At 42.2% G+C, this 65,359-nt stretch overlaps 1 protein-coding gene and 1 pseudogene across 1 annotated transcript; both read right to left on the bottom strand.

Annotated features, from left to right (window-relative positions):
• Positions 1-4,671: 4,671 nt before the first annotated feature.
• On the bottom strand, positions 4,672-4,769 carry LOC144221245 (U6 spliceosomal RNA; annotated as a pseudogene).
• Positions 4,770-15,612: 10,843 nt separating this feature from the next.
• RAB4A (RAB4A, member RAS oncogene family) lies at positions 15,613-33,822 on the bottom strand. Its single transcript, XM_077751679.1, has 6 exons — positions 33,733-33,822; positions 29,730-29,792; positions 28,049-28,165; positions 26,731-26,826; positions 21,865-22,001; positions 15,613-17,338 (listed from the first exon to the last, which is right to left on the bottom strand). Exons 2-5 carry the CDS (start codon positions 29,740-29,742, stop codon positions 21,886-21,888), a joined length of 342 nt encoding a protein of 113 aa, XP_077607805.1. The 5' UTR covers positions 29,743-29,792; positions 33,733-33,822; the 3' UTR covers positions 15,613-17,338; positions 21,865-21,885.
• Positions 33,823-65,359: the final 31,537 nt, after the last annotated feature.

Raw genomic sequence — 65,359 nt, 5'->3', positions numbered from 1 at the left:
CACGCCCCCCGGCCCCCCCCCCCCCCCCCCCCCCATGAGTATCTTTATGATCATTAAATTCTCTCAGGTATATTATCTCCATTTTGTTTAGGTCTCTTGCTGATTTTGTCCTGTTCTTTTGTTTGGGACATTTTCCTCTGTCTCCTCATTTTGTCTAACTTTCTGTGTCTGTTTCTGTGTGTGAGGAAAGACAGCTACATCTCCGGCACGTGGAAGTATGGCCTTATGAAGAAAGGGTCCTGTAGTGCCTGCTGTGCAGGGTCCCCTGTTCACCAGGACCTGTTGCTTCAGGGGTTTCTCCTATGGGTGCTGTGTGTGCCCTGCTGCCGGGGCTGAGCTGCTTTTTCCTTCAGTCCAATCATCTGCAATGGCTCTCTTTGCCTGTTGAGGGCAGTGTTTGTTCCCTGTGGTTTTAGTGGGCTGGTCTGGGGACCCCTCAGGCATTTGCCAGAGATGCAGTAGCACTGAACTTTGGGGACACTTTCCCTGTGTTGTCCCTTGGGAAGCTTCTGTCGGTGGGTGGGACCTGAAGTCAGACGGGTTGTCTACCTCCAGTCCACTGCTGGGGGCTCCGTCTGACAGTGTGTGTGGTTCTTTCTCTCTCTCTCTGGGGCAGGAGTCACTGCGGAGCCACTGCAGGGACTGCTTGCACTCCTACCAGGACTGTGATACTGCCCTGTATATACTCGGGTCAAGTGCACTGGAGAGAGTGGGTCCACCCAAGTACAGCACAGAGGGGTAGTGGTGGGGAGTACGGGAGGGGGGGGCTCCCTCTCATCCCCTGCATGAGGAGCCCTGCAGTGCCTGGATTGAGGCAGGCTGTCCTGAGTGGGTGGGGGCAGCTGCAGTGTTAGCAAGTTAGGTAGCACTTCCCACAGTGTGTTTATGCTGGGTGGGGGGAGGGGAGGGAAATGGCGCCTGCTGGTTCCTTTATTCCTGGAGGAATTCCCCTGTGATTTCTCTCCTTCTGGGACATGCTGTGAGATTAGTAAATAACTCTCCCTCCCATATGCCTCTGGTGTTTTTCAAACTGCTGCAGTATCTCCATGGGCTATTTGTTGTGCCTTTTATTTTTTAATGTTTATTTATTTATAAGAGAGAATGAGGGAGAGAGGGGCAGTGAGAGAGGGAGGGAGAGAATCCCAGGCAGGATCTGAGCTGTCAGCACAGAGTCCAGCTTGGGGCTTATGCTCACAAACCGTGAGATCATGACCTGAGCCAAAATCAAGAGTCCAAGGAGCACTTAACCGATGAGCCACCCAGGCGTCTCTGTTGTGCTGTCATTTTAAGGGTGGGGACTCAGCTTCTTCTTGCCCACCTGCTCTCCCAGAGCTGAGCCCACTGATTTTTTTTTTTTCTTAATTCCAGGTTTTAAGTCCCACTGGTTGTAAGAATTCATGAAATTTGGCCCTTCTGATTTTCAAAGCCAAATGTTATGGGGATTCACCTTCCTTGTGTGGCCTCCCCTGTGTGGGGGTCTCTCTCCCCTCTCTATGCCCATGGCATCCCTCCCTCTCATGAACAGTCCCAAGAGCCCATTTAATTCCCAAATCTTGACTCTTCCTATCCTCTTTTATGTGGCCTCTTCTCTACCGTCAGTTGTGAAGTTTGTTCTGCCCATCTTTGGATTATTTTTCTGGGTTATTTACACTGATGTGTCATTTAGTTGTATCCATGGGACAAGGTGGGTCTAGAGTTCTTACTCCGCTATCTTCCCCGAAGTCTCTTTTTTTAAAAAAATTAAAATATAGTTACAATACTAAAGAAATAAAACACGTTACATTAGTTTCAGGTGTACAACACTGATTCAATAAGTCCGTACATTATGCTGTGCTCACTACAAGTATAGCTTCCATCTGTCATCATACAGCACCGTTACATTCCCGTTTACTATATTCCCCATGTTGTCCCTTTCATTCCTGTGACTTCTTCATTCTGTAAACTGGAAGCCTGTATTTCCAGCTCCCCTTCACCCATTTTGCTCACCCTCCCACCCCCTCTTCTCTGACAACTACTAGTCTGTTCTCTGCATCTATGTTTCTGGTGTGTGTGTGTGTGTGTGTGTGTGTGTGTGTGTGTGTGTTATAGTCCATATATAAGTGAAACCATATGGTATCTGTCTTTCTCTGACTTAGTTCACTTAGCATAACACTCTAGGTCCACCCACGTTGTTGCCAATGGCAAGATTTCATCTTTAAGGCTGAGTAATATTCCATTGTGAATATATACCACATCTTCTTTATCCCTTCATCTATCAGTTAAAACTTTGGTTGCTTCCATATGTGGTTATTATAAATAATGCTGCAGTAAACATAAAGGTGTATATGCCTTTTTGAATTAGTGTTTTTGAATCCTTTGTGTAAATACCCAGAAGTGGAATTACTGCATCATATGGTATTTCTATTTCTAAACTTTTGAGGAATCTCCATGCTCTTTTCCACAGTGGTTGCGCTGATTTACACTTCCACCAGGTCTATGAGAGTTCCTTTTCCCTCACATCTTCACCAACACTTGCTATTTCTTGTCTCTTTTATTCTAGCCATTCTGACAGGTGTAAGATATTTCATTGTGCTTTTGAGTTGCAGTTCTGTGATGATTAGTGATATTGAGACTCTAGCAATTTAATAGAACCCAGGGAGGGTGTCATGGGAACCTCCAATTCTAGCTGGTCAGACAGAAGAACAGGTAACAATGTGGAGGTGTGATCGGCATCTGAAGTGGAGAGTGAGGGCAGTCTGGTGGGACTGAGTCCTGAACCCGTGGGGTCTGATGCTATCTTCAGGTAGACAGTGTCAAAACTGAGTTGAATTGTAAGATTCCTTAGCGTGTGGTGTCACAAAATTGCTTGGTGTGTGGAAAACCCCCCAGTTTGTTGTCAGAAGTGAAGTAGTTAGTGCTCTGGTTAGAGAATTGAGAGCATAGGAGACACACATTAGGATTTTTTCCTTAGATGAGAACAACAGTACTTTAAAACACATGCGCTTCTGTCCTAATAGTGCTGTCATGGACATGATGAATGTTCCTAAAACCCAGTGGACTTCTATAAGAAATGAGGCAAGCATCATCCCTATGAAATGACAGCACGTGAAGCTTCTGCACAGCCAANAAAAAAAAAAAGGATTCACCTTGGAAAGAAGTCAGACACAAAAAAAAAAAAAGAAAAGAAAAGAAATGACAGCACGTGAGAAGACGAGAATTCTCTGTATGGCCAAGGAAAGCAGCACTGTGACAGGAAACAGTGGCTGTGGTGGGCAGACTATGTTTATCTGTCAGAAAAAGGCTAAAACTGCAGAGAAGATCATGCTTGGGTAAAATATATGAAGGCAAATCCAATCATCAAGGAGAAGTGGACAGATTTCTAGTTATAGTTGGAGAATTCAACACTATCAGTAATAGAACTGATAGAACTAATAGAAAATTAGTGACGATATTAGAAGAGCTAAATGACATCATTAATCAAATAACTGCCATTTGTAGAATAGTCTACCCAACAGTAAAAAAACATTTTTCAAGTGCACATGGAACATCCATCAAGAGAGGCCATATCCTAGTTCATAAAATAAACATTCACAAATGCAAAATAACTGAAATCATACAAAGTAGATTTCTGATTACAGTGGAATTAAACTGGAAATAAGTAAGAGAAAGATAAAGGAAAATCTCAAATCAGTTGGGTATTAAACAATATACTCATAAGTAATCCATCAGTCAAAGAAGTCTCAAGAGAAATTAAAAAAATATTTTAAAAGAGGTGCGCCTTGGTGGCTCAGTCAGTTGGGCAACTGACTTTAGCTCAGGTCATAATCTTGCAAATGGGGTGTTCAAACCCCACAGCGAGGTCTGTGCTAACAGCTCAGAGCCTGGAGCCTTCTTCAGATTCTGGGTCTCCCTCTCTCTCTCTGCCCCTCCCCTGCTCATGTTTTGTCTGTCTCTGTCCCCCAAAAAATAAACATTAAAAATTATAACAAATATTTTAAATGAAAGAAAAATGAAATTACAACATATCAGAATTTGTAGGCAGAGCTAACACAGTCTTTAGAAGGAAATTTATAGCTTTGAGGACTAATAGGAAAGAAGATCTCAGATCAATAACCTAAGCTTCCATCTTAAGAAACTGGGAAAGGGTGAGCAAAATAAACCCAAATCCAGTAGAATGAAAGACAAAGAGTAGAAATCAATGACACTGCAAACAAAAAAAGAGAAAATAAATATCAGGTTCTTCAAAAGGAATGTTAAAATGGATAAACGTCTAACCAGACTGACAAAAAAGAAAAAGTCATGTATTACCAATGTCAGGAATAAAATGTCGTCAATTTGTAGCTTACTTGATAATTGTGAGGTTAGCATCTTTTTCATGTTTATTAACCATCTATTTCTTTGATGAATATTCTAATTACGTACTGCACCAATTCTTAAAAAATATTTTGGAAGAACTAGAAAAACACACTACCTTCCTTTTTTAAGTGCATTTCTGTCTGTCTAGCTCGTTAGGATCTCTACATATTAATCTTCTGTTAAATATGTTGCAAAATAATGGTTGCCCATTATGCTTTCCTTTGTCTTCCAGGAAATATGAATCTGCTGCAGAGCCAAGCCTCAAACCTTTTCTTTACAAATGGGGGATTTTGTGTCCCCTTTAGAAAGATTCACCCTTTGTTTTTTGTTTTTCTTTTTAATATGGAACACTTCACTTATCTGCATGTCATCCTTGAGCCAGGACCATGCTAATCTTCTCATACGAGCTGCTGAAGTGAGCGCCAGATTCACCCTTTGATCATTAAAATAAAATTCTCTATGTTCTCCCAGTGCCTTAAAAAAATAACAAACGTGCCTTTTGCTTTCAGAGTTTTAACCCAACTGGAATGAATTTTTTGGTGAATCAGATGTAGAAATGGAATTATTTTTTCCCTAATTAGATGAGTAGTTAATGGACCTAACACTATCCAGTGAAGAGCCCTGAGTGATGATATAAAATGTCACAACATATTTTTTCATAAATTGTCGTAAGTGCATGAGGTCTCTAGATGATTGATCTTCTAGGGATCAATTCGTCTACATCTGAACTCATACCACTGTTTAATTTTGCAGTGTACTTTAGCATCTGGTGTTGCAAGTCTCTCTACGCCCATCTTGTTCTTTGCGTTTCTTGGCAATCTTCTCTTTTTATATATATGTGAATATTAGAATGAACATACAAATTCTAAAATTCTACATGGGAGTTTAAAATTTTTTTAATGTTTATTCATTTTTGAGAGACAGAGACAGAGTGAAAGTAGGGGAGGGGCAGAGAGAGAGACACACACACAGACTATGAAGCAGGCTCCAGGATCTGAGCCATCCACAAGGCTCGAACTCATGAACCTTGAGATCATGACCTGAACCAAAGTCGGACACTCAATCACCTGAGCCACCTGGGTGCCCTCATATGGGAGTTTTGTTAAGCTGCATTAAATTTGCTAATTTTGAAGGACTCCTATCTTAAAAAACAATACTGAGTTTTTCTATCCCCAAATATAGGATGTCTCCGTTTAAGTTAATCTTCTTATATTTATTTCAGTAGTCTTCAGCAAAAATGTCATGCACATTTCTTGTCGGATTTTCCTCCTTCCATCAAATTTTCTAGATGGTTCTTGCCCATTTTTAGGAAGGGGGTTAAACTGGAAGGAATGCTATTACTTTTTCTGATAAACAAGGGAAGGAGAATGTAGGTGAGGACTGAGAAATGAACAATGCTGTCATTAATTAAATATTTAGGAATCACCTCAGAAGAACCAGAGAATTGGAAATGACCCAATTGTTCATCAGTTAAGGAACTGGTTAAAGAAAACATGGTCTATGCACACAATGGAACCTTATGTAGCCTTTAGTGAGAAGAAAGCTCTCAATGTTTAGGCAAAGAGCTCCAGGATACAGTATAGATGGATAGTAGGGCATTTGTTACCTTCCGTTTAAGAAAGAAGAGTAGTAAGAAAATATCTGTATCTACATCAGGAAACTGGAAGGCTGCACAAACTAACAAGTGGTTACCTATAGAGGTGACGGAGGGAACAGAGTGGTGGCTGGGGAGAAACTCCAGGTTTAGGTTTCATACCATTTTGATTTCTGAACCATAAGAATGTATTAGTTGTATAAAGAAATCCTAGAGAAAACACAAATACCCCTCTCCAAAGACATGCCCTCCCACTGAAGATTCTCTTGTCTTTGTTACATTTTAGCTTTTCCATAAATACTGTAGCAGTTGGGAAGAAAGTATACTTTTACTCTGCAAATAGCAGTGTCAGCTATCTGAGCGGCACTGCTATGAAGTATATGCTGAGATTAAAAAAAATTTTTTTTACATTTATTCATTTTTGAGAGACAGAGAGAGACAGAGTGTGAGCAGGGGAGGGGCAGAGAGAGAGGGAGACACAGAATCTGAAGCAGGCTCCAGGCTCTGAGCTGCCAGCAGAGCGCCCAAGTCGGGGCTTGACCTCACAAACCATGAGATCATGACCTGAGCCGACGTTGGATGCTTAATCGACTGAGCCGCCCAGGTGCCTCTACACTGAGATTTTTTTTTTTTAATGTTTTTATTTCTAGGAGAGAGAGAGAGAGACAGCGTGAGCAGGGGAGGGTCAGAGAGAGAGGGAGTCACAGACTGAAACAGGCTCCAGGCTCTGAGCTGGCAGTCAGCACAGAGCCCGACGTGGGGCTCGAACCCACGAACTGTGAGATCATGACCCAAGCGAAAGTCGGACGCTTAACCGACTAAGCCACCCAGGCGCCCCTACACTGAGATTTTTGAATAGTGAGATAGAAATCCTGACTTTTCACTGAAAAGGCTAACCTTTTTGAGGTTAATAATGACAAACTATAAACCTTGTGTTTTTCTCCTAAAGTGTGGATTTAATAAGATTGGGCCACTTGCTCTATGAGTGGGAGTGTAAATTGGCCTAAGTTCCTTGGAGGACAATTTGGCCTTATCAGTTTTAACAAGGAACACATCTTTCACGTGGCCGTTCTACACTTAAGCATTTCCCCGTATACCCACGAGCTCAGGTGTGCTGGCCAAGGGAGGTCACAAGGGTAGCACAGCGGGCAGACTAACTGCCTCTAACCATGAGCTAGACCCACAGGGGAGGAATGATGAAACCCAAGTGCACAGGTCTGGAAGCACACAGGCTCCCTGTACCCTTGCTAACTGCTCATCTATGCACGTGGCTGCCTGGGGCAGGAATCTTGCTATGTGTGTATGGTTCCAGTGTAAACTTGAGACACTGGTTCTACTGAACTATGACAGTCTGATCGGGCAAGAGGAACTACCTCTAAACATCGACCTTTAAACATCGCCATGAATTTACCTTTTATTGTTTTTATGGTGTGGGTGTTGACTAATATCTGTGATGACAACATCAGTTTCGCTCTCACGTTTTTATGGCTTTAGGATTTCAGAACTGGGGAGCTTCCTGGGCTCTGCTTTGCCTTGTTATTGAGAAGAACCCTGGGAAGTTGGAGTCAGAAGTTGGAGTCAAATGCTTGCTTCCTGCCAAGAGCCTCCCCTTGCTGCGTGGGCTGGCACCACACACTGGCTCAGCTCCGGGGCCTTTGCCTCATGCTCTCTGGTGCCTGATTCCTGCCACGCTTCCTGCTTTCTACAACACCCACTGACCTGTTCTTTTACTTTACCTGCAGCAGGGTGCTCTTGCCGTGCGGCGTCACTCGATGACAGAACAGACCCGACATGTGGGTAAAATCTCAGTCAACAGAAGAACCCTATGAACAAACACCAGACTGGGGCTACCGTTGGGGCCACTAGATGGGTCCCCAAATGTAGTTACTACATATGGTAAAAGTCTGAAGCAATAGGCGAGTGCCTAATGCCAAAATTACTTCTGGAAATAAAAAGGGCAGAAGTAGAATAATCTGATCGTTACAGATTAAGTGGGGGGGGGGGGAAAAAGCCCAAGTAATGCAATTTTTCTTAAAAGGCATTGCTCAAAGACTAAGTGAAATAGATAGAGATGAGAAGCAACACAGAGGCAAAGACTAGCCCGGGTCACCAGTTTATTGCTCACACACTGCACAGGACTGTGGCCTCAGGAAACACTTCATGCGTTTTCGTATGTTGCACTGAGGGATGCAAGCCCCAGGTATAAGGTGGCGGTCACTCTCATGAGAGGGCTGACAGCCATTAGCACGGGCCCCACCGGCACATTCTTACCTTTACCAAAGAAATATTTCACTCACAAACACCTTCAGTACTGGACAGCTCTTTTAAAAAGCCAATTATAAGATGATTGTGACAAGCACTCCGAAAACCAGTTAGCATGCACTTTTAACTGGTTAATACTTGCAATGTACTGAAGGCAGAGCCAAAAAAAAGCAAGTTATCAAACTTGTAAGGTTGTTTTTTTTTTTAAATCAAAACATGGTTTCATGGTGATGACATCTTTTCCCCACCTCTAACAATTTAGCACTATATATTTTTTTAATGTTTACTTTTGAGGGGGGGCACACGCGGGGGAGGGGTAGAGAGGGAGATAGAATTTGAAATAGGTTCTAGGCTCTGAGCTGTCAGCACAGAGCCCGACACGGGGCTTGAACCCATGAACCTGTGACCTGAGCTGAAGCTGGTTGCTTAACTGACTGAGCCACCCGGGCGCCTCAAGTACTAAAGGTTATTATTATTTCTTTTAATGTTTATTTATTTATGAGAGACAGAGTGCGAGTGGGGTAGGGGCGGGGTGGGGGAGGTGGAGACAAAATCTGAAGCAGCTCCAGGGTCCAAGCTGTCAGCACAGAGCCCGACATGAAGCTTGAACTCACGGACCACAAAATCACAACCTGAGCCAGAGTCAGGTGCTTAACTGACTGAGCCACCCAGGCGCCCCACTAAAGATTATTTTTAAAATAAAAACGACTTTTACTGTTTAAAATAAAAACTCTTTGTAGTTCCTAAAATTCCAGTAAGCGAGTGCTTGAAATTTTGAGGGAAGAAAGGATTCCAATCAATAGAAATCCCAGTGCCTTTTCCGACTGCTATGCAGTGGGGTCCACAGCCTGCACCCAAGGGCCTCCTGTTCACTTCCTTGGGGGTGGCCGGCTCTACCCTCTGCCCTTTGGGCCCTAACTGCAAAGGGCTGTTTTGAAGGTTAAATCAGATGTTAAACGTGAACATACTTTTACATTGTAGAAAAGGCAAAACTTTCAAGGTTTTATTATTACGGACATTTTAATTGACAGTATTAAAAATGAGCTTGCTAAACTAAAAGTTTTCTACTAATTTCACAAATAAACTTTTATTTTACAATTAAAAAATATTTTTTAATGTTTATTTTGAGAGAGAGAGAGACAAAGTGCGAGCGGGGGAGGGGCAGAGAAAGGACACACAGAATCAATCTGAAGCAGGCTTGGGGCTCTGAGCTGTCAGCACAGAGCCTGAAGCGGGACTCGAACTCACAAACTGTGAGATCATGACCTGAGCTGAGGTCACTTAACTGACTGAGCCACCCAGGTGCCCCAATTTTACAATTTTTTTTTTTTTTTTTTTTACAAATTTTATTTCTAAGTACTCTCTACACCAAATGTGGGGCTTGAACTCACAACCCTGAGATCAAGAGTCACAAGCCAGCCAGGTGCCCCAATAAACTCTTTTTAAATTGGTGGTCACCGCCACCACCCGTCCTGCCAGCCATCTGTGGTTTCAGTTACCTGTGGTCACTCTGGTCCAAAAACATCAAATGTAAAATTTCATATATAAATAATTCACTAGGTTTAAATTAAGTTGCATGATGAATCTTGTGCCCATCTGCTCTGTCCTACCCAAGAGGCGAATCATCCTTTTTTACAGCATATCTGTGCTGTACATGCTACCAGCCATTAGTCACTTAGCTGACTTGGTTATCAGACTGGCTGTTACCATGGTGCTTATGATCAGGTAATTACTATTTTACTTAATAATGACACAAACACAAGGATGGTAATGTTGGCAATTTGGACATTCTCTTACTGTGCCTAATTTAGAAGTTAAACCTTATCATAGCTATGTACGTATAGGAGAAAACAGAGTATATAGGGCTCAGCCCTAGCTGCAGGTTCAGGCATCCACTGGTGGTACAATGGATGTACACCTGTGGATAACGGGGAGACTGCTGTAATTTGATCAGAGAGACAGTGAGCAACCAAACGAGCACTCAGCAACTGGATTTCTCCAAGTGTGAAAGTACAGTTCTCCTAGCTCAGACAGGGTGAAAGTGTTTAGAACCAGGCAAAAACCTATAGAAACAATTTAAGCAGAATACAAAGTCTGAAAGCTACCATCCCTCTACTCCTTTGAAAAGGCTGCAGGTACTGAGTTTTCGAGATCTGATTATAGCTCTGGCTCCTCCAACTCAGGGACTTGTGACAGGGTATGTGATTAACAAAATGGAGAGATTTTGTTAATCTAAGCACACGATACTTAGATAGCCGAGCGTGCATTGGCCCGAAAGCAGAGGCTTATTGATCATCATATGCTCAATGGCTTCTCAAAGCCCTCAAGCGTAAAACTCAGTGACTGCAGCAGCAGGCCGGTGAAGATGGTGAGCATACCTTGGCTACCTGCTTGCCCACAGACTGTATCACAAGGTACCAAGAGGCCAACCAAGAGTACAGAGAATTCTAGTACAAACAACAAAACCTGCTGCTCTAAAGTCAAAGCTCTTACCCCTAGAATGTAAAATACCTGGCTGACTATGTTCATTACCCAACTTTTGGGAAGGGAGCAGTCTGCACTAGGAGATACGATTTTAGACACTTTGATGTGTCTTTAGAGAAGAAGTTTTTGGTGTGACTTATCAGCTTCATAAACTTGGAGGTGCAAATCTCCACCCCCGCCCCCCAGGCTTGGAAGTTCTCAGCCACTACTTTAAATAAACGTTCTCCCTCTTCTCCCTCCCTCCGTCTGGGACTCTGGTGATGCGTAGATTGCTTCTTAATGGTGTCCTGTGAGTCCTGTAGACTTTCTTCATCCCTTTTCATTCTTTCTTTGCTCCTCTGACTGGGTAATTTCACATCCTCTGCCTTCAAGCTCGTGGATTCTTTCTTCGGTTCAACCCAGTCTGCTATTGAAGCTCTCTACTGAATTCTTTGGTTTAGTAATCGAATTCTCCAGCTCCAAATTTTTTTTTTTTTTGGTTTTTAGGTTTTCTCTTTGTTGAACTCATTTTGTTCTTATATTTTTCTGATTTTGATACCCTTTGCGTTCTCTTGAGTATCTTTAGAACAACGGTTTTGAATTCTTTATCAGGCAATTCATACACCTCCATTCCTTTGGGGTCAGTTACTAGAAGTCTATGGTATTCCTTTGGTGGTGTTATGTTCCCCCTGTTCTGTGTGACCCGTTACCTTGTGTAGGCATTTGAAGATGTGGTCACCTCTTCCAGACTTTATGGACTGACTTCAAAAAGGAAAGACTTTCACCTGCGAGTGGGACCTGCTGGGGCATGCTTCAAGGCCCGGTTGTACCACGTACAACGGTGTGGGGCAGCTCGAGGTCTGGTGCTGCACTGGTTCAGGCTGCATTGCTATGAGGCCTGTAGCATCAACTGTATAGGTGTTGGCAAAAACTGTGGGGGTTCTGTAGTGGCTTCGAGGGCTGTTGGGATCCTCAGTGATGCCTCCAGGCTGAGAAGATAGGGATTAGGGCAGGCAGCAGTGCTGGCCAGGCTTGTGGTGTGCGCACACTTGGCTATGGCGGCCAGATGCAGGTGCTTGTGCAGTGGCAGGGGCTGGGGCCAGCTGTGGGTCCAAAAGCAAGCAACCGAGAGTCACTGGCTGTTGGTGTAGACTTCCATGGCTGCGGGATGGGCCAGTGAGAGGCTGGCGGTCTGCAGNGGGCTGGCGGGGGTCGGGGGAGGGAATCCAGGCTGACATCTTATACTCGTGTAGCTGCAGAGGCCTGGGCAGATCCTGGGCTCTGGTGGGGGCACCGGAAGGGAGCAGAGAGGCATCTGTCCCTGGGGCAAAAATGGACGAAATTTGTAGGGGGTCCATGCAGGGGTGCGAAAGCTGCTGGGGTCCTCTGCAGAGCAGGTCACTGGCCCCCATGGTTACTCTTGCACACCTGCTGCTACTAGAGCCCTTGCCCCCCTTCCTCATTGTTAACCAAGCCTGTAGCTCTCAGTGTTGCCAGTGTCTGGGTTGGGGGGAAACCAAAGCCAATCCTTTGTGTGGTGCTCAAAAAGGCTGGGGAGTCGTCTCAGTGCTGAGCAGTGCTGGCTTGGAGGATGAGGTAACAGAGGCAAAATGAAGCTGTTCTTCCTTCCCCTTTCTTTGTGGTCATCCGCAGGTTGTCCCATTGTGAAGTTCTTCAGTGGACTCCTGAGCTCGCTTGGAACGGATTCTGTGGACAGCTGTCTAATGGTGTCTAAGTTGATCCCTGTTGGGGGACAGAGGCTGGGGACTTCTACTTCACCATCTTGGTGATGCCATCTGGAAAGGTGCTCTAGGAGTTATGAAACTCCCTCCCAGACAGAAAGGAATTCAAGCAGGATCATATGACCACCTTTTGGAAGGTCTGAAAAAAGGGATCTTGCAGTGGATAGACTGGACATCCAAGTACTTTAGAAAGCCTTGGGGATGGACCTGACTCGTCATGTGGCCTTTCCACAATCACTCCTATGTGCCAGGCACTGGGCACAGAGAAGGCAGCTCTGTCCCAGGGGAGGTCTTAGCCCAGGAGAAAAGACAAATCAGGATCACTTATAGATAAATGTAATCAATATCAAAAGAAAGGTTAGGACAGAGAAATGTTTAGCAGGTGTTTGCAGGTGTCTTAAGGGTGGGAGGGGCTTAGAGAAAGCTCCCAGCGGAGAAGGTCTACACTGCCCACCACAGGGCCACAGGGCCACAGCCTGACTTGGGAGAGCCAGTGGGCTCGTTACAGGTGAGGGAAATGGCCCACGCAAAGGCAGAGGCAGTGAGAAAGCGGGGGGCATTCAGAAAAACACGAGTATCATATAAAAGCACCATTCTCCCCAGGAAATGGGCATAGTATGTACTATTGGGTATGTGATGTACATTTATGGCCATGGAAACTATTAACAGTGACTATTCCACTCTTTGTGGAAAAGAGAAGAATGTGGGAGGAATTACTTACATAAAAAATTCAACGTACAATGATTCGAGGGCCCTCCACCCAACATAAAGAAATCAGCATTTTACTTTCATATGTCGTTAGCTGGTACTTAAATACTTAGTGAACACAATTGTTTCCATATTTGGGGCTGCAAAATATGCAGAAATTTAGCAAATTCGTTTACTTGATGCTAGTTTTTGTTTACTTAACACTTGTTTTCTTTAAAATGAAACTTACACATCACCCAGAAGTTCCAGAAACGAGTTGTCAGAGCAGAGGCTTATCCACACAGAAGTTCAAGGACAATGTCCTCTAACACAAAGAAACTGACATTATTGCAAGTCTATGATGTGGCTCGACTCACCTCCTACTTGGTTAGCGTAAGTCAAAGTTAAATACATTCTTTATATTGGGATATGAACACATTAAGATGATTTAAATCATTTAAATTTCTCATGTTACTGCACTGGCAGAGGTGATACTGAAAATACTGAACAACCCACACGGCAAGGTCACCAACCATGCACTTGGACGCTAAGCTGGCCGTGGGGAGCAGGCCAGCGACCCTGCTCTTTCTGCTGAGGGACAGCACTTCCGGTACAATCAGCCACGTGCTCTGATAACACCGTATGAAAGATGCACGTTCTGCCTTTTCAATACGTGGCAGAAAACTTTATGTAAGTGCAAGATAAGAAACAGCATAACTACTCTTGGTTTTATCAATATCTTTCAAGAAGTTCCCAATGCTGTGGTATTATATAAAATCACAAACAAATTCTTTTCAGAGAGGTACACTGAACTACTTTTTGGGTAAAATGACAGATGCCTTGGATGTTTCCAAATGCTACAGCATTGTAATATGGGGCAAAGGTCGATAAAACAAAGACACCCACAGATCCCCTGATCACACTGTTATTTTCTAACAAGAAGTAGTATTTTCTAACCTGAGAGGGTGATGGCCATCACTTCCTCAGCCACGGGTCTTCCTGAATCTGTTGAGTGTTCTCGGCTAAATCTCTCTAAAAGTCTAAAAACAACTCCCTGAAGAATTTCATACAACTGGGAATTAACCAAGCACCAGCTAGCTGGGAAAAATTCTGACTGTACGTGGACAGGCAGAATGATTAGTCTTTAAAGAGATTCACTTTACAAGTGGCACAGAAAAAAAAAGTATTAAAAAATTCACAGGTGTTGTAAAGTCCTTCTAATCCTTCCCTCCAAAAGAGAAGAAAAAGAAAAAGAAAAAGAAGGAAGGAAGGAAGGGAGGGAGGGATAAATTTGACAGAAAGTGAAAAACCACCTCCTGGGTTGCAGTATGAACTACTCATCATTTAAGTTTCTAATTTTGACATCAGATTCCTCACTCTGAGTAATATTATTGATCTGCTAGGAATCACCGTTCCTCAAGACTTCAAAGACTCTTACATAAGCCACAAAAAGTTTTTAATAAAACCATTACAGATTCCCACACTAGGCTGCTCTCATGTTCACTAAATGCTGGGCTTATAAAATAAACAATTTTATGTCTAAATGGAGTTTAGAATATTTTTCTAGGAAGACTGAAAAAATACTTCTCTAGAAATGTGAACTGAGAGCATACTGAAAACGTAGATAAGTTGTGGAAACTGTACTCATAACATTTACCAGACTATGATATAACAACATGTATTTGGTTTTTGTCCTTGATTCCCAGGACAGAGCTCCTAAAACCCTTGGAATTTCCCATGATATTCCAGGGGTGCCTGCTGTTAGTCATAAAGTGTCACTTTTGGAGTTTATGCTAATGAGGTGACTTAGGGTGGGGTCCCATGAGCTTCAGGATGAGACTGGTCACCAAAAAGACCAAACGATTAGAGGGGCTGGAACTTTCAGCCCCACCATCTCAACTCAGGAAGGGCGGGGTAAAGTCTGGAGACTGAACTCTTAAGGAGATGCGATGAGCTTCCAGGTTGGTGAACAAGAACACATCCTTGTGCTAGGATGGTGCAGCCCAGACACCAGGGGGACAGGAGCTCATGAGCTCGGGACCTTTCTGGACCTGTTCTATGTTTCTTTTCACCTGGCTGTTCATCTGTACCCTTCTGTATCCTTTGCAACAAATCAGTATCCTAGCAAGTAAGTGGTTTCTCTCTTATTTCTTGTGTGCCATTCCAGAAAAGTCATCAAACCCAAGCAAGGGGTCCTTGGGAACCTAAGATTTCTAGCTGTTTGGTCAGAAGCACAGGTAATAGGCAGGACTTGCGACTGACATCTGAAGTGTGTGTGTGTGTGTGTGTGTGTGTGTGTGTGTGTGCTGGGGGGTGGGGCAGACTAAGCTCGTAACCTGTGGGATCTGATGCTATCTCCAGGTATACAATATTGGGACTGATTTGTAGGCCACCCCCCCACCCCTACCCCCAGTATCTCTGGAGAATCAGAGAATTGGTTAAGGGTGTTGGAAAACACTCCGCTGACCAGTACTAAATTAGCTCCCTTCGTCATTTTTCCTGAAAGGCCTTTATTAAGAACCACCATGGTTTGGTTCTCCAGAAACTTTTATTGGTCAAAGGACGTGGAATTATATGCAGTACCTGGGGTTTAATTAATAGGCTCATTTATAAACCAAGTTAACATCTTATTTTAAAAATTCTTGCGTTTGAATAAACTGATGTGGTAGAACAGACATGCTCCTATCCCATGCAAAGAGCTGTTCAGAAATGAGCAGCTTGCAAAACTATCATAAATGAGATGCTGAATCGAACATTCTTCCAGTGAGGTCCAAGGAGTAGTTCAGTCTGAGAATTTGCTTCATATTATGACTTTTTGAAATAAAATATTCTAGGCATTTAAAAAAAAGCAAAATTAAAATACCTAAGACAGATACATACTGATATTTTTTACCCAAGTCACTTTCCAGAGTTTCTAGTACCACTGTGCTCTGTTGATTAAATAAAACAACAAAAGCAGTAGGCAGCTTCTAACTGAAAGGCAGTGAAATCCACCCATCAGGCTGCAGCTAAAGGTCACAGTGAAAGAACATATATATAAGGTGAAGAATGTTTTTTACCCCTTTAGCCTTAAATAATACAGTATTTCAACTTTAACGAAAAGTTCTATTATATGTTTTTTTTGCATTGACATTTTAAAACATCAGAACAAGTCTTTGTAATACAATATATATTATCCTTCAGTCTACCTTATGTGAATTAAAAACATGTCAACTTGATAACTGTAGTAAGGCATTTAAGTATTCAGCAAAAGCTATACAGAAATTTCTTGATGAGTGGTATTCCTTTAATATCAACTTGATTCAGTGGGTTTCCTTAAAATGAACACAAAACAACAAAAGACTTAAAAAAGAGGCAGTGACATCATACACTGAATCCTAGGAAAAGCACAGTTAGCGAACAGTGTCTTCCAGCAGGGAGACCAGATAGAGCAGCGAACAGGGAACAGGTGAGCAGCCCCAGTTACACCGTCCGCTGCGTTTACCAACAGCTGAAAGCAGAATCAATTTCCTAGTAAGTTTGGGTAAAGGTAACAGAATCCTTAGTGCTGATCACAGTGCCTAAAACACAGCAGGTACTCTGGCTACACTTCCTGAATCGATCTGGATGAAGGTGGTTTGAAATCAACAGAGTGCTGGAAAGGGTCAAGTTCATGGAACAACTCCATTTTCCATTTGATTTCCGTGTCTGAGTAACTACTGGTCTAGTAGTTCAAGTGTGGGTTACGTAAACACTTTGTGGACCGTGGCAAATGGAATTAAATAAGCATCGCACTGGCCATCAATGCCAGAGTCGCTGAATATCAGGTCATTAATACAACCGACTGTGCAACGTAGCTGACATGATGATCAAAGTATACTCGCCATCAACAGGTTTTAGTTCATATGATTAAGAAAAATAAAATTTTAGACTGCACCGAGAGCAACATTCTATTACATCCTACATCAGATACCATGCCGGGGAGACGTATTGAGCAAGAAGACTCTTTATACACGCACACAGTGAGGATTTAAACCAAAGATGAAAGGGAAAATACGGAACAGAAAATTTTTACATACATGTATACCTCTAATGGTACTGTCCGTTTACTGAGATTTATTATAGGATTTGCTGTGCCACATCTACTAGCTTGCATATCACCTGAAATTATTTTTCTTTGCAGAAATATCTACTTCTGTATAAAGTAGAAAAAGATGGTGGTAAAAAACTTCTTCTTCAAGCTCCGACAACTGTGTCCCAAATAACACCTGAACACCTAAAAAATATTAAGAACAATTTAGAAATATGCATAACTATAAATGTACAGACAGATACAGCTTAAAGTCCCATAGGGACTTGGTGAATATATCTTCCAACTTCACTTAAACGTAATGTACACCTGTTAGATGATGTTGCAGGTGCATAAAAAGTTCACTGGGGTAAATGGGAAAAGGGAAGCCTTAAAAAGGTAAGATCTCTACTTGCAAATTTTATAAATATGCCTTCTATTTTAGCAACAGACACATCCATTAGGCCTCAATTAACCCAAAAAAGCCTCCGTATTGATAGAAAGCCAGAAGAATCTCTATCTCAATTATTCCCATCAACGACTACCCTTCCTTTCTAAGAGCCTAAGAATTTTCTATAAAGCTTACGTTCTTTTAAGCAGAACATCTTTTAATTTGTAGAGTTTAATCAACCATTTCCTATTTGTTTTCTATTTGTGTGACCTGGTCTTTGCTCCCCCTTTCCTCTTTCTGCCTTCCTTTTGATTATTTAGATTAATTTTATGTTTATTTCCTTCTCATTCCTGGGTTGGCTTATTAGCCAAAACTCTTCGTCATGTTATTTTAGTGGTTGTTTTAGGACTTTTTCCTTATTAAGATTTTACTTTTTGTGAGCAGTTTGAGGTTCACAACAAAAGTGAGGGAAAAGTTCATAGATGTCCCAATTTCCCAAATATTGCTGCCCCACATCCATGCAGAGCCTCCCTTATGATCAGCATCCCTGACCAGAGTGGAACATTTGTTACAACAGATAAATCTACACTTGACACATCATTATTACTGAGTCCATCATTTACACTACAGTTCACTCTTGATGCTGTATGTTGTATGGGTTTGGACAAATATATAATGACATGTATCCATCATTACAGTATCATGTATTTTCACTGTCCCAAATATCCTCTATGCTCTGCCTATTCATCCCTCCCATCCCCAACCCCTGATCTTTTAATTATCTCCATAGTTTTGCCTTTTCCAGAATGTCATATTGTTGGAATCAGACAGTATGTAGCCTTTTCATGGCAGGATAGCTCTTTTTTTTATGTGCTGAACAATAGTCCATTGCCCGGATGTACCATAGTTTAGTTATCCATTTGCTGAAGGACATCTTAGTTGTTTCCAAGTTTTGGTAATTACGAATAAAGCTGCTAAAAACATTCATGTGCAGATTTCTGTGTTTTCAACTCCTCTGGGTAAATACCAAGCAGTGAGACTGCCGGATCATATTGTAGGGGTAGGTTCAGTCTTGTAAGAAGCTGCCACTCTGTGTTCTGAAGTGGCTGGACCACTTCACACTCCCGGCTGCAGTGAATGACAGTTCTTGCTGTTCCACATCCTTGCTAGCATTGGGTGTTGCCAGTGTCTTTTATTTGGCCATTCTAATAAGTATGTCATAGTGGTATCTCATCGTTGTTTTAATTTGCATTTCCCTGATGACATATGATGTGCAGTATCTTTTCATATACTTCCTGCCGTCTTCTTCGGTGAGGTGTCTGTTAAGGTCTTTGACCCATTTTTAAATTGGGTTGTTTTCTTACTGTTACGTTTTAACGGTTCTTTGTATTGTTTGGATAAGTCCTTCACTAGATGTCTTTTTAAAAAATTTTAATGTTGATTTATTTCTGAGAGAGAGAGAGAGAGAGAGAGACAGCGTGAGCAGGGGAGGGTCAGAAAGAGTGGGAGACACGGAAACTGAAACAGGGTCCAGGCTTTCAGCTGACTGTCAGCACAGAGCCCGACGTGGGGCTCGAACTCACGAACCGTGAGATCATGACCTGAGCTGAAGCCGGACGTTTAACCGACTGAGCCACCCAGGCACCCCTAGATGTCTTTTTTTTTTTTTTAAATTTTTTTTTTTAACGTTTTTATTTATTTCTAGGAGAGAGAGAGAGAGACAGCGTGAGCAGGGGAGGGTCAGAGAGAGAGGGAGACACAGACTCTGAAACAGGCTCCAGGCTCTGGGCTGGCAGTCAGCACAGAGCCCGACGCGGGGCTCGAACCCACGAACCGCGAGATCATGACCTAAGCGAAAGTCGGACGCTTAACCGACTAAGCCACCCAGGCGCCCCACCTAGATGTCTTTTAGAAATATTTTTTCCTAGTCTGTGGCTTATCTTCTCACTCTCTTGGTATATTTCCTAGAGCACAAGTTTTATAATTGAATCTGGCTTGTAAATGAGTTCTTTCATGGATCGTGCCTTTAATGCTGTATCTAAAAAGTCATCATTATATTGAAGGTCATCTAGGTTTTTTCCTGTTATCCTGTAGGAGTTTTATAGTTTTGTTTTACATTTGGGCTTGTGATCCATTCTGACTTAATTTTTGTGAAAGAGGGTGCAAGGTATGTGTGTATGTGNTGGCCAGTTCTTCCAGCACCGTCTGTTGCAAGGATGATCTTTGCTCCTTCATCAAAGATCAGTTGACTGTATTTAGGTAGGTGTTATTTCTGAGCTCTCTGTTCTGTTCCAAGGATCTATTTGTTCATTCTTTCATCAATACTAAAATGTTTGGACTACCACAGCCGTATAGTGTCTTGAAGTCCTGGACCCATGGTTGTCCAACTTTGTTCTTCTCTTTCAATACTGTGCTGCTTACGTTAGGTCTTCTGTCACTCTGTGTCAACTTTAGAATCACTTTGGTTTTTCCTAATAGAGATCTTATATATATTTTGTTAGAATTAGACCTAAGTGGTTTTTTATTTTTGAATGCTAATATACACAGTATTGTGTTTTTCATTTCAAACTGCACTTGTTCATTGCTGGTATATAGAAAAGTGATTTGAGTTTTGTATATTAACCTTGTATCCTGCTATATAACCTTGCCATACGACTGCTTATGTAGGAGTTTGTGGATTCGTTTGGATGTTCCACAAGAGAACCATGTTATCTGTGAACAAAGACATTGAGTTCTTCCTTCCCTATCTGTGTACTTTTTATTTCCTTTTTTGGTCTTATTGCATTAGCTAGAACTTCCAGTATGAAGCTGAAAAGGAGTGGGGAGAGGAGACATCCTTGCCTTGTTTCTTGTATGAATTGTAAAGCTTCAAGTTTAATGATGTTGGCAGTAGTTTTCTATAGATATTCTTCACCAAGTTGAGGAAATTCCCCTCTAGTCCTAGTTTACTGAAAATTTTCATCATGAATGGGTGTTGGATTTTGTCAAATGATTTTTCCCTTGATGTGGTCCTGTGATTTTTCTTCTTTAGCTCACTGATGTGATGGATTACATTAACTGATTTTGGAATGTCAAACCAGACTTGCATACCCGGGATAAATCCCATTCGCAAGGGGCATAGAATTCTTTTTGTACAGTGTTGGATTTGATTTACTAAAATTTTACTGAGGGTTTTTGCATCTATATTCATGAGAGACACTGGTCTGTAGTTTTCTTGTAATGTCTTTGTCTGGTTTTAGAATTAGGGTAATGCTGGTCTCATAAAACGAAGTAGGAAGTATTCCATTTGCTTCTGTCCTGTGAAAGAGATTGTAAAGAAATGGTGTAATTTTTTCCTTAAATGGTAGAACTCACCAGTGAACCCATCTGGGCATGTTGCTTTCTGTTTTTGAAGATTATTAATTATTGGTTCAATTTCTTTAATAGATGTAGACTTATTCAAATTATCTATTTTTTCTTGAATTTTGGCAAATAGGTCTTTCAAGAAATTGGTCTGTTTCATCTACATTATCAAATCTGTGGGCAAAGTGTTCTTTTATCATCCTTTTAATGTTCATAGGATCTGCAATGATGTCCTCTTTCATTTCTGATATTAGTAATTTAAGTCTCTCCTTTTTCTTAATTAGCCTGGTTACAGGGTTATTGATTTTATTGATCTTTTTTCAATAAATCAGCTTTGATTTTGTGATTTTTCTCTATTGATTTCTTGGTTTTAATTTCACTGATTTCTGCTCTAGTTCTTATTTCTTCTGCCTACTTTGAATTTAATTTGTTCCTCTTTTTCTAGTTTCTGGTGGTGGGCACTTAGATGACTGATTTTAGATCTTTCTTCTTTTCTAAGTATGCATTCAATGCTATAAATTTCCCTCTAACACTGCTTACACTACATCCCACATTTTAAGAAATAGTGTTTTGATTTTCATTTAATTCAAAATGTTTTTAAGTTCCTCTTGAGATTTCTTCTTTGACCCATGAGTTATTTAAAAGTGTACTGTTTAACCTCCACATATTCTGGATTTTCCAGTCATCTTTCTGTTACTGATTTCTAGTTCAATTCCACTGTGGTCTAAGAGAAGACACTGTATGATTTCTATTCTTTTAAATTTGTTAAGGTGTGTTTTATAGCTCAGATGTGGTCTATCTTGATGAACATTCCATGTGAGTTTCAGAAGAAAGTTTCAGCACTGTTGTTGAAAATACCTAACTTTAATCATACAGTCACCTCTCCCTTTCAATGTGGCACAAAAAACAACAGCAACCTTTACAGCTAAGCGTGTACAGAACAAGTAATGAACAGAGTACAAGGTCATGCCAGCAAAAACGCTGTGATGTGAGCACCTACCTGTACACTCCTGTGCTGCTTCTAACAACCACATTCCTGAGCGCTTGGGGCCTGTGCGCGACGTGGTGACCGCAGCTGTCTCAAGGCAGCGTCTCCATACTGAATACCAGAGCCCATTCTTTCTGGGTCCAGCTCACCTAAGGATCAAGCAAGTCTTCTTGAAGAAAGTTTTTATGCTTCTGTGATCCCCAAAATACATCAAGTGAAAAAAGCCAAAGTGCAGAGCACTGTGTATAAACAGTGTTTTGAGGAGCACCTGGGTGGTGCAGTCAGTTAAACATCTGACTCTTGATTTTGGCTCAGGTCATGATCTCACAGTTTATGAGTCTGAGCCCTGCATCGGGCTCTGCGCTGACAGTGTGGAGCCTGCTTGGGATATTCTTTCTCTCTCTCTCTCTCTCTGTCCCTCCTCCACTCACTCTCTCAAAATAAATAAATAAACATTAAAAAAAAACCCCAGTGTTTTGAATAAAAACATACACGTTTTCTTGCAGTGGCATGCATAGAAGTATCTTCAGAAAGATACATAAAGAAGTGATAATAACGGCTGACCTTAAGAAGGAGTTTTGGATGGCTAAGGGACACGAGAGGGCTCTGGAGGGAGGTTTTCACTGTGTCCTTTCCGTATTTTTTTGAATTTGGAATTATGTGAATGTATTAGGTACACAAAGATAAATTAACTGCAAATTAAACTACAAGGAGACCATTTTCTACTTACCGGACTGGTAAGAACCCAAGCATGACCATATACCCTGTGGGCATGGCTTTAATGCGATAAGCACTTCCATTCATTTTAGTGGGACTTTAAAGTGCTGCAACCAGGCCAGCAAGAATGTGACAGCTTCGACCCAATATCCAAACACTTATGTTCCTTGACCTGGCAATTCCACTCCTGAAATCTTATCCTATATACACACTCCACACGTGCGACATGGGAATATAAAATGTTATTTACTGCAGTGGCTCCAGGTTCTGAGCTAGCTGTCAGCATAGAGCCTGACGCGGGGCTCGAACCCAAGAACCATGAGATCATGACCTCAGCCGAAGTCGGACGCTTAACCGACTGAGCCACCCAGGCACCTCAAAAGATTCTAACTTTTGTGTAAAAAAAAAAAGGGGGGAGGAAATAATGGGTTTTTTAACCATATGAATGTACTATGTATTTGTAAAGTTTAAAAAGCACTGCTGAAAAATTTTAGCTAATATCTTTATAGTCTTTCACCTAGACATAATTATGATTTTGATGATCTCAGAAGAAATATAACTTGAAAGTTTTAAATGAGTCAATTCATATATACTATATTCATGGACGCAATATTAAGGCAGCAAGATAATTAAATAAAACCTCAGGCTGAGCTTAATAATATTCAACACCAAGCCAATTTTAATAACAACGTATATTATAGATCTTTAAAAGTAACAGTTTTTGTGCCAAATTTAGTAAAGAAAAAAAAATTGTGTTTTCAGATCAAGAAAATCCAGAAGGATGAAGTGTCTTTCTCTTGTATCGGGGCCCTTGACCTTCTCTCCCTCCACCTCATCCAGCATCTTACCTTCTCTGTCGTATCTTCTCCCTACCTCCTCTCCTTTATCTTCTACCTCATTTTCCCTCTTAGCACTCACAAAAGCTAAAATGTCTTCCATCACCGAAACCTCTTTAACCCTTTGTACTCTACCACACCAGTACCTTCCTCCTCACTCTTTCTCACTTCCTCTTTGTTCCTCTGTTGCTGTCTTCTATCTTCCTAATTCTACTGGAGCTGTTCTTGATGAAGATGATCAATGACTTCCTATTACCCACCCCGTGGGGATTTTTTTAGCTTAGTTCTTAGCTTATGAGACTGTTCTCCATCTCACTCGATAGCGGACAAGTCTTCGACTCTCTTATCATTTTGGCTGAAACGATCCCCGCTTCCCCCTGGTTCTTTCCAGGCATCTCTGACCATTTCCTTCTCTTCTGTAGGTTCCTCCTCTTCTCTCTCGGTCCCCAAGGTTCTGCTTTTGAAACTCCTTTTCTCACTCTCAACTGCTCTCGGATGATCGCATTCCTTGCATAGTTCTGACTACTCCTGTGTACTGATGACTCCCAAGTGGATACAGCCCAGACCTCTCCCCTGAGCTTGTAACTGTATACGCTTGTTGTGCCCGTGGCACTGCAGAGGGAACACATCTGAGACAGAATCCCCTTCATTCCCTTGAACCTGCTTATCCTCCGGCTTAATGACATCTCTTTACTGAGTTACCCAAGTATGACATCTAGTTATTGTTAGCTCCTCATGCCTTCCTGACCCCACCTCCTCCCCATCCCCTACCACAATCACCTACCCTGCCCTACTATTTAGCATAGGAATCATATATGATGCTACTACCAAAATATCTCTTAGATTCATCTATATCTCTCTCTCTACTTCCAATTCCTCCTCAAGGCTTTAATCAGCCCTATTTTCTTGGATTACTCAAAAATGCCTCAATTGCTATTCTGGTCTTTCACTCTGTCCTCAACATGGCCACCTACATACATGATTTATCTCAGGTCCCGACTTGACCTTATTACTCACTGCTTCCCATCCCTGAATAGCTTCCCATCCTCTATAGTAGCGGTTCTCAATCCTGGATGAACACTGGAGTCAATCACATATGAGGGCTTTTAGAAATGCTGATGCCTGAGGGAAATACAAATCAAAACCACACTGAGATAGCACCTCACGCCAGTCAGAGTGGCTAAAATGAGCAAATCAGAGAACTCTAGATGCTGGCGAGGATGTGGAGAAATGGGCCCCCTCCTACACTGTTGGTAGGAATGTAAACTGGTGCAGCCCCTCTTGAAAACAGTGTGGAGGTTCCTCAAAAAAATTAACAATAGAACTCCCCTATGACCCAGCAATAGCACTGCTAGGAATTGACCCAAGGGATACAGGAGTGCTGATGCATAGGGGCACATGTACCCCACTGTTCATAGCAGCACTCTCAACGATAGCAAAAACATGGAAAGAGCCTACGTGTCCATCAAAGGACGAAAGGATCAAAAAGATGTGGTTTAATCTATACAATGGAATACTACATGGCAATGAGAAAGAATGAAATCTGGCCATGTGTAGCAACATGGACGGACCTGGAGGGTGTTATGCTGAACGAAATTAAGTCAGGCAGAGAAGGACAGATACCATATGTTTGCATGTCTAGGAGGATTAGGAGGAACTTAACAGAGGACCATGGGGGAGAAGAAGGGGGAAAATAGTGGGGGAGAGGGAGGGAGGCAAACCATGAGAGACTCTTGAACACTGAGAACAAACTGAGGACTGATGGGTGTGGGGGGAGAAGGGGGAGATGGGCATGGAGGAGGGCACTTGTGGGGATGAGCACTGGGTGTTATATGGAAACCAACCTGACAATAAACTATCTGTAAAAAAAAAAAAAATGCTGATGCCTGGACCGTGCTTCAGCCCAATTAATCAGCATCTCAAGAGGTGGGGCCTGGGATCTGAATTTTTGTGCATCCCAGGTGACTCTAGTGTACAGCCAGAGTTGAGACTCAGTAACCTACAAGATAAAGTTCCAGATCCTTGATGAGAATCACTAGCTTGGCTGGTGCCTCTGTCCAACCTTCTCCCTACCACCCCCAACCACAGTCTCTCTGTTCTAGTGATTTCAAATTTGTGGTCATTTTCTGCCAGTCTCAACTCAGGCTGTGCCCTCTGCTGGACTACCCTCCTCTCCACTCCCTAGGCTGGCTCATTCTTACATTTTCAAAGACTGAGCTCAGTTATCACCTCCTCTTAGAACCTTCCTGATACCACCTCCACGACCTGGCTGGGCAGGTTCCCCTTCTCTGTGCGACCCCAGGATTCTACGTGCCTCTCAATTATTGTATCCACCACACTGTACTGTAATTATCTTTTGATGTGTCTCATGAAAGACAGTTTCTTGAGGGCAAGCGTTGTGATTAATTCATTTTTGTATCCCAGCACCTGACAAAAAACTGACATTCAGATATTTGAGTGAATCAATTAAAAAGTGAATGTCTACATAAAATTTTTTGTAATAATTAACTAAAATTCAACTTTAATAATGACAACTACATAGTATTTTGTCAGCTGCCTAAATTAGGGCTATTTTACTTTATTTTTTATGTTTTTTTAAAAAATATTTATTTTTGAGGAAGAGAGAAAGCGAGTGTGTGTGTGTAAGTACGGGAGGAGAGGGGGAGGATCTGAAGCAGGCTCTGCACTGAGAGCAGAGAGCCCAATGCAGGGCTCAAATTCACGAACTCTGAGACCATGATTTGAGCCAAAGTCAGACACTTACCGGCAGAGCCACTCAGGTACCCTCGGTTATTTTAAATTCATTTTTACTGAAGCAACAAATACAACAATAATGAGACAGGTTAGTACTGAGGACGCTCAGTTAGTGTCAGAAATAAGTCATCCACGATGTACAAGCTGCGAGTACCAATGTCATGCATGTACTCATAACTTCCTTAACCTCACGTAGGTGGTCCCCCAGTATGACACGCGACCGTGGCCCAGCAGGGCCAGCAAGCTGAGACAGAGAGCGAACACAGATCCAATCTTCCTCTCCTAAGCGATGGATCCCAAAAAGGCCGCGGATCTGAAAGCAAACACCCACTGAAGGCCTGACTGCCCATCCTCGCTCACCAGTGGGGCCTGGGAGCCACTATGAACAAAGGGTGGGTTTTCACCTCTGCCACGTGGACAAGACCTTCAAAACCATAAGTGGCAATCTGAGGTTGGCAGGGGTAGAGAGAATACTCTTTGACTAAATCACTCCTGGAAAATTAAAAGGTGATACTATTGGGCTCGAGAGTAAAATATGCTGAAGAAATTTTATCAATGGAAAACCTTTTACCTGATTCAATTTTGTTAAGTATTTTTCTTGCACATTGTACAAAGGCCTCTTCCACATTCTCCCCCGTTAGGGCGCTTGTTTCCAAAAACATCAGCTCTAAAAGTGACATCAAACAAAATATGAAGCTATGTTTAGAAGATGATCACAATTCAATTACTGACAGCCTGTTCGGTATTCTCTTCGAATGGCGGGCAAAATGGAATTTATTACTTACACACCACATGTTTCTGCAAAGAAAACCAATAAATGTAAATATAGTTTTTGAAATGTGAGAAGACTTCTGAGCTTTTCTGCAAAGCAGGAGATACCTTGTGCCAGCACTTAAGTCTACTGGACAGACTGCCTGAGCTCCAGTGTCTGGTAGGCAGCAGGCTGCCCGAAGTAGCCCAGCTGTCAACACGAGATGGATATCCTCCAAATATTCTTCACATCACCATGGATACAACCGAAAAGTTTTTCATTTTGAAGGGGACTACATTGCAGCTTGTCATTCTGATGGAGAAGAGGTTTTCTATCAGTTAATACTCTTCTTATCCACCAGGGCGCTTACTAACCCAGTGGAAAGGCCGGCTCTCCTTGCTTCTGTATTTCTAAATGGTTTCTTTACAAACTCATGATGGCTTAGGTTTTTCTCACATGCTTATTTTCTTAGCACCAAACCAGTCAATCTGTAAGAGTGCAATCTGGTAGTCCTAGGCTCCAAGTGAAAATCAACACTAGGATATTCTAGTTCCTGCCTGGTTCTAAAATTATTTAAAATGTCTAAATTCTGATCATTCTATTATCTATAAACAACCATTAATTTTATGTGCCATTCTCTGGTGTTCTATATGGAAATTCAGAGAGGTCTCAAAGGCATCTATAACCAAATGACAAATTTAATGTAAGTAAAATAAAGCCAATAAACCTAATATCTCTTCCACTGCTTCCTCTTCTGTTTAGATCTAACATTTCACCAACTTAGCTCCAAATTACATTAGAGAAAAAAAAGGACAGGACATCATCTGATTAGGGCCTTTAAAAATTATTATTATAAACTTCACTTTAGACCAAAGCCTGGGCTGTTCAAAGACCTTGGACTGAAAGGTCATTATTAGTAGATCTGCTTTTATCATCATCATAACCCTGGCAGGCAGAATGCAATACAGCGAAAATAGGTTAAGTAAGTCAAAATTTACTGAAAACAACAGGAAATCTCACATTTCTTAAGTACCGCTGAATTCTAAAATCCCAGTAGATGTTGTAAATTCAAAGCAATGCTATTATCCCCAAATCTGCCCGTTTGAAGAGCAGTAATATTAAGTAAAAGGTCACTTGCCATTTTCTTGAGCAAATCTGGAGGCTTCCAAGAAAGTAACTTCACGATCTGCATCCAGGTCCTTCTTGTTCCCACAGAGGATGATCACAATGTTCTGACTCGCTAGCATTCTGGCATCTGTTAACCAATTAGTAAGCGCATTGTAGGTTTCTCGGCTGCGTAATATAAGATTGTGAAAATAATACATGTATTTTACAAAACTAGCAACTCTTTCCAGTCATTCACACTACTCACACTGCTTTTAAACATGTCAGGGTAATGTCAACAACCTTTAAGGTTACTCAGGAAACTTGAGTGCTCAGTTACACACCATACCACAGGGTTTGTTTGCTTGTTTTGTTTTTCCAGAAAAAATGGACACAGGGAGTGTCAGTGGGTCAGATATTTTGCTGTTTGTTTTTGCCCTGTCAGTGCAAAAGGAAACAGAAATTCCTTTATTTGTTTTACTAACATTTACTGAGCTCAGTTATGTGCAATGTGGGGAAGCATTTAGCAGATCTGTGCAGCATGCTTGTACTTTGTAGGAATTTATCACTTTTTTATAAAGACTCTGTGACATAAACTCTACCTCCCTTTTCTGAGAGAAACCTGAGGCCCAGAGAGATTAACCAAGGTGCCCGAAGTCACACAAGCAGCCAGTCTGACTCCAGGACCAACTCTGACATCTGCTGTTTCTGCTCTGACACATTCGGGTGCATGTCTGCCCTGCTGGCACACTAAGCCTGATGACCCTGCAGTTAGCAAGCTGAGCCTTTCACTACCTGAGCTGGTGTGGTAGGGCCGGGCCAGGAGCCGCCCGCCTCACCGCGGTGCGCCTCCTTCTGAACACACACTGGGTGTCACAGCAGCAAGGTGACACTCTTTGGGCATGTTCCTACCCGGGAAGAGCTGCCAGATGATGGGGTACCCATGACATTTTTAAGGTGGTGCTGGCACATGCTGAGATCAGTGCTGTCTGATGGGACTTCTACTAGGACAAGAATGTTCTATAATCTGCACTGTCCAATACAGCAGCCACCAGCCATGTGTGGCTGGCTGGTGAGACCAGATGGGGCAAGTGAGACCAAGGAAATAAATTTCTAATTTAATTTGTGATATGTGGGCGATTGCTACACACAGGACAGTGCACTCAGATTCTTATGAGGTGCCAAGAGCTTTACATTAACCAATTCAACCAGCTGCATACCTCACAAATCTTATGCAATTATCAGTTCTCCCTGTAACGGACCAGGAAACCGAAGTCCAGGTGCTATGGCACCTTTCCCAAGGACCATGCATCTAGCAGCCCAGAGCTGCATGTGAACCTGGGGGTCAGAGCCCAGAGCCTGGGCCCCCAACTGCCGCTGACACTGATGACTTCTAATAATTTACCACGCATAAACTTTCACTTTGGGAACCTTGGGGCACGTGTCAAAGCACCAGGCTAAGAAACATAATGAAATGTTGGGGATGCTTTATCTGAAACCTCACTGATGCATCTCCTTCCGTGGCAGAGGGGTGGCGGCAGCTGGCTCAGACCCCTCTAAGAACCCGGATGAAAGGGTTGGGGGGATTCCAGATTCCCAGGCACGAAGCACACACAGCGTGCAGGTACGCCTTAGCAAGGCCGGCCTCCGGGGAGCAGAGCGCCAAGCTGCCTCTTCCACCAGGGGTGGGGGTGGGGAGTGGGGGTTCACGTTACCTGGTGATGTCATAGACGAGGAGTGCTCCCGCGGCACCTCTGTAGTAACTTCTCGTCACAGACCTGGAAGAGTTACACGGCTCTTACTTCCGGCCAACCAAGATCCTTTCCCCCGGCACTGTCACCACACAGGGGGTGTGTTGCTCAAAACCGAGACAATGCAGACGGCTGCACGTGCGCATGAGGGGCCCGTCTGTCTGAAACCGTGTCACAGAGACACTGGGAGGTGGGGGACGCTTGGCTGAGGCAACTACGACATTTTCTAGCAGGTGGAGGAAGCTCTCCCCAGAACCTAAGATGACCTCTGGCCTTACAAGGAGGGTCAAAGTGTCAGGGGGCCATCAGCACCCCTAGGCAGGCACTCAGCACTCCTATCCTGCTTCTTTTGGGGGGCTCCAGGCTTCTCCAAGGCCCTGCATAGCTGCCCCCTCTTTCCCCGGGAAAAGGCAAGTCCTCGGGTGGGAATCTGCCCATCTCCCCACCAGGAACCCACTGCTCCCACCGCCCCCACCCTCAACTTCTTTTCCCCTCCAAGGAAGCGCGGCTTTACCTACGAGGGCCTCTGACAGCTTATCCTTTCTCCCAGTCCTGACGATTGTTTTCTCTCAGTAATATGCTTTCTTCCCAGTAGTATCAGTCTCCCGCCCCCCCGTTAGATGTTCCCCGCCATCACCAACACACAACGTGCCTGCCACCTCCCATCTTGAACAGGAGAAGCGGCACAATCATCTCAGCTACCACCCCACCATTTGCTCTTCTTTGCATCCAAATTCCTCCAAAGCATGGTCTCCGCCAGCTGTTTCCTTCTCTTCACCACTGCTCTGATGTCCGTCCCTGCTCTTCCGGCTCTGAGTCCAGCAGCGTTTCTCGGTCTCCATCCCTCCACCTTGCCTTGCCCCTCCCCAAACCAACCCCCCTTGCTCCACTTCTGCAGCCACCCCCTTTCCTCCCTCACTGGCCATTTCTCCTCCTCCGCTCTCCTGAGCCTGCGCCGCTTGTGCCGTGGTTCCTCAGAGCTGGGGCTCAGTCTCGGCTTCTCTCTCCTGTCCACACCCTGACGCAAGGGTAGCCTTCAGCTCAGACTTCTGTAAGTCTGAGTATCAAAGGAATCTTGAGTCATTTTGTTTGTTTTTGATAAGTTCCCCAGTTTTCTTTTTGCCTTAAAGATAGGCACTGTTCTGTGATGTCTGTTTTCTGACACCAGTTGGGAGGTTTTCCCAAACCTCCAGCTGTGAGGTTGTTCTAACAAATTATTGAACCTGGGGGATGTGTTCCCCCAGAAAACAGACATCACAGAACAGTGCCTATCTTTAAGGCAAAAAGAAAACTAGGGAACTTATCAAAAACAAACAAAATGACTCAAGATTACTTTGATACTCTGAAAAGGGCAGCTATTTTTAAATGTATTTTTTAGCTTTCTACCTTTAGACCGTGCTCTGCAGAAGGGCACATGCTTGAAGAACTGGTAGACAGGTGCAGTTGAGAAGGGCCGGATTGTGAGTTCTTCCTGGGGTTGCCTCTTGGACCGGAGAGAGGCCTCTTTTCCTCATATATTGAGGCAACTCTTTTCTATTTTAGTTTCTAGAAACTAGCAGACATCTAGTTTCTAGAGAAAGAGGTATGTTAAGAGTTTTCCTCAAGGTAAACTAAATTATATCTGCTGAGTCATTCATTTTAAAATGCTGTATTTTCACATATGGTGTCTAACAAATTATTCAAGTATACAAATTTAAGCATTTAAGCATATTTTTTGAGGTAGTTAATGTTTCTCAAAAGTAACTGAAACCAGAGTAATACAGGTACACAATTTGAAAAGGAAATACTGCTAACAGTCTCAACATCAAACTCCACGGTCTCCTGCCTCACTCTTCCTGGGGGCCCCACTCCCAAGGCGAGTACTTTCCTTCGGATTTGACTTTTTTCCTAAATGAGGTCACTAACAGAATACGTGTTGAACATCTGTGTGCTAGATTCTACCCAGGGCTTTGGTGGAGCAACAAAGAAATGCACAAACATCCCTACTTTCATGGATCTTAGTTTCCGTTTTCTGGCATTTGCTTTCATATTCCTATAAAATGCTTTTGAAACTATGTGACTTATGAATTTCAGGGCTTACTGTTTTCCTGCTTGGATAAGACTCTAAGTCACTCATACCCTCCCAGCCTCTTCCCTTTGTCTCCTCTTCCTCCCGGGCAGCACTCTCGCCTGCCTCTCCCTGTGGCGCCTCTTTGTTCTTCTCCCGAGCTGGGTGCACGGACTGCATCTCTTTCAGGTTTTACTTCTTTGTTATTGATGAAGCATATCCTCCTGAAGTTTCTAAGTAAGAATATGTGAAAGATAACCTTTGTTTCCCCTATTCGAACATCTGAAGGTCTTCTGACTTTATTCTTACACTTGATTAATAGTTTGGCTAAGTCCAGAATTGGAGGTTGGAAAGGAAGTTTTCATGCTGAGTTAGGAAAGCAAGGCTTCAATATCTTCTGGCTTCTGCATGCTGCTGTTGAATGTGAAATGTAATTTCCATTTCTAGTCCTGATTTTTCTTCTTGGGATCTTTTTGTACCTTCACTTCCTCCTTGTCCTCTGAAATTTCACATGATACACACCAGTTGGGATTTTCCCCCGTTCATTTGTACTTGGTGTAAGATGGGCCCAAGACATCTGGAATCTCATTTCTTCAGTAGAAAATCACAGAGATTGGGCTATTTCATTGGGGAGGCCAAAATATTAATATATTTAGGCCTTTCCTTTGGATTTTCTGCAGAGAAAAACTGTTTCTCCTGAATATGCACTTTGCGGCCAGCGGCCAGGGAAGAGGTGGGAGATGAGGGTTAGTGGTCGCAGACTTTCAGGAATGTCCTTCTTTTCGGTCCTTCCCTCCTCCCTGTTCTCTGCTGCACCTTATGACTTTGCATACAGACCCTGTTTTAACTCAGAGACTGAACTTCTCATAGTGTGTATGTGCACACACATATATAAACACTTTAACCTCTGTCCTGTAGAACCCAATGCTTCCAAATCCTGACCTTTCCTGGGACTCAGCAGGAAGACATGGCCCCCAGCTCCCTGGCCTCCCCCATTATGGGCACTCAGATGTAGCTTTCAGTCAGTCACCATCTACCTCCTGTCTTTAACACTGTTTTGAAATCAATTAATCATAATTATGCACCCTCCCTTTCTGCGTATTCGTGAGTTAATGCCATTTCCATTATTTTATAGTCATTCGGTGAGCGTCTGGGGGTGAGAAAACATAAGTCTGCATGTTTAATCAGTGGTTTCAGAAGAAAGATCATGATTAAATATGGTTTCGATATTTTTGAAGCAAACAGTTATTGAACATTTAAAATATAATATACTCCTGACTTTAATGAAATGAAATGTTTACAATGAGTTTTACTTAACAATTTTAAAACCGTGAGTATCTATTCTGACTGTGTATCTCTTCAAAAAACACAACTAAAATATCAATCCACTTTCTAGCTGTGGTAGTTACAGAATATTCAACATGAACCTCATAAGCAGTGATCTGGGGTCATCATTCCAAATGTCAGGTATGACTACAGTGTAATAAAAATGTGCAGGAGAGAATATTTGGTGGAACATATCTCAGCCATCAGAACATGCCCCAGTTAATATAAAACAAAAGAAAACTCCAAAAGAGGTTTTAAAAACCTCTTTTAAAATTCTCCTTTAAAAGTGGAAAGATCTAGAGAAGAAATTGTGTCATTACTTTGCCTTAATTTTAATCTAAAAGTCTACATCCTACTCACTAGTCCCAAAGAATAACCTGGCCTCTACATTAGGGTATGTTCACTCAAAAGAGATTCTAATGTGTTAGTAAATCAGAAAACAGTCCTTTAAGACAAGAAACTTCTCTTAAAGCTTCCAGAGGTAAAGTTTCTGAAATCCGTACAGGGGAGAAGACGAGTACATATATTAAGACTATAATTGATTATTTCAAATCCAATTTTTAAATATTTTTATTAAGTTAGAGAGAAAGCTACCTGAATCGTTCTTGGCCTGCTGTGTCCCATATCTGTAACTTTACATATTTACCACCAACATTTATTATCTTTGAACCAAACTCCACTCCTATTGTATGATTTGAGTCATCTTTGACTGAAAAAGAAAAAGAACAAGATATTTAATTTTAGAACATTAAGGAAACAAGCTTACAGGTTTAAACAAGTAAAATCAAGGGTTAAAGTCAATGGAAATGTAATTTACTGTAGCCTTTCATTTTTCCAATAGTCAGTTGATATGAAGCACTCACTGTTTTAAACAGAATACACACACACTTCCTATTCTGAAGGAGACGATAAGGCTCTTTTGCAAGACCTCTAAAACAAACCATACATTTTATTTTATTTTTTTTAATGTTTTATTTATTTCTGATAGAGAGAGAGAGAGTGTGTGTGAGCAGGGGAGGGTCAGAGAGAGAGGGAGATACAGAATCTGAAACAGGCTCCAGGCTCTGAGCTGGCTGTCAGCACAGAGCCTGACGCGGGGCTCAAATCCACCTACCGTGAGATTGTGACCTGAGCCAAAGTCGGATGCTTAACCGACTGAGCCACTCAGGTGCCCCCAAACCATACATTTTAAAGCCTAGGCTTGGAAGTGGCCACACCACATGAGAACCACATCTACCCATCCACTGGCAGGGTACTCACAAACCATCACTGCATAAAGTACCCAGGAGGCCCCCAAAGGGCTTCCAGTCCAGTGACAGACCTGCAACTCAGTCAGTAATGAAGAGGTGAGAATTCCCACTATTTGAATGGATCAATATTCCAAAGAAATCAAAGGGAAGGAAAAGCACTATAGCCCCCAAAAGAAACTTGATGGACACCAAAGATGAAGGGGAAAAGAGGAAAAGATAAAAAAATAAATAAGTAAACCCAAACAGACCCCAAACCCAAAGCCTCTATGCATATTACTGTGGATTTTAGTATCATGTGGCAATAACCTGGAGTGAATTTGCTGGAGAAGTCAATACTGGCTGTGCCAGGAGGGGGTGCAAAATCAGCAGCTTGCTAAGGTCACCCGGAGGAAGTGGTCTGTGAAAGAACACTCTTGTGGTGATGAGGGGCCGAGCTAATACTGAGTATGGCTCCACAGCCCATGATTGGCTTCTACTTTATAACTGCAGGACAGAAGTCAGGGATGCCACATAATGGGGTGCTGAGTGCTTTCTGGGGCAGGTGTGTGTGTGTGCACAGAACAGGTTCATACTGACCACACAAGCCTGTCTCAGACGGCATGGAACTAGTGTGGACATTCTAGAATTCAAGCTACCAAGAAACCTTGGAGTAAAAGCCTCACAGGGCGATGGCTAAAGTCGGAGGGCACCCTGATTGCAACAAGGCCATAAGAGGAATAAAGTGGAAGCTTTCCCATCATGCTGTAGGCCTTGCAGACTAACACAACACATGTACCGGTGCCCTTGGTGAGGAGTTAGGGGAGGACTATCAAGGGAGAGCAAGACACAGAGAGGACACAGAGTAATAAGCAGGCAGGTACTGGGCCCAATGTCCTCTGGGGGTGGGGGGCTTCTTTTCCAAGATGCTACAATGTAGTCTTGGTGACTTGTGAGGAGACCTGGACCCTCCAGGGAGGGAATATTTGTTACATTCAGTAAGGACTGCCTCTGTGACTAGCCCATGCCGGGTCCCTGTCACTGGACAGAGGTTCCAACAAGTTCTTGGATAAGGAACATGGAAGTAGCAGAATACACTTCTACAGTTTTATCCCTCAAAGCTCATTGCCTAGACACCCTCTGCCATCTCTTCGCCCATGTTACCCACCCCTACTTACACGTACACACTTAAGATGCACTTCAGTAAGTGAAATCAATTCTATTTCCGTGCCTATACCCGACTGCCATGAAATAGGTCAACCTCCACCATTCTTTCCATTACTATAAAAGCACTGTTTATTTTAAGGGTCTTTCAATCTTACAAGTCTTTTACAATACCTTGGAATAAAAAATTCAACCTCCTGTACCACAAGAGCGCCAAGTCAATGGCAAAAGGGGTCAAAAGGCCTGGGCTTGAATCTAATCAACCACCATCCCAAAACGGTGGGATGATCATCCCAAGAGCACACACCCACTTCTCTAAACCCGCTCCTCTACCTGCGAAACCGAACTGATGAACCGAACTGCCTTCACTACAGTATAAGGCCACTGAGGACCCCACATGATTGGTTTATCTACAAGGCACTAGTACGGCTTCTTGGGCGCCTGGCTCCCTGTCAGGAAATGAAATTCCTCCTTTGCCTTCCACCTCATCATATTCTGTTTCAGTATCTGGAATGTATTTTAGTATCTGGAAAAATGTAGAGTATGACAATATACTGAACAATGAGCCACCATAAACCTGAAATAACTTAATAAAAACATAATCATATTGCTAAAAATTCAACATAAACTTTTAATGTTATGTTTACATATTTGTAAACTATAAGTTATGCCCAGAACAATACTTACAAGTTTTACTATAAACAAATCTGAGCAAGAGAGCACTCTCAGAAGAAGACATGCAGGAGACACTGACCATTTGATGTCACTTACATTTTTTTTCTATAAACTGATGAAGCAAGCAAGACTTGCCAGTTCCCGCATTTCCAATAACCAAGAACTTAAACAAAAAATCTGGAAAAAAAAAAGAGATATTGAAAAATAACTTTTAAAACATGCTATAAATTTATTCTTAGACTGTGATAAAAATAAAGCTAGTAAGATCTTACTTGTTAACAGAAAAAAAGAGATAACTACTCTGAGAAAACAATGACAAACACATCAACTCACCTTTTCACCTCTTTGATATTTGGCTTACGTGCTATTTCAGTGGTTTTCCAAACTGTGCTCCCAGGACAATTTCCTTTCATGTTGGAAGTCTGAAGACTATTCTTGTAATGAATAAAATCTGTCCCTTTGCTAGTCACTATTCAAAGAAATACGCGTAAGCAGTGACAAGCAAAGACAGCCTAGAAATTTCAAGTGTATTCTGTACAAAAGACATACCCTGGGAAACTTCTAGGCTTTGAGAAGTTCACTCCCTGCCTTTTAAAAATAGGTAAGCTTACCCTCCCAGCTCTTGCGGATTTTTGTGGTCTTGCTTCTAGTCCCTTATCTGTGACTTGTGGGAAGGACAGCTTGAGCCAAGTTTGAGTCAGCATTCCAAGTGGGAAATTTGTCTCATTCAGTGTAGAAAGAATTCTTCATTTCTTCTTTACACGGAGTAATAGATTTAATTTGGGATATTATTTTCCATAAAATGGAAATGAAGACTCTCCAGCGCAATTGGTTATTTAATCAGCAATGATGTGGCATCAGGAGCCCCACGCTGCCTTAATAATCCATTTTGCTTTTTCTGTTAGCAAAGAACTTGACTTATGCGGAGCCCAGGTGCTGCAGAGACCCCTCCCACCCCTCCCCGTCACAGTTTGATCAGAACCCCCCAACCGCCAACTCCCATGCCGCTGGACTCACTGTGTGGCCCTGGTGAGTCTAAACTGCTAGTTGCCTGGTTTGCACCTCTGAAAGCGTTACCTCCATACATCTTTTCCGAACCCCAACCAAGTGCTCCTAGCCCTGGCTCCTTCTCTCCCCAAGTAAGCTCAAATAGCCTATTTCTTTGTGGATACTTAGCCTAGCCTTTTTTCTTAAGAACTATATTCGTCATCACTCACAGATGAAGCGGATTCAACCTTTCATGATTTCCACAAGGTTACAGGCAATGAGCTGAGTGGATAGTACTATCAGAATTGTCAGCGCTTAAAAATAACAAGTTTTATGCTTCTCATTGACTGTTTTAAAAGCATGCACATTCATGTTCACAGTAGCATTAGTCACAGTAGCCAAAAAGAGGCAACCCAAGTATCCATTTACAAATAAATGGATAAACAAAATATTGTATATACACACAGTGGAATATTACTCAGCTTTGAAAATGAGAAAATTCTGACACATGTCACAACATGGATGGACCTCTAAGACATTATGCTAAGGGAAACAATCCAGTCACAACAGTAAAATGCTATATGATTCCACTTATATAATGTACCTAGAGTAGTCAGATTCAGAGACAGAATGTAGAACTGTGGCTGCCAGTGGCTGGGGGAAGAGGGGAAATGAGGAGGTATTGTTTAACGGATACAAGTATCAGCTTGGAAAGATGGAAAAGTTCTAGAGAGAGAATAATGGCTGTACACCAATGTGAACGTACTTAATGCAAATGAGCTGCAGATTTAAAAATGGGGGAAATGGCAAATCTTATGTAATTTTACCCCCCCCCACACACACAGAATAAACATGCCAAATCTAATCATTTTCATCAAACGGCTTCTATAACCTAAGAAGTCGAAGGGAAGATGGTTAAGATTGTCAGGTTAAAATGAAAATACTGGAATTTTTTAATCTTGTTCAGTATCTTCTTCAATTTAAGTTACAAAGCCCAATCACTGTATAGCTGACCTTTGAACAAGTAAGTGCATCCACTTACATGTGGGTTTTTTAACAGTATAGTACTGTAAATGTATTTTCTCTTCCTTGTAATGTTCTTAGTACCATTTTCTTTTCTCAAGTTTGCCTTATTATAAGAACATGATATACGGACACCTGGGTGACTCAGTTGGTTGAGCATCCAACTTCGGCTCAGGTCAGGATCTCACAGTTCGTGAGTTCAAGCCCCGCACTGGGCTTTGTGCTGACAGCTCAGAGCTTGGAGCCTGCTTCGGATTCTGTGTCTCTCCCTCTCTCTGCCCCTCCCCCACTCATGCTCTGTCTCTCTCTGTCTCAAAAAATATATATATATCAAAAAAGAACATGATATATAACAATATAGAAATTATATGTTAATTGATTGTTTATGTTATTAGTGAGACTCTAGTCAATAGTAGGATATTAGTAGTTAAGTTTTGGGGCAGTCAAATTTATATGCAGGTTTTCAACTGTCCAGAGGCTTGGCACCCTTAGCCCCTGTGCTGTTCAAGAGTCAACCATATAAGTTATAAACAGAAAAAGGCAGGGCGCCTAGGTGGCTCAATCGGTTAAGCGTCTGACCAGCTCAGGTCGTGATCTCGTGGTTCGTGGGTTCAAGCCTCGCGTCGGGCTCTGTGCTGACAGCTCAGAGCCTGGAGCCTGTTTCAGATTCTGTGTCTCCCTCTCTCTCTTACCCTCCTCTGCTCACGCTGTCTGTCTGTCTCTCTCTCAGAAATAAAGCATTAAAAAAAAAATAAAAAAAAATAAACAGAAAAAGATGAGAGCCAAATAAAGTTGCTGCCAAGATGCAGGCAACAGTAAGTACTGAAAAAGAAAAGAATTGTATACACAAACTGAAATGTTTCTTTACATTTTATATGTACACAGAAAAATGAGGATGATAAATCTACGTGATCCTGGAACAAAAACTCATATCTAAACATAGACTTTGGCTTGATTTTTGTTCCACTGTTTTCTTCTGCTTTGGAAGTTTTGCTGAATGTACTTTACTATGGTAACTGCTACCTGGATTGTACCACAGGCAAAATGGTAACATACCCACTAAATTGTGCCTTGCCGGACAGAAGATATGTAACTCCTGTATGTGAAAGTTCCTCCAACAAACTCTTTATACTCTGTGTCTTGTAGCACAAACAGGTTAAGTATTCATACTTTGGTAGAAAACCCTTTTGTCTGGGAGCGCCTGGGTGGCTCAGTGGGTTGACAATCTGACTTCAGCTCAGGTCATGATCTCACAGTTCATGAGTTCAAGCCCCACGTGGGGCTCTGTGCTGACAAGCCCACAGCCTGTTCAGACTCTGTGTCTCCCTCTCTGTCTCCTCCTCCCCGGCTTGTCCTCTGTCTCTCTCTCAAAAATAAACATTAAAAAAATCTTTAAAAACCCTTTTGTCTGAAAATCCTTTTGTGTCAACCATCTAGAAACGCCGGACAAAATATATCCCATTCCAAAAAAAGCACAGCTGAGCTTTCAGGAAAGACGAAAATTCTAGATGCTCGGAAAAGAGAAGAAAGAGAAAAAAGTAGTAGGGTCAAGATATGGGACTGTCAGTGAGACTAAATTCACACTTAAACATATCATCACCATAGTGAAAGTATAGACAAAGATTATAAAGGCAAACAGAAAGAATGGAAAAACTCCCTATAAACTCCTTACCCCAAAGATCAGAAGACAATGAGATAATATCTACAGTGCTGAAGGAAGGAATACAAAAACAAAAACTGTCTAATGTGGAATTCAATGTACACAATATTATACTCAATGCCAAGGTAGACTTTTGCTTCCAAGAATATGGAATAGACTCCTGCTCAGTATAACTTAAAACCCTAGATATTATATATGAAAGAAACATAAGAAGAATTTGAAAAGTATAGAGAAGAAGGCAGATTGGCCAGTGACCTTGGGGCCTGAGTGAGTTCTCTGGGCTTTCCTTTCCCCTCACATATCCCAGACCTGCAGCTGAATAAGCAGCAATCTGGAAATGGCAAAGGGTGCAGCGTTTAAAAAGCACCAACAAAAGTCAGGTCTCTCTGGCCACAGGACTTTTACACATGAACTGCTCTTTAAACAAATGAAAAACAGAAATCTTCAGCAAAGAGAAAGTCTTCTCAAAGAAATAAAACATATACAGAAGAAAGAAACAGAAATTTTAGAATTGAAAAATACAGTAACTGAAATATACAGTTCAGCAAATGGGCTCAAAAGCCAGATGGAAAGGAGCAGGGAAACAATCAGTGAACTGGATGACAAAATGATAGAAAATATCCAATTCTGAACAACAAAGAGAAAACAGACTAAAAGTATATAAATAAGTAGAGCCTCATAGACCTTTGAGACTATAAAAAAAAAGCTCTAATATTTGCGTCACTGGAGTCAGAAAAGGAGAGGGAAAAGAGAACAAGGTTGCAGAAATACTCAAAGAAATAATGGTTGAAAACTTTCTAAATCTGGCAAGAGACATAAATCCAGAATTGAAAAGCCATGTGAACCACAGAGAAGATGAATCCAAATACATCCATGCCAAGGTACATCATAACGAAACTTCTGAAAGCTAAAGACAAAGAAAAAAAATCTTGAAAGCAGCCGGAGAAAACGACAGGCCAGAGAAAATTACAGCTTACTTAACAGAGAAAAATGTCATCCAAGTGACAGCAGATTTTTCATCAAAAACCTCAGAGGCCAGAAGGAAGTGGCACAATATTTTTCAAAGGCTGAAAGAAAGGAACCCTCCACCCAGAGTCTTATATATGGTGAAAGTGACCTCTGGAATGAGGAGGAATGGAGACATTCTTGGGGGGAGGGGTAAGAACACTACTGAATTTGTCAGCAACAGATTTATCCTTATAGCATGGTTAAAAAAAGCTCTCCAAACAGAAAGTGACAAAAGGAACCTTGGAATATCAGGAAGGAAGAAAGACCATGGCAAACAAAACCACGGATAATTACAATAGGCTTTTTCTTCTTGTCCTGTTGAGTTTTCTAAATTATGTCTGGCTGTTTAAGCAAAAATGATCAACACTGTCCAATGTGATTCTAAATATGAGTATGGGAAACATTTAAGACAATTGTATTAAGGGTGAGTTACAGTAAAGGGGTGTCAAAGAAGGTAAGGTTTTTACATTTCCCTCAAATGCATATACAATGATGACACCAGTAGACTGTGAGACTCTGAGCAACCGCTAAAAAAGCTATACAAGCTCAGAGCCTAGAGCCTGCTTCAGATTCTGTATCTCCCTCTCTCTCTGACCCTCCGCTGCTCATGCTGTGTCTTTCTCTCTCTCTCTCTCTCTCAGAAATAAATAAAACATTAAAAAAGCTTTTTTAAAAAAGCTATACAAAGAGATATACTCAAAAATAGCATACATAAATAAAAGAGAATTCTTTTTTTTTTAAAATTTTTTAATGTTTTATTTATTTCTAGGAGAGAGAAAGAGAGAGACAGCGTGAGCAGAGCAGGGTCAGAGAGAGAGGGAGGCAGACTCTGAAACAGGCTCCAGGCTCCGAGCTGGCAGTCAGCACAGAGCCCGACGCGGGGCTTCAACCCACGAACCGCGAGATCATGACCTAAGCGAAAGTCGGACGCTCAACCGACTAAGCCACTCAGGCGCCCCTAAAAGAGAATTCTTAAAAATGCTCACATAAACCACAGGAACTCTGGAAAAAGAAATGAAAAACAGAACAGAATAAAAAATGGCAAAAACAAGTCCTAATATACCAATAATTACAATAAATGGCTAATGTATAAATGCACCGGTTAAGAGACAAAAATTGGCAGATTAGACTTAAAGTATGCTACAACTATAGGCTGTCTATGAGAAACTCACTTCGATTATAATGACCCAGGCAGGCAGACGGTGAAAGGATAGAAAAAGCTGTGTCAGGCAAACATTAATCAAAGGGAACCAATATTATTATCCAATAAAACAGACTTCATAGCAAAGAAAACTGCCTAATACCAATAAAAGAATAAACTGACCAGGAAGACATAGGAATCCACACCTTCAGCTAATACAATGCTATGTCATTTACATCTCAAAAAAAAAAAAAAAAAAAAAGACATAGGAATCCTAAATGTGTCTATAATAGAGCTAAAAAACTTATCAAGCAAAAACTGAGAGAACTAAAATGAAAAACAGAGACGCCCACAATTATGGCTGGAGACTTCAACACCACTGAAAGTTTTTCACAACCGAGAGAACAAGAAGACAGAAAGTCAGCAAGCAAACAGAAGAATGAAAACACAGGAAACCAAGCAGACCCAGCTGACATTTATAGAATATGTTGCCCAACAGGAGCACCCACGGTCCTTCCAAGGACCCATCAAGTCAGACTAGACCCTGGGCCGTAAAACAAACCTCAACACATTTAAACGAACTGAAATCATACAGAATGTGTTCTCCAACCACAATGTAATCAAACTAGAAATCAACAACAGGAGGAGTATTTCCAAATACTTGGATACTTCTAAATAATCCACTGCTCTTCAAAAAACTTTTTAACATTTATTTATTTTTATTTGAGAGAAAGAGAGAATTCAAGTGGGGAAGAGGGTAGAGAGAGAAAGAGAGAGAGAGCAAGACAGAGAGAGAATCTTAAGCAGGCTCCATGCTGAGCACAGAGCTTGACGTGGAGCTCAATCCCCACAACTCTGGGATCATGACCTGGGCCAAAATCAAGAGTTGGACACTCAACCCACTGAGCTACCTGGGTGCTCCTAAGTAATCCCCTTCTAAATAATCTATGATTTAAAGCAGTCTCATGGAAAATCAAAAAAGTATATTGGGCTGAATGGAAGAAAAAACACAACCTATCAAACTTTGTAGGATACAACTAAAGCCAATACCGCGAGAGGTGAACTTAGAGCACTAAATGCATGCATTAGGAAAACAGAAAGTCTCAAGCAATTATCTACGTTCCTAACTCAAGACCCTAGAAAAAGAAGAGCAAAATACAAGCAAGCAGAAGAAAGGAAAAAAAGAGCAGAAATCAAAGAAACTGAAAATAGAAGAAAAGAGAAAAATCCATGAACAAAAGCTGGCTGCTTGAAAAGATCAATAAAATCGGTAAGCTTCTAGCAAAACTGTATGAAGTTCAAAGAATTAGGGTCTGGCCAAGGAAAAAGAGAAGACTGTGCGATGGCACAATAAACTTAATTTGGGCACACTTGGACAGGCTGCATGAGAGGGCACATCCCTCACAGCAGAACTTCCAGACAAGGCATCCAGAAGGGGAATAGGGCAAGGAGACTTCTGGGGAAGAAGGGATTTGGAGAGGGGATTTATGTGTCTAGATGATGTCCCCAGCAGTCTGGTGGGGCAGCTAGCAGCTCGAGATCCATTATAGCCCTTGAGTTTATTTATCAAAGATTAGCAGATGGTGCTTGTAATTTCACAGGGTATGCAAAGCAGGAAGTCTCTAAGTGGCTAAAAATATGCTTATTTGGGCTGTGTTTTAAGCAACTGAGTGTGTAAGAATTTGAGTTTAGACTCAAATTTAGACTTTGAACTGATGTCCCAGCTTGCCATGAAAAAGAAAACAGAGAGGCCAATATACAGGGCCATCTTTATCCACTTGTATAACAAAGCAGTGACAAAGACAAAAAGGCGACACAAATAGTCAATTTCAGGGGTGATACAGGGCTAAGCAGCAGAGACCCTGCAGGCATCAAAAAGATAACAAAGGAATAACATGAACAACTCTATACACATTAATTCAACAGCTGAGATGAGATGGACCAATTCTTTGAAAACACAAAGTACAACTCACCCAACATAAAATAGACAATTTGAAAAGCCCTTTAGTGATTAAAGAAATTGAATTCGTAATTTTCAAACTCACAAAAAAGAAATATTCAGGCTGGGACGGTGTCACCAGAGAATTCTACCCAATATTTACAAAAGAACACAATTCTATATAACCTCTTTGAGAAAATAGAAGAGGGAACCCTTCCCAAGTCATTTTAGGAAGCTGGTATTTATTATTACCTGATTTGTTATACATTTTTATTTAAATATTTTTATGTTATATTTAACACTAAATATGTTAAGTTTTATATACCTACACATAATAAACTTAAACATACATTAAGTATGTATTATTAAATGTATAATTGCATATTACAAAAATATTTAAAGATTTTATTTACATGTGTTACAGTGACACCAAAACCAGAAGAAGACAGTATTAAAGCAAAACATATTACAAAACAATATCTCTCATGAATCCTTAATAAAATACTAGGAAGATGAATTCAGTTATGTTTATATTTATAAATTTAAATAAAATTATATACTATAACCAAGCAGGCTTTATTTCAGGGATAAAAGTACGGTTCAATATTTGAAAATCAATGTCACTACTCTATTTAGGCTAAAAAGAAAAGTCAGTTGATGGTATCAATTTCTGCAGAAAAAGCATTTCATAAGACTCAACATTTCCTTGTGATAAAACCCTCAAAAAAATAAAAATGGAACTTTCTAAAGTTGATAAAGAGCATTTTTTTTATACTCAATAATGAAAGATGAAAGATTACTTCCCCCCTAAGACAAGGAATGCAGTAAAGATGTCTGCTCTCACAACTGTTATTCAGTATCATACAGGAAGTCCCAGCCAGGGCAGTAAGACATGACAGGGAAATGAAGGCACACAGATGAAAAGAAATAAAATATTCCTACTGACAAATGAATGGTATGATGGCATACATAGAAAATCCAAGGAATCTCAAACAAACAAAAAAACCTCCTACAATCAATAAGTGAATTCATCAAGGTGAAAATTACAGAATGTAAAAATCAACTGTATTTCTAATACTAACAACAAACACGTGGGCATCAAAATTAAAAATATAATGCCACTCACAATCACTCAAAAATATACTCAGGTCTCAATATAAGGAGACATGTAAAGGACTTTTATACTAACAAGTATACAATGACGATGGGGAAAAAAAAACAAAAATAAATCTAAATAAAGGGAGAGATATACTGTGTTCATGGATTAGAAGACTGGGCATAGTAAAGATGTAGATTCTCCATAAATTGATACATATGTTTAACAAAGTTTCTACTAGAAATCTAGCAAGACTTTTTGGTACATATAGACAAGCTTATTCTAGAATTTACATGGAAAGACAAAGGAATTAGAATAGATAAAACAGCTTTGAAAAAGAAGAATGAAGTAGAAGGAATCACTGTACCTGATTTGAAAACTTATTATGTGGCTACAGTAATCACGACTGTGTGGTATTGACATGAGACACACGGATCAATGGAACAGAATCAAGAACCCAGAAATAGATGTACACTAACTCATCCAACTGATGTTAAAACAGCAAAAGTAATTCAATGCCAGAAAGTTAGCCTTTTCAACACATAGTGCTGAGGCTACTGGACATCTCTAAGGGGGGAAAATGATACTTCACTTTAGTCTCATGACTTATGCAAAATTAACTCAAAACAGATCACAGACTTAAAGGGAAAACATCATACTATAAAACTTTTAGGAAAAATTAGGAGAAAAATCTTCATGATCTATGGAAAAGCAGAGTTTTTAGATTTGACTTTAAAAAAAAAGCCAGAAGGAAAAATTGATAAAATGGACTTCATCAAGATTGAAAACTTTTGCTTTGTAGAAGATTCTGTTGGGAGAATGAGAATATAAGCTACAGAATGGAAGAAAAGGTGGCTAAACATATATCCGACAAAGGACTAGCATCTAGGTTGTATGCATTTAAAAAAGAAAACTCTCAAAACTCCACAGTAAAAACTCAAACAATCCAATTAGAAAACGCATATAATATGAAGAGATATTTCACTGAAAAGATAGAGAAATGGCAAATAAGCCTGTGAAAATATGTCTACCATCATTAACCAATAATCAGGAAAATGCAAATTAAAGCCATAATGAGGTATCACTATACACCTACCAGAATGGCTAATAAAAATCAGTGACAGCACCCAATGCTGGCAAGAATGCTCAGAAACCAGATCACTCACACACTGCTGGTGGAAATATAAAATGGTATAGTTACTTTGGAAAACAGCAGGTTTTTCTTTAATGTTTATTATTTTGAGACAGAGAGAGACAGAGCACGAGCAGGGGAGGTGCAGAGAGAGAGACACAGAATCCGAAGCAGGCTCCAGGCTCTGAGCTGTCAGCACAGAGCCTGATGTGGGAATCGAACTCATGAACTATGAGATCATGACCTGAACCGAAGTCGGATGCTTAACCGATTGAGCCACCCAGACACCCTAGAAGACAGCAGTTTTTTAAAAAAAAATACGCGGGCAACTATCGTATCACTCAGCAATTATTCCAGAAAAATTAAGATTTATGTTCACACAAAACCCTGTACATGAATGTGTATAAGTAGTTTTATTTGTAACAGCCCCAAGCTGGAAACAACTCAGATGCTCCTTAACAGGTGAACCAACTGTAGTCCATTTGTGCCAAATAATCCTACTGAGCAGTAAAAAGGAACGAAGTGTTGGCATATGGGGTACCCTGGAGGAATGTCCAGAGAAATACACTGAGTGAAAAAGGCAATCCCAAAAGATTATGCCATACATGATTCAATTTCCACAGCATCGTTGAAGTGACAAGATTATAGAAATAAAGATCAGTCGTTGCCAGGGCTTCCGGAGGGCGTGGGGGCGGGAAGGAAAGGGCACTAGGAGAGATCTTTGTGGTGATAGGAATGTTTTTGTATCTGCAGCGGTGGCAACATCAATATCCTGGTTGTGGTGTCTGAGGAGGGAGTTTTTCAAGATGTCACCATTGGGGAAACCACATAAAGGGGACATGAGATCTCTGTAATTTTTCTTAAAACCGTATGTGAATCTATAATTATTTCAGGATAAAAAGCTTTCTGGAGTCATTATTATAAAAAATACAAGAATAGGGATGCCTGGGTGGCTCAGCTGGTTAAGCATCTCACTCTTGATTTCGGCTTGGGTCTTGATCTTGGGGAGTTGGGGGAGATTGAGCCCCATGTCGGGCTCTGTGCTGACTGCACGGAGCCTGCTTGGGATTCTCTCTCTCCCTCTCTCTCTGCCCCTCCCCTGTGTTTGCATGTGTGCTCTCTCTCTCAAAATAAATAAAAATTAAAAATTAAAACAAAAAGAATAGGTAATAGTATCAAATAAGGACTCCAGAAATTTACTAGGCACAGTCCTAAACAGGAAGAATTACCAAGGGATGTGTTTCAAGAAGGAAACAGTACCCAGAAGGAAGGAAGGCAGCTACGGAGCCAAGCTGTCCAGTATGTTATTTTCTGATAGGTGTTTGGCTAACAGATAAAACCAAGCACCACAATGGCTAATGAGTTATTCTTTGTAGGTGAGAAGAATCCGACTCTGTGAGGAGTTTCAGTTAATGCCCCTCCTGTTTATAAGGGGATCTGGATGTCACACACCTCCTTGTAACTGAGCACCAGGAGATGGGAGCCCCGTGCACTCATGTTCAACCCAGGGGTCAGAAGCACAGCCTGATATTCTCTCTTCAGAGACGGGGTATTTGAGGTTTGATGGCCTCATGCCCCCATCTCCATGGGGAGGGTAGAATTTGCATTTGCTTTTACTGATTTATTTTGTTTTTATAATTGTAGGGTTTTACTTTCTTTTTCTCTTTTCTTTGAAATTGAAGGACATATACATCAAATATAAAGTACACATATGCTTTATGTGTTAAGTGAATGTGCTTAGCAGCTACAAAATGGTTTAATTAGGAGCAGTTAACTAACCATATTACAGAGTAATTAAGAAAGAAAAAATGCCCAGGTGGGTTGTACAAGATAACCTAAAGTGAACTTATTAAATAATTAGGTCTACTTCAATCAGATCTGTTGTGGTTTTATTAAAATGGTTGCTAATTTAGGGGCTCAAAATCACAGAGTTTCCTGCATCGAATCTATGATAATTACATTCACCTGATGAGGTTTCCCCCGGCATGAATTAAGCCTAGAGGTGGGGGAAAGACCATATCCCCAAATAGAAAATCTAAAATGAATATATAATGGACTTCTGATTTTTCACAAGAAATTGAAATATGATAATGGGAAAGATATCAAATAAATAGAAGTCAGTTTCTATTTAAAAGTCAGCGATTGAGGAACACAGACAGAGTACAGCTCAGGAACAAACAGCGTCCATGCCAAGTGAAACAGCTCACGGGGAGCCAAAGGATTAGCTCTATGGGAGAAAGCTCATTCATTTGGGACTCGCTGACTTGTCTTTACATTCATTTCAATGAACCTCTAACTTCTCAGCCCAGAGCAGGTTAGAACACATACACTAAGTAGGACTGTGAGGTACAGGCACCACGACAATCCAGTGCTCAAGCAAAGGCAACCACGGACCAGGAAACGAGCCAGGAAGTGACTGTAGCAGCACAGCATGCTTGTTCAGCAATCGATTGCCAATGATGACCTTGGATCTTCCAGAAAATTAAGTCATAATGAGGAGACAAGATGGCCTTTGCCTTCCTAGTTTCTCCCATGAGCAATAGTTTGGCTTTTAGGATTTTCCAAAGGTCAGGAAGGAGGCAAGGGCAAGTGGTCCTGACCACAGGATTCGTTCCACGTTTCACTTCCTGGCAGGAAAAACATGGCGTGCTGGGGCAGCGGGGCCATCTGAGAGGATTCCTTGGTTTCTGGCTGAGGGAACCAGCTGGCGTGCGACACCAACAACTGTGATAACAGATACTGAAGGTTTGGAAGAGGAATCCATTTTGTGGCAAAATAGTGAGTGCGAATGCAGAGAGGTGAAACCTACAATACTGGTGCGCTGACCCGGTGGAGATGTGCGGAAGGGGTGCTCCAGTCGGAAAAGGCTGCAGAGGGTCCAGCCCCCGCACCCCAAGTGAATTCAACCTCGCTTGGGATGGGACAAAAGCAGTCACTGAAGATTCAGAGGCAGGAGGCTGTGTATAAGAAGTACGGACGCCCTCCCAGGAGCTTGGGCAGAAGAGGCAGCCTGTCCAGGGGGATGGCGGAGTGTAGGGCAAACAACGTGGAAGTTTCCAGGAGAAAGGGTGACTGGTGGCGTGAGTCTGTAGACTCGAGGGGTGAGTCCAGTGCGGAAGGCGGGGGGCTTGGTCTCACACAGGAAGACGGGTCTCCCTTCTTCCAAGACTAGAAGAGAAGGGTCAAGGGTGAGCGGGGAGGTCAGTCACTTCATAGGGTGAGGAAGGAGAGGGGAGGTGGTTTCCTGGGCATGTTCTTCTTCCCTGTCGTCTACCAGGCGGGTTTGAAAAGATTAGTGAAGGTGGGGAGAGGGGGCAAGATGGCAAGGAGGAGAGGGGATCACTAAGTACTACTGAGGGCCCCTTCGGAGCAGACGGTAATCGGCGGGGTAAATCGGCGGGGATCTTAATCTAAAGAGAGCTTCCCTGCACAGCGGTGGGCCACGCAGGCTGGGAAGCCAGGGCCCGGGATCTGCAAAGCATGAAGGACGAAGAAGGAAGAGGTGGAAGGAAAGGCGACAGTGTCACAGGTGGAGAGGGAGCAGCTCATCACGGGACAGAAGGGGAGAGGGTGCCCGGGAGGGTCGAGCTCCAGGCTGGAGGATGTGTGGCCGTGTGCAACGAGCTGCCAGGGGAGTGAGGACCTCGAGCAGGGGGAAGAAGAGCAGCGGCCTAGAGATGAAGTTAGGAAATGGACAGTAAGCTGCAGACTGCCCCTCTGCATGGATGCTGCAATCACCCAGGAGCGGTGAGGAGCGGGGGTGGGGCGTGAGACCCTACACCAGGTGACCTTGTAGAATAAGCGATAACTCCAAGGTCATCACATAACAGCAATGGGCAGGAGCTAGTAGAGCAGAGAGCATAAGATGGCACCCACTTCAAGGAAAAAACGTTCTGGAATGCTGGTCAGGCAGGAATCAAGCTGCAAAAGCTTAGTGAAGGGTTGGCCTAAGCCAGCCCAGAGAGGGCCAGTTTGGCCAGTGGAAGAACATGTGACCCGTGAAGGGCAGGTAAAATAAGGAAAGGGAGGTGGGAAAGAAGGCAGAGCCTAACTCTGGTACTCTGCTGGTCCACCTGGGCCTGAGATAAATGCCAGCGGAGAGGAATCGTGATGTCTGTGGATTTAACATTTGCAGCACAGACTTCGATGATAGCTCGAGGTCTGTGGATAGGCTTTGTGATTTTGCTGAAGAATTTGGATCAAACCCACGGTGGGCCTGGTGTGTGGATGCAAGGTAGTTAGCAGGTGAATGAGCCCGGTCAACCACCAGCACTGAAACTGTTAAGTTCCTAGTTGCTTTCTACATGATAGAATAACATAAAGAAAGAAAGCATTCTCCTAAAGTGGAAAACCATCCAGAAAAGGAAATAAGTGTCAGTGGCCAGTGCAGGACACAGAAACAAAGAGACCTAATGAAAACAATGATCTTTAAGCAGGCAACAGGTTTTGGATACTTCTTCCAGCATTTTTTTTCCCCATTTTATTTATTTGAGAGAGAGAGAGAGAGAGAGGGGGAGAGAGAATCTTAAGTAGGCTCCATGCTCAGCATGGAGCCCGACAAGGGGCTCAATCCCATGACCCTGGGATCATGAGCTGAGTCGAAATCAAGAGTTGGATGCTCAACCAATGGAGCCACCCAGACGCCCAGTTTTGGATACTTTAATGACTAGAATGTTCCATTTGATTTTGATACACGAGAGGATAAAATTATGTTAAGAAGTAAGGGCAAGTGGTTTGTCAAGTATTTCAGAGAACACTCCAACTAGTGCAATTAAAAGAGAGGAGTTGAACAGTTCATTTTTTATTTGAGGATAACACACAAAACATTATCTTCCTGAATTGTGACTTTGGAGAAATGTTGAATACCATAACAATACCTGCAAATTTACAAAGATCTGTGGAAGCATCCCTTGTGAATGTTAAAGACCTTCTGCATTTGTTTAGAAGGTATAAGCTTTGGTCTCTGCTACCCCCACCCCCCTGTTTTACCCTGAGTGCAAAGTTCATTTTAAATGTCCAATGTTTGTCTAGAACATGCATGGGAGCAATGACATCCAGTGGGAATGTTTAATCTGGGTCATCACTGAGCAGAGATTTTATAGAGGGGATTTCTGTACAAGAAATATACAAGGTAAAAACCTAACTACCCTTGAGAATGTGACACAAGGCAAATTTGAGTCCAAATTCTGGCTCTGCAACTCCCAGCTCTGGGACTTAGGCAGAGCTCTGAACCTCTCCGTTTCCTCACCCATAAGTGAGCCCTAGTGTGAAGATCAGAGACACTGGACACAAAGCACCCTGTGGCGATTATTCTAACTTCATCGTTTTTTGTTTTTAAGCAATGTCTACACCCAACGTGAGGCCTGAACTCACAACCTCGAGATCAGGAGTTGCATCTGCTATTGCTGAGCCAACCATGTGCCCTAACTTCATCTTTATCCAGAGGTAAGAGTTGTAATTCAGCCTTGGCACACCAACTGTTTTTCAATAAGGAAAAATTTCCTGTACAACCATGGAAACATCAGTAGGTTATACCAGAAGAATCTTCAATGAGTACATATTCAAAGATACTGACCTAAAAACTTCTTTGGTCATGCAATAGCTAAAAATAACACTGTTCTTGTGAAAATGTAATAGGGAAAATTACTATTATATAATTATATATAATTATTCTATAATACATACCAGAGGAAATACAGAGAATACACTTTAAATTCCCAATGCTCTTGTAAACATTTAAAGAAACTTGTTTACATAGTAACAAAAGACACTTTAATATCATTTTTTACCAATAAAGTTTTACTAGTCAATGTCTAGGCTTATGGAGGTCTCCATGAAATTGAAAAAAAGATAAACCAAAATTATGGACTCCAGTTTTTAAAATATTTATTTCCTTTTGAGAGAGACAGAGTTGCAAGTGAGTTGGGGGGCAGAGAGAGAGGGAGACACAGAATACGAAGCAGGCTCCAGGCTCAGAGCAGCTCCAGCCCAGAGCCTGGCACAGGACTTGAACTCATGAACTGTGAGATCGTGACCTGAGCCAAAGTCAGAGGCTCAACCGACTGAACTACCCGGGTGCCCCTGGACTTCATTCTTATAAAGATATAGTATCCTAAGTTATGTACATATTTATGACAAAATTACTTAAGGTGCTAATATATGAGAAGTGGAAAAACCACGATGGCCACCAAATAGCCAAATTTCCTTTCCCCCCAAAATATTATCATGATCAAAGTGACTCTGAAGAGGAATGTTAGTCTTCAAAACACCAAATATTTTTAGCACATTCACAAAGACTGTAAGAACTAAGAACAAGTGCAAATATATCCTGTTTGCAAAATGACAAGAGAAATTTCATTTTTTCTAAGACAAGGGATTCAAATGTGTGTGCATATGGCCAATGAGGAAGCCCACGTTCTACTATCTGCTGCTTTCTCAGACTGCTTCCTCACTGGAGGAGGGGAGGCGGAGGAAACATTTAAGTTCCTCATCTTCAGGAAGACCATTACTTGGAACCGATGAAAGTGACCTGTTGCTTACATGTTTCGGAGACTGTAGTAGACAATGTTGTAGCAGAAGTTGTCGCATAGCAGCTACTCCCCCAAACCGGGAGACAGGCATTGGTTATTTTAAGCCAATTACGGTCATTCCCAGCCCCTCCTCCCTGCCAGAGACTGGATTAGAAAAATATACAGACTTGGGGCACCTGGGTGGTTCAGTTGGTTAAGTGTCTGACTCTTGGTTTTGGCTTAGGTCATGATCTTCAGGTTCGTGAGTTGGAGCCCCACATCAGGCTCTGCGCTGACATCTCAGGAGCCTGAATGGGATTCTCTCTCTCCCTCTCTCTCAAAATAACCTTACAATTTTCTTAAAGAAAAATATATAGCTTTAAGCTAATCAGTGCAAAGTATTATTACCCTGGCCACATAATGGGTCCAGGGACAGGCACTTGACCCAACATGGCCCAACCAGGTGGAGAGGAAGGACTTTTACTCCATCAATGCAGGGAAGATCTCCTCTTTCCTATGGATGTAACAAGAATGTGACCAAAGGGCACCAGGGTGGTTCAGTAAGTTAAGCGTCTGACTCTTGGTTTCAGCTCAAGTAATGATAATCACAGTTTTGCGAGTCTGAACTCTGAGAGTGGAGCTCTGCGCTCACAGTGCAGAGCCTGCTTGAGATTCTCCCTCCCACTGCCCCTCCCCTGCCTGCACTCTTCCCAGCTCTCTCAAAATAAACAAATAAACTTAAAAAAAGAAAGCCAGAAAGCAACCCAGATTACAAAGAGTAGCCATTTTATGACTCTGCGGGGGTGGGGGGCGTGACAATGGGGAGCACGTAGGTCCTTGCCCACACAGCTGAGCTTTTCAATCAACCAGCCCTGAATACCCTCCTCAATGACAGTTATATGAAAAAAAAAAGTTTCTATATTACTACAGCGTTTTGAGTTGGGTTTTCTGCCACACGCAGTTGGAAGCATTCCACCTGATCCAATGACCAAATAATTCCCTATTATCGACTACACAGAAATGTTAAGCATAATTTTATTTATTTAAAAAAAATTTTTTAACTGTTTTTTACTTACTTTTGAGAGTCAGAGAGATAGAGACAGCATGAGCAGGGGAGGATCAGAGAGAGAGACACAGAATCCGAAGACAGGCTCCAGGCTCTGTCAGCACAGAGCCCCACGCGGGGCTCAAGCCCACAGACCACGAGATCATGACCTGAGCCGAAGTCGGACACTTAACTGACTGAGCCACCCAGGTGCCCCTGGTTAAGCATAATTAAAAAACATTCTTTTGTTTTTGGTCATATAGAATCAACTTAAAATCAAAAGGCTGTTAAGTAAGCAGGGATTTAGGACTAGGGGAGTTCACTCAACCACTAGTCACTCGATAACTACCCAAATGCCCGGCATCTGAATGCTTGGGAACCACAGATTCAGGTCATCTGAGACATCTGCCATCACCACAGGGTTATGATGTCTGCCCCCAGAGCCTCTCCACCCCCCCACCGCCCCCCACCTGCCGGGCAGGGTGCCAGTCTCCCCCTGCAGTGCTTGACAGATACACCAAAGCCCTCCCTCAAGGCTTGATCGCCTCCACTGCTGACCAGCTTTCACTGGATCAACCTTTTCTTTCCCTATGTATGTTCACCTGGCAGCAGTCAGGCCCTGCAGCTCCAGAAAGCAGTGAAAGCACCGCCGCAAGTCCACCCCGTGTGCTGGGAACTCACTTCAGGTCCGAATTCTCAGAAGGGAAATCGATTTCTTAAAGGATGCCTTGTGTGACCTCTTTAATTCAAGCAAATGTGGTCTGTGAAAGATGTTTTCATTAGTGCTGCATTATATCACACACAATGTAAAAACTGCTTGATTTCTACCATACAGAAAAGAAAACTGTGCCTTAAAGTTAGTTTTTCTATTAACCTGGCCTTTTGTTTCATATGCTGTAACTTGGAAGAAAAACGCCACCTCTCAGAATCAAATCAAAGGTGCTTTTAGCAGTCCCTGAAGGCTGGTTCCAGAAACCATTCTTAGTACCGGGGACAGAGAAACATCTCAGCAGTCCCCTGCTTTCAAACAGCTTATGATCTCATCTTGAAAGAAAAATTCTCTTTGTCACAATTGAGATTTGAGCAAATTATAAAAGAGATATGCAAAGTCCTGGGGCACCTGGCTGGCTTAGTTAGTAGAGCATGCAACTCTTGATCTTGGGGCTGTGGATTTGAGCCCCACATTGGGTGTAGAGATTTATTTATTTAAAAATAAAATCTTAAAAAAAAAGATATGCAGGGCACCTGGGAGGCTCAGTCAGATAAGCCTCCAACTTCCTCTCAGGTCATGATCTTGCAGTCCATGGGTTCGAGCCCCACATTGGGCTCTGTGTTGATGGCTCAGAGCCTGGAGCCTGATTAGGATTCTGTGTCTCCCTCTCTCTCTCTGCCCCTCCCCTGCTCACATGCGTGCACTCCCTCCCTCTCTCTCTCCCTCTCTCTCTCTCCTCCTCCCTCTCTCTCTCTCAAAAATAAATAAAAATTTAAAAAATAGATATGCAAAGTCCAGTGCAAAGATGGTATTTATTTTATGAGGACTCCTGTAATAACAGGCATAAGCAAATGAACAAGAGAAACAGTATTATAACTAAGGGAGCTCACTACATATAATAACATTTTAAATTGTAACAAGAGAGAGATGCTTTGTTGTTAAGTTCCAATTCTTTTCTGCATGATTAAAATTTCATATTTGAAAAATTACAAACCTCCCTCTCATATACATCCACTTGTTCATAATTTATTAGCACTTTGTGAACAGTGTACACTACCCCCATATCTAAATATTGTTAGCTGCTTTTTTAGGACTTAAATGCCAAAGACACAGCACATAAGAGAAACAGAAAGAAACAAAAGACTAAGATAACTAAGTATTGACATATATGAGTCTGCCATTCTGAGTAGTGCCGGGATGCATTTGGCTGGGGCAGAGCACAAAGCATTCTTTCTCCAGGTATCACAGCCTTCATATTCAGGGATTTATTTGTACTGGCCAAATCTCTCAACGTTAATTTACTCCGGATTGGAAAGCTTAGAGGGGAATTACAATGGAAGAAAATGTGTAGTTATACAGCGTTTATTTGATTTCTGTGTTATAGTGCTTATCTATCGTATGCTATTCTTTACATTTACCTAACCTTATTCACCCTTTAAACAACAGTACCTTACATGTCATTTTAGCTTTTAAATTATATTCACAGCTGCAGAGAAGCACAAAAGTATTCTTCAACCATAAAGAACATAGTCCATGACCAAGATCAGACTGGTAAAGAAAGCAGTGATATTCAGAGACAAGGGTTACAGAACACAGAGGATTCGAAGGTTTTCTCTCAAACTATTGTCACTGGCATGTATCCTAATGAAGTTTTCAGGAATGGGGAAAAAAAAAACCTGTTACATCAGTCTAACCAATCTCTAGAGGATGGTTTAGGAGAAGAAATTCAAGAAACAACATCAGCTTCCTTCTCATTCCAAAGACACATTCAGGGCAAAGATCATCAACACATTTGCCTGATTTTATATGATAAAAGTGACTACTATAGTACTGAACCTTGGAAAAGAATCCTGTTATTTGCTAGTTCCATGCCAAGGGGCCCAAAAGTGCAAGACACTTTTCAAAAAATGTTGGTGACATGGCCCCTAACAGAAGAGATATTACTATTACTACTGTTAGAAGTGAAGTTCACATTTATGCTTACATGGAATGATTTTTCAGGGAGCACAAAAAGCTTTAGAAACACCATTAACTTAAATCAGTATGATGTTCCCATGAAGCTGTGGCCTAAGTTACCAGTAGTCTGGGTCCCCAAATAAATTTTACCAGGACCCCCTCTAGCTTACCCCTACCAGAACCCACCTCACCCTTGCCCAGGCAGTCGGTCTACCTCCCTGCACGAAGGAGCTACAGAGGCTGCTTTACGGGCAATTAACACGGACACTATGCCCCGAGCAGCAAACAACTGGCCCAACTGCTTAAGTCCCTGTGATGAAGAACCTTGGGATGATGGATTTTCTTGACTTATAATCCACTAAACTGGCCTCCACCTAACCTTCCCTTGCCTCTTCTAGGCTAAACGGTAACATGAACTATGTTAAGGGGTCAGTTTAAAAGACAGAAACCAACTGAACTCAGGAGACAGGATGATGAAGAATTAAAGATGGGTTCTAACTTTCTCTCAGGCAAATGAGTACAAGAAACAAATAGAAGCTTGGGGAGTAGCAATGGGGCATTAGTTGGGTTTGGGACACCGTGTGTCAGGATACCCCAGGCCATCCAAATGGAATAGTTAGGTACGAAATTGAAAGTAAGATATGAAGCATGAGGGACTGAGATGACTGGAAATAAGAGATTCAGGAGTGAGATAAGTCACAGGCAAGGAATGGAATGCTTTATACTTCAAAGGACTGTGAAAAATTATCATACACTTTTGCTTTTCTAAAGAACAATGTTTTCTCCTGAAATCACTGTTGCACTAGATGCTAACCAACTTGGATGTAAATTTTAAAATGAATTAATTAATAAATAATAATGAAAAAGGGTGGCCTTGAGCTCCCCCACCGAAAAAAAAAAGAAAAAAAAAGGTTTTCAAGGGTCTATGGCATTGGAGCCATTATACAGTATAGGGTCTTGATATTCTATCAGGTCCTCAGACCAACGGCACCTGCATGGGCTGGGAGCTGATCAGGTGTGGAACCGCCATCCACCCACATCTACTCAATCAGAACTGCATCTTCATATACCAGGGGACTCAGAGGCCCAACAGTTTGAGGACCAGTGGTGTAGTGTTCCCCAAACTCTAGTTTTTGAAATGTTCGGCAGTTTTCAGTAAGTGAGGAAAAGAAAATATGAACATTAAAAATAACACATATATTCGATCTGGAGAAACGTCCTTTATGCCAATGTTATAGGTTTCCTTTGTTGACTTTTACATGCTCTGTCTTTTCTGAAATTAAGCTAATAGTTATTTTGGTGATTTCTCTAACAGTAAGTTATTTTATATTTTACTGGTACCACATAGCTTTGAAGATGTTATTTCCTTTACTTCAAATATCCTTTCTCTACCTCACCTATCAAGCCCAAATTTCTCCGTGAGTCATATACTGACTACCAAGGCCTATGTATTAGTTTTGTAGGGCTACCGTGACAAAATACCACAAAATGGATGGCTTGAAATCAGAGAAACTTATAAAGTCTGAAATCAGATGTCAGGAGGGCCGTGCTCTCACCGAAGGCTCTAGGGAAGGATCCTTCCTAGCTTCTGGTGGGTGTCGAGCATCTTTGTGGTCTTCCACTTATCATCATCACTGCCATCACAGCCTGCTCTTCATATAACATTCTCCCTGCAGGTGTCTCTGCCCAATCTCTCTCCTCCTATACGGACAGCAGTCATTGGATTAGGGCCTACCATAACCCAACAGGACTTCATCCTAATGTGATTACATTATACCTATTTCCAAACAAAGTCACGATTCACAGGTACCTGGGGTTAGCACCTGAACATATCTTTTGGGGGACACAATTCAACCCATAACAGCAAATAATGATAATATTTTTTAAAAGAAAACATCTTGATAATTCTCCAAATGATGTGGTAAATACTATAATGCTGTGCTTTCAAAATAAAGCACAAAATAAAAAATAGTAAGACTGTACTATAATAAAACCAGCACAAGACGAACACTTTGTGTTCTTGTATCATAAGCCGAGTTCACTGTAGAAAGCATAAAGTCCAAAGTGTAGAGACTTAGATTTTTCCTCAGTCTTAGACTACTTTAGTCCTTCCTTTTTTTGCCTGTAGCATTTTCTGCACCACTTATACTTTTTAGCCCCTTTCTGACCATCAGTGCTTGGTAGTACCTGTTCCATTTGTTAATTTTGTCTCACTAGTCTTGGTGTCAGGAATTACTTTGGCCAATTTGTGCCACCTCCCAAGTCTCAGAGGGCTGGAGTTCCTTAGGAAGTTCTAAGCCATACTAACTGGCCAAGGCTTTAAGAATGCTGTGGCTCTAGGGGCGCCTGGGTGGCTTAGTCGGTTAAGCGTCCGACTTTCGCTTAGGTCATGATCTCGCGGTTCATGGGTTCGAGCCCCGCGTTGGGCTCTGTGCTGACTGCCAGCTCAGAGCCTGGAGCCTGTTTCAGTCTGTGACTCCCTCTCTCTCTGACCCTCCCCTGCTCACGCTGTCTCTCTCTCTCTCCTAGAAATAAATAAAACATTTAAAAAAATATAAAAAAAATAAAAAAAGAATGCTGTGGCTCTAACAATATCGGGGAGATACTGTTTCAGTTTAGATATACTTAGATAAGGGTTTCAAACTGAAACCTATCTATTTTAGATTTTAATTTTGTATTATAGTAATACATACAGTATTTATGTGGTTGTTAGTTTCAGGGCAGCAAAATGTTGACTACTACTCAGTCTATGGAAGGCAAAATGTTGCTTTAATATGCTAAAAAGCAGGTAGCTACAGCTCATTAATAGTACTTTATAAGCAGTGGCTTTTTATTTTTCATCCTCTCACTGTCAAGCTACACAGAACCTCCTCTTCTGGAAGAGAAAATAAGCAAAGAACACAAAGCAGTTTAAAGGTTAGGCAAACATTCCTTTCTTTACCAGCCATCCAAGAGGCAAATGTCTGGAAGGTGGAACCTGATTGTTTTACTCTTGGGGAACAGTGCTGTGCAAATATGGTCAATGATAAATGAAGGTGACGGCTTAGGACTTTTGGTTGGCCGTTTCAACCGCCACATTTGCTGTTTCTAAAACTAATTTTCTATTCCATTAGTTTCATCTAATTTCCTCTATTAGAGGAAAAGATTAAATTGCAAGTAGAAACATATTTGGATAGTACCATGACATAAGAATACTATTGGTTAAAGCCTTATGATCATAATTTAATCAGTTAATCTGTGATGCTTGACAGTTCAATTAACTGCATCTAAAGTGCAGTAGAGGGGCACCTGGGTGGTTTAGTCAGTTAAGCGTCCGACTTTCGCTTAGGTCATGATCTCGCGGTTCATGGGTTCGAGCCCTGCGTCGGGCTCTGTGCTGACTGCCAGCTCAGAGCCTGGAGCCTGTTTCAGTCTGTGACTCCCTCTCTCTCTGACCCTCCCCTGCTCACGCTGTCTCTCTCTCCTGGAAATAAATAAAACATTAAAAAAAATAATAAAGTGCAGTAGAGATACGTGATATTTTATTAAGGTTATTTCATAGAACACAAATGAAGTGTAAAAAAATCCATGTCCCAAACTCTTCCAGTCCTTTCTTCCTAATTCATAGTCCCCACTTTCTTATTTAGACTTTCCACCCCTCCCTAATGCTCCTTATCCAGATCAGAGAAAAAAAAGTATGGGGTAAGGAGCACTCAAAAAAAAAAAAAAAGAAAGAAAAGAAAAGAAAAAGAAAGAAAGAAAGAAAAGAAAAGCACAAGTACAAGTACAACCAAAAATTGCCAAGCAAGAAGCATATTTTCTTTACAAAATCTCTGACTGTGGTTCTCTATAGGGAGGATCAGACCACATGAATGAATGGGACCATTTGCAGCTCTGGCAACACTTAAAAAACCATCAAGTTCCTGGAGGATTTCCTAAGCCTTCTAGGAATAGGTGTAATGCCCCAAGAGGCACCAAGAACAGAGCAATCACAAGTTCCAGGAGTGGCTGAAGGTGAAGCAAATGCACTGTGACCTCGCCCCTCTTAGGAGAAAGATAGAAACCTTCCATAGGCTCACTCCACCTCGCCTTCACCTCTATTCCACTGTTTAGACTTCCTTTACTGGAACTCCATTTCTCTCCAGTCCTGGATATCTGCGCTTCTGCCGTGCTGACCAGTTACTACCTCCTAGGATCCCCAGTCTGGGCCAGCGTTCTTTCTAACATACTTTCCTAGGGCACATTCCTCCAGAACTCCTGCCCGGAGTTTTAACTACTCATTCAGTAGTGTCGTGATGGCACTAACCGTGGATCCACCACTAGACTGCACGCTCCTTGGGCCCAGAACCACGCCTGTCCTGTGGCCTGCGGTATTTGCAGCGCCTCCTAGCACCCGGCCGTCCACATCCAGCCATTGCACGCGTTATCTGCTGAAGGAGCATCAGGCCGCCACTAGTGATCTGAGTTCAGGAACACGCTTTTGAATTTTAACGTCTCCCAAACTCCCAAAGTCTGAATCTGAGAATGCACATATCCGAATAAGCAGAGACTGGTAAACATCTCAAACCTGAGGCAAAGGAGACGTGTACGATATTAATTCATTTTTACCACGCAGGACTAAAACAAAGCAAAAAACACAGTGTATGAATTGGGAAGGCTTTCGATTACTCAAAAAAATTATTCCCGTATAGCATCCAGGTGTGGGTGCTACAGGGGAAGGAAAGATGAAGCAGATAAGGGCTCTGCTTCCAGACTGTTTATGATTTTAAAAGGCACATTTATAAATAGCAATAATGCAACCCAGAAAGGACTAAACACCCGAGAGACTGAGAAAGAGAGAAATAAACGAGGCAAGGTCTCCGCAGGAGGACACGGATGAGTCTATCGATTACTTCTCACTGTGAGCCCAGGGCGAAGAAAGGAATCCCAAACCAAGAAGGTCAGGCTGTATACTCGAGGAGCACACCGAAATGCGGCGTCGCCCCAAGTCCTTCACGTCCCTCGCTGGGGACACCATCGCAGAGGAAAGTCTTCCACTGGCTTCCAACCCGGAGCTACCCAAATTGGAAAACGCTACGGGGGTGAGCGCGTCGAAACAGCAGAAGGAAACTTGATCAAGCAGATCACGTACACGGGCTGCGCACAGCCGGGCCCGCGCCCCCGACCCCGCGGCCCCGCGCGCCCCCGGCCACCTCGTACCGTAGGTTTCGNGATCCGCAGGCTTGTGGGGGGAGGGAGTGTTGGGGACAGTGGGGTCTAGCTCTTGGGTAGAGGTGGCCAGGTGCCTGCAGTGGGAAGACAGCCCTGCCGGATTGGCCGTCCTCAGGAAAGACGGTGGTTATTAGCAGCTCTCGGCAGGAAAAGACTTCTTCAAAGTATTATGGACGTGGTTAATGTGTAACCAGGAGGCGGTAGCCCCAGCTGTGCAGCTAGAAGACCAGCCCTTGTGGGCGAGGAGGCTGGCTTGGCGGTGAACCTCAGCTTTCACCCACACCTGCCAGGCCCTCTCCTGCAGGGCAAGCTGGTGTCTGGAGAAAACTGTCAGAAGCTTACGGTGCACTGGTGCTGGAGAGTCCCCAGGAGACTGTAGACATCGGCCCTTCTGCGTCCCATGGTCGGGGAATCTGGTTTATGGGCAGGCGGCATTTCTTGGGCCTCAGCGTAGGTTAGGATTTGTGGGCTGGGTGTTTTGATTTAAGGTGCAAAACTGAAATCAGAATTCCCTTCTGCTGGAAATGCAGAGAAAAGGATTTATTAGGAAGAGACTTTTGATTGGGAGTTTGCTTCGTCTCAGCCTGACGAAAGCCACATCATAATCCCCTAAGACCCAAACTTATTCAAAAAGTATAGTAGGATACTAAAAATATGCCTTGGCTAAGCTCCCAAGTAACTCGGACTGTGGGGAAAAGGCTAGTAAATACATTTTTTTTCAAGTCCATTTGGCTCCATCCTCTGCATAAATTGGCACCAGACTTTGACTGAGACCTTTCCCTTCTTCCCCAATGGCCATTTGGCTCTACATTTTACTCTTCTCTCCAATCCTAATAGCAAATAAATATCCTTGCTTCTAAATCACAGAGAAGCCCCGTGCTGAAATATTGTGAGAACTATAATTTCCTAGAATTATTTTGTATATATTTCTTGTTCAGTGGCTGAGATACATTGTTGCTTTCTTAATTTGGTGTTTTGCATGTTAGTTTTGATTTACATTCCTGAGTATAGCAGGCTAATCTGATGGAAACTATTTCCGCAGAAAGACAGGGATCCCATTCTTTAAATCTAAGATTTCTTCCTGCCAGAAACTTTTGTGGATAAGAAAGGAATCACTGAGTTACAGTGATTGCTTGGGTTATTGATTAGAACTGGACCTCAAGATCTCTGAAACCTGGACAGAGTGGTAGAAATTTAAAAATTAAGCTGCTGCTTCAAAGCTGAGAACAGTTTTCTATTCTGTGGACCATGAAGATTTAGACCTTTGGGGAAAACTCTTTGTGTTGCAAAAACTACCCAGAGAACTCTGGTTTGCAAATACAAAGCCAAATAGCACAACTAGATAAAGAAATATGCCAAGAGCTGAGGTTTCAAGGAGCCAAGTGTTTTGAAAAACAATGTGGAAGATTCTTTGCATCTCGGTAACTTGGGATCTTTGAGAGAAAACAAATTTCTCCTAAAATCTCTTGGAGACCACCTTTGATTTTGAGGTGCAGTTGATTGTGTGAAAGGAAAACTTACTGCAAAATCCATGTTTTCCAGTTGTTTTCTCCTTTCTTTTCAGGGGAAGTTTGGGATGGAGTGAAAGTAGGTTTCCGAAAGCCTAAGCACACTGGAGACTTGCCCAAAGGAAATGAAGGGAGAAGGATTTCTTCCAAAATCGATCTACTCCTCAGAACTCCTCCCTTACTTTCCTTCTTGCTCCCTGGCAATGCTCCACATGTAATGATCAATTAGGAGTCTCGGGGGGCTGCCAGCCTCTCAAGGATTCATGTTCTTCAGTACTGGCAGAAGACCATATGGGTAGGGACAGTGGTTTCTGTAGGGACCAGTGAGCACAGGTGGACAATGACTGAAGGGCCTTTTAGACCCCCAAGCAAGGATTGGATCCAGAATAGTGGTCCAGTCCCATGGAATAGAGCCCTAAAAAGGCTTCAGAATGAGAATCCAGCACATCTTGATGTTCCAGAAAGTAATGGCTTTGGGAATGAAAGGAAATGGCATCCTTGGTGGAGCTAGACTTGGTAGAGAGCACTGGTTACAGCCTATGTGGTGGGTGACTTTCCTTGGTAGCTGGAGTTAAAGAACAGGAGCCAACTTGTGTCTAAGTCCTTGAAGACTCAGAAATAACTTGGTATTACTTTAAGAAGGAGCCAAGGGGCACCTGGGTAGCTCAGTCAGGTAAGCGTTTGACTCTTGATTTTGGCTCAAGTTATGTTCTGGTGGTTGTGAGATTGAGCCCCTTGTCAGGCTCTGTGCTGAGCGTGGAGCCTGCTGCTTAAGATTCTCTCTTTCCCTCTGCCCCTCTCCCCTGCCTCCCCCGCTTACATGCTCTCTCAAATAAAATTCAAAGAAGGAGAAGGAGAAGGAGAAGAAGAAGAAGAAGGGGAAGAACCCAAATTCTACCCAGATAGGTAGAGGCTTGAAAAGGTGACCTCAGTTAAACACACAGGCTGGTGGTACCTGTGACCTATAACTCTTCAGGTTGAAAGAGACCTCAGAGGCCACTAGACCCGTTTGCTTTCTGGGGCCAAACAAAACGACCACATCTGTACTTGGACACGCCTGTTATTAGGGAGTATTCAGTCAGGATGGGCTAAATTAGCTGCCATGACAAAGATCTCCCAACATGCCTATGACTAACACAATGGATTTCATCTCTCAGACCACCTGCCCCACTCACGCTGGCAGAGACTCAGCTCCATGTAAGCACTCATAGAGCCAGGCTGACCCAAGTCTCATGTAAGCTCATGCTCCCATTACTCAGGCAGAAGGAACCAGCACCAATTGTGCATCAGCTCATGATGATCCCATCAGGAAGGGTTAGAATCGTTTCCATTTATATCTTATGGGCCAAAGCAAGTGACGTGCCCACACCTGATTTCGAAGAGGATGGAGAGTGCAGCATTGTATGTCCCCAAGGGAAAGGATAATGGGGATGTATTTGGAACAATGTGATGACGACCACAGGGCTTTGTACCTGTCCAGGCAGCTCCATCGGCTTTGGTTTTAAACAGCTTTGTTGATGTGTAATTGGTACAGCTGCACATATTTGAACTACACACATGATAATTTTTGGTATAGGTGTATACCTATGCTTGTGCTACTGGGATGTCACTACTTTGAGCCTTTTCAGTGGAGACTCTTTCAATGATTCCATTTTATCTTCTTTGTTGCTGATTAGAAATACCTTCATGTAAGGTTATTTTAGTGGTTGTTTTAGGGTTCATGGTACAGGTTTTTTTAAAAAATATTTTTATTTTATTTCTAGGAGAGAGAGAGAGAGAGACAGCGTGAGCAGGGGAGGGTCAGAGAGAGAGGGAGATACAGACTCTGAAATAGGCTCCAGGCTCTGAGCTGGCAGTAAGCACAGAGCCCGACGCGGGGCTTGAACCCATGAACCTCGAGATCATGACCTAAGCGGAAGTTGGACGCTTAACCGACTAAGCCACCCAGGCGCCCCAATGGTACAGGTTTTTAACTTGTCACAGTCCACCTTCAAGTGTGATGCCATTTTATGCAGAGTATAAGAACCCCACAATCCTTTACCTTCATCCTTCCCGTTAACTACTTTTCTACATTTGTTGTACACCCCACATACGCTGCTGTTATTTTTGCTTTAAGCAGTCAACTGTCTTTTTAAGATTGTAAAATATGCATAACATGAAACTTACCAGCTCAACCATCTTTGTGTGTGCGGTTCAGTGGCATTAAGGACATTGACTTGTGCAACCAACCTTCTCCAGAACTCTTTCCGT

Source organism: Crocuta crocuta, unplaced genomic scaffold (assembly GCF_008692635.1).
Source record: "Crocuta crocuta isolate KB4526 unplaced genomic scaffold, BGI_CrCroc_1.0 scaffold59, whole genome shotgun sequence".
NCBI lineage: Eukaryota > Metazoa > Chordata > Mammalia > Carnivora > Hyaenidae > Crocuta > Crocuta crocuta.
This window is presented reverse-complemented; position numbering and strand designations above follow the sequence as displayed.

What these genes read in the sequence shown, in the direction of transcription:
- RAB4A (XM_077751679.1), bottom strand. An exon ending in CAGATTTGCTCAAGAAAATG is followed by an intron (nt 26,827 to 28,048) that starts GCAAGTGACCTT and finishes TGTCACTTTTAG; the next exon opens with AGCTGATGTTTTTGGAAACA. An exon ending in ACTTAACAAAATTGAATCAG is followed by an intron (nt 22,002 to 26,730) that starts GTAAAAGGTTTT and finishes CTTGATCCTTAG; the next exon opens with GTGAGCTGGACCCAGAAAGA.